The sequence below is a fragment of the Anser cygnoides genome, chromosome 11 (genome assembly GCF_040182565.1).
Source record: "Anser cygnoides isolate HZ-2024a breed goose chromosome 11, Taihu_goose_T2T_genome, whole genome shotgun sequence".
Taxonomy (NCBI): Eukaryota; Metazoa; Chordata; class Aves; order Anseriformes; family Anatidae; genus Anser; species Anser cygnoides.
In genome coordinates this window covers 5277139-5347843 of record NC_089883.1, presented here as the reverse complement: position 1 = coordinate 5347843, position 70705 = coordinate 5277139, and the positions used below count along the sequence as shown (strand labels likewise).

General features: G+C 44.7%; 1 protein-coding gene and 1 long non-coding RNA gene across 23 annotated transcripts; one reads left to right on the top strand and one right to left on the bottom strand.

Annotated features, from left to right (window-relative positions):
* Positions 1-11947: 11947 nt before the first annotated feature.
* LOC106036475 (uncharacterized) lies at positions 11948-59408 on the bottom strand. 19 transcript variants are annotated; one of them, XR_010834080.1, is made up of 8 exons: positions 59093-59408; positions 53507-55697; positions 34406-46103; positions 32170-32505; positions 31399-31485; positions 22450-30771; positions 18774-18871; positions 11948-17157 (listed from the first exon to the last, which is right to left on the bottom strand). It is a non-coding gene; the product is annotated as an uncharacterized lncRNA (long non-coding RNA). The 19 variants fall into 19 exon arrangements; XR_010834084.1 differs by lacking the exons at positions 11948-17157; positions 18774-18871 and having other exon boundaries at positions 22371-30771; positions 32170-32239; positions 32402-34088; XR_010834076.1 differs by lacking the exons at positions 11948-17157; positions 18774-18871 and adding an exon at positions 33754-34088 and having other exon boundaries at positions 22371-30771; positions 32170-33605.
* On the top strand, positions 52195-65380 carry NR2F2 (nuclear receptor subfamily 2 group F member 2). 4 transcript variants are annotated; one of them, XM_013181900.3, is made up of 3 exons: positions 52195-52763; positions 60193-60720; positions 63778-65380. In XM_013181900.3, the coding sequence occupies exons 1-3, from the start codon at positions 52721-52723 to the stop codon at positions 64050-64052; spliced, it is 846 nt and encodes a 281-aa protein (XP_013037354.1). In that variant the 5' UTR covers positions 52195-52720; the 3' UTR covers positions 64053-65380. The 4 variants fall into 4 exon arrangements, with proteins under 4 accessions (XP_013037354.1, XP_047932280.1, XP_066859596.1 ...); XM_048076323.2 differs by lacking the exon at positions 52195-52763 and adding an exon at positions 56888-58472 and having other exon boundaries at positions 60172-60720; XM_067003495.1 differs by lacking the exon at positions 52195-52763 and adding an exon at positions 56892-57465.
* Positions 65381-70705: the final 5325 nt, after the last annotated feature.

Genomic DNA, 70705 nt, shown 5'->3' with positions numbered 1-70705 from the left:
TTTAAGAAATAAAAGACTGAAGTAAAAACACAATTTAAATTGGAAAGCACTGTGTTGTTTGACTCCTCTTGCTTCAAAGTAAGAAGGCCAATTTATTTGCCATTTGAAGAGGATGAAAGCCTTTCTAAAACACTATTCCTCCTTCATCTATCACATACCGCTGGACATGTATGGCACCCATGGCTTGCCAGAGCCCTTCCTTGGGGACCACAGCTAATTTTAGAAGAGACAGAGGGATATGTATCATCTGCCTTTCCAAGAGCCAAATCAGGTCTGCCTTGGTAAGCTAAGCTTTAGCTTGGAGAGAGTTTTTATGGCTGAGTTATAAAAACCCTGGAAACAGGGGAGTTTATGATAGAACCACTGACAGACCCTTAACTATAGCAGTATTCATGGTTACCACTACAAGACAGGCATTATGTTGGAGGGCAGTAAAGTTAAACCTGCCCATAGGGCATCCTGAAATGTTAACTGCCGGTGCATATAGTAAGATTTTTAGCACAGGTGTACTCTCCAAATAAACTTAGCTTCCAGAAACCTCCTCCTTTTCAAAAAGAAGAAAAAAAAGGGGGGGGGGGGGGGGGGGGGGAAGGGTTTTCATCTATGACACTGGAAACATTTCTATAGTTGTGAACAACTACATTTGATTAAAATCTGTCAGATTTATCTTCTTAGCAGGAGGGAAGAAATATGTGTTTTCCTCCGAAAGGAAATCAATGTGTCTTTATGATAGATGCAGAGTGAAGATGGGGATGGTGTCACTTTAAGTGGTGAAGGAGGAAGGACGGGCACGCCACTGGATATTACCATTAGCTGCTGGCATAATTGTTGCAAGGCAATGCCCCAGCTCAGATCTTATATTCTGCATTTATAGGGCTGTTTTATGGTCGCTGACCCAACAGCTATTACTCAGACTCCTATGGCACAACATCTTCAGCACAGAAGCATTGGGATTTTTTTTATTTTTTTTTTTTTGTTCTCTTCACGTTTCTTAATTACCACACCTTAGTAAAATCTCAGGAGAAAAAAAAAAAACTTTGTTTTTTTTTGCTGGCAACATTAGTGCCAGAGTCCAACTAGCTTCTTTAAAACAGGATAACAGCAAAATTATTTTACTTGAAATAACACAGAACTTGAAAACTGCTTACAGCATGCTGGTTGATTAAGTGGCCAAAACAAACATTCCCATTGAGATAATGTATCGCCAAAATTAGAAAAAATATATTAATTGAAAGAGTGAAATAGAGCCTGATTAAAATCAGTAACATAGCGCCCTTATCAAACTATTTGACCTTAAAAAATGCATTATCAGCTTGGATTATGATATTATCCAGAGTTACCCAAAATGGTTTAAAGAGCCGTACGTATAAATACTTTGCCCCTGTCCTTGAAGGCTTAGGAGCTAAATAGAGAAAAGGGAAGAAATAAGCAACTAAGCCACAGAAAGATGAAACGCGCTCAATGAAACACATTTTTGACGTAGGAGTATATAACCTGCAGATCCTGAATGTCAGACCATGGTCCTAAGTAGAGAACCACACTCCCCTTTTGAGTAGATCTTATATTCAACTATGTAAAACAAAAACACCACGGTTTTTAATGCCAAGTGATATTCAGCACCATTCCTTGGTACCCACAAACTCCTTTTATGATCTGAGTTCCCTGAAGGAACCACCAAATGCCCTTGCATCTGCACTGTGGAGGGTACACAGATTTTCAGAAAGATTTTGAGAAGGTTTCACTGCAAAAGCCGTTAAACTGATCTGTTACAGGATGAGGTGGTTAAAAGAATAAATACCTACTTTTTATACTTGAAAGGGGTTTTAAGCAGTGCTCTCCCAGGAGCCTGTGTTACTAGCTATGCTGATCACGTATGTGCAAATGATGGAGAATTATCCAGGACTGTCCAAGCTAAAAGATCTCACTGAGTACTGGGGTATTATAACATAATTTGAAGAAATTCGGTGTCACCGAGGGGAGAGCAATGCACGTACGACACACACACATAGGCTCTAGACATTTATGCCAGAAAGATCTCAGTGATTGTGAATAATTTGCCATAAAGCATCAATTCAGTGCTCCACAAAAGGGAAAATAGGATACAAGAATATGAGTAGAGAATGAAAACCCAGCAAATATCTTTGTGCCACGTATAAATCCACAGTAGTTCTGGTCATTCTAATTCAAAATAGATACAGAAGATTATAACACTTTGCCTATTTTTTAAAAAAAAGTAAAGAATACCTGATAAAAAGAAAGAGGGGACATGATATCTAGCCCACAAAATCCAGAATAAAGTAGAGAAGGTAAGTAAAGAATGATTATTCACTATTTTTCATAATACAATATGTGGCACCTATTAGAAGAAAGTATTTTTCTCCTCATCACAAATTAAATGATGGAACTCATTTTCACAAATGTTGCAGAGAACAAAAGCATATATGGGTTTAAAAAAAAAACTTGAAAATTCACTAAGCACTACTAAATATCAGTGTTGAATGTTCTAACTGTGGAAACCAAAAGTGTACAGAGTTCCACTCCTCAGCCTCTCCCTAAGCATCTGTCACAGACTATGCCTGGCCCGGGTGTTGCTTTGGTTTGACCCGACTTGCCGTTTACAACACAATGAACTTCATTATGAAATTTTCAAATACAACTTAAAATTGTACTAATAAAATCTGTAGATGATGTGAAGAATTATTATGGTAGCAAATGATGGGAGAAGACAAGATTCTGACTCAAGGCAGCCTGTTATTCTCCTTTCACTGCAATGTAGCTAAACACAGCAAAAGTCGGGGAACAAGGCCACTTTTATAGAATGGAAAACAGTCTCAAAACAGTTGAACCTGAAGGATTTGGAGTTTAATCTCCTCCTACTTTGAATGTTACAGCATACAGAAGACAAAAGTCTTCAGAGTCCAGAGCTAGAACAAAAAAGGCCTGAGTAGAAACAAGGAAATGATCTTGTCTATGAAAAAAAAGCATTGGTAAGAACTCACTAGACAACTGAGTCCAGCTCTACTTTCAAAATGGAGACAACAATACTGAAGAAAGACCATAGGAGATAAAAAATAAACTAGGTACTAGAAACAAGCCGTATTGTGCCACGCATCAACAACTTCTGCAGTTTGACCAAAAGGAGGAACAAGGACTTGGTTTCTGAGCAGTGGTACCTGTGCGGGATATTTGACTTTGCTGCCAACATGACCAGCTGCAGATACAGAAGTTACACAAACTCAGCTTTGAAGTACGATGCAGCTTCCCAGTACTAAAAGCTGCTACACTTTGAGACCAGTGGGCTTGAAGTGTTTAAGACAAAATTTCCTCCCTAAGTAAAAGCTCTGTTCTAGCTCTTAGCAGAAATTCTTCAGGCTGACGACACAATGGTACAGCTGAAGATAAACATAGGTAAAGGGTATTTATCTACTTTCATTGAGACAATGTAGAATTTATATTCATGGTCTGACTTGGAACACCTAGCAATTTATACTCAAATATTTGAGAGGATGTGGAGAAAGAAAAGGGATGCTTACCCAAACATCAGAAGTGAGTTGCCAGTGTCAGCATCCATAGACAAAAGCCCTCATCCTACTACTACTCCCTATGTTTTGGGCCTTATCTTCTTTTATTTTCCTTATTTTCCAACACTAGGAAATTTTGACTTCCAAGTCATGAATATTAGACAGATACTTGCAATTTCAAGAATAATTCTCACAACTTTGTATAATTCAGTCTTGCTTTATTCCATTTTTTCTTTTTTCCCTGGGCTACACTAATGATTTTGCAATGCTAAGGTTAAGGTTCTGAAAAGGTGGTCAGAACTGTCAGGGCAATGGGGGAAATCTCACAGGTGGTAGCTGGGGTCTGTTTTCCCATGCTCAGATCACTCTAATCACCAGACTCAGATCTGAGCAGGAAATTAACCCCAAATCAGATTATAAGGGACAGTGAAGCAATTCTTACAGCATGGCATTACCTGGACACATTTCAGCTAGTTTCCCCAAACACTGATGGTACCTTGCTATGACCTGTTCTCTGCCTACACTTAAATATTTGGGTGACAAGGAAAGGCAGAGCAGGGGAAAAAATTGCACAGAGTTTAAAATAGGTTGCAATCTCTGGGCTTATCATAGGTAATTTGTAGTATTTAATAGCTCTGATATACAGGAGGTCACATGAAATCATTTAGAAGTCCTGTCTGGATTCAATTTCTAAGAATTTATTAATCTCTGCCTGGCACAGGAGAGATAATGGCATTTCCTTCGGTAGAGCCTCAGCCAGTGCCAAGAGCAGGAGTCCGACTGTCATCAAATCAGCCAGTGAAAACAAGAGTGGTATTTGGTTGTTTATTTATTGAGTCATTCCAGCTTAATATTGGCTTTATGCCAATGCATATAAGTCCAGAGATAAAGAGTTATTCCTAACGATAGCAGGACAATCCATTTCTCCCCATTACAGCACAGAAGCCTAGTGCTAAATTAAATCCGATCCCAGATATGCCGGTAACCTGAACCTCGACTTTCACAAGGGAGAAAAGGTTCAGGAGACAAGCTGGGACACATCCAGAGAAGGGTCATAAAGGTGCAACGAGCCAGATCCCTGCATAAAAGTTTTGCTGCCTTTCAACAGGCCAGTGCAGATTTGAACTTGGAATGGTCCAAAGGAAACTATTTAAACCCAGGTCCCAGAATGCAGAGTGAGCTAGTGGGATTGCTTGGGAGCCTGGAGTGGCATTTTTATAGAGCAAACAATATAAAGTAAATAAGGGAGAATGACAACCCTCTGTGCACTCTAAAAGAAAACTAAAAGTCCCGCCAGTGTGCTCTGCTTGTCAGAGAATACAGGAGCCAAATGCAAGCATGTTAAGAGGCTATAGCCTGGAAGAACTGTATTTTCCCCCTTCTTTAAAGCAATGAAATGGTTCAACAACCTTCTGAGAAGGTGAAAAATCTTGCCTGTCTACATTTGCAAGAGCAGCCTGAATTACCTGCCTTTCCCTTTAAGCATTTTCAGATACAAATCAAACACAGATGGCCCATTATGTTTATGACCTCACTGTCAATTGCTCTAGATAGTGCATGCATTAATTATTGAAATATTTTCATAGTATACAACTTCTTAGTGTTCACATTGTCACAGATAATTTCAACTTTCTGATTAGAAGGAGGTATAAACAGTGTTATTTATGAAAATTAAACTCTTGAATACTGTAAAAGCCACAGATATATTGGGGCTATTTTATAATGCCTAAAAAAAAAAAAAAAGCCAACAACAACAACAAAAATCCTGGCCTTAGTCCTGAAAGTCAACATTATGTTAACATTCCCTGTGATACATAAACAATGCCAAAACCTATTACAATTGCAGTAAATTTTGATTACCGGAGTTGTTTGTTATTTATGTCTAGAAGATAAAGATAATATTGGGAATAGCCCTCTTCTTTTCTGTATATAAATTACATCCATAAAATAATGTGATTTTTGAACAGTACCCCACAAAAAAAAAAAAAAAAAAAAAAAACTTGACTGAGGTTTTCAAATTGTTGTGTCTATCCTGGCTCAAGAAAACAACCTTTGGAGACTGAGCAGGCAGTGCCATTTCTTTATTTCTAGTTTACTTTCATTGGTAAAAATCCAACAACTTTAGACCAAGCCCAAATAAAAACATCCACAGAATAGCAAACAGCTCCTAGGAGCAGCACAGGAACCATTTTAAGAATAGGATTATCAAAAACACAAGTTTCCCCAGAAACAGCCCATTGACAGCATTAAGGCATTCTCCCAGCAACAAGATTTAAGTTTTCACACTCATGAGCAAAGAGGAATAAGCACAAACCTCCACTTCCTTGGGGGATACAAAGGATAAAAGGAGGGAAATTGCCTTTCCGCTAGCTAAGTTTTAGGGAGTACCTTGCAAGCATCAGTCAACGGCAGATCCCCTGACATCAAATTAGGATGTCCCATGTGTGAATGGCCACCAGCCCCAAGCACAGGCTCCGTACTGCCTGCTTATCACTGGATCCAAATGCCGTATTCCTGAAAAAAATATTTATCTTTGAGTTCCTGTAGTATTTCTCTTCTCCCTATAGCCTAGATTCATATTGTGACAAACCTTTCCAGGTAGGATCTGTCTTCCTCCATTAGGAAAAAAATAAAGATGTTTTTATTCCAGCTGCTATTTTAAAAAACAACACATCACCTGGTGATTAAGATTGCAAGAAGTATATCTCTGTCCAGGAAAAAAAAAATGCAGCTTCTTTTACTTATACTTTTTATTGCCTTAACCTATCTGCAAGACAAAACTAGAAAGGGAACCCCAAATTTATGGGGTGAAGAATTAAATGAGTTAATCTCTCCTAGAATACTCCAGATGAGCAAACAGAGAACATGCCTTTCCAATATTACTATTTTCAGAAAACTCTTCCAATAAGCGGATACCATCCAAAGCAGCAAAGGTAGAAATGAGAGGGGGAAGGAAGAGAAAGAAACATCTCATAGAAGCAGCCCAGGGGAGAAATAAGTTCACAACTAGCACATTTACACCTTTCTTGATTTATTTAAGGCACAAGAATAGCGTAATGTGACCTGTTTGCTTCACTAACAAGCTTTTATATTTGCAGCAGATCAAGTCCAGACCCACTTCCAGTGGCACAGGCACCTCCCAGCCCCACAGAGGCCAAGCACACGGTCCTGGGGCCTCTCTATTTCCCAAAAACAGGAGGTAAAGGGGCATCTAAGGAAAAAAGTAAAAATATTTTTAGCCAAATTTTGTAACAAAGGAGCGGAGTTACCTCTAACTAAAACAGCTCCACTTCACACAAAACACCCAGGACTTATTTTGTAGAACAAGCAGAGTTTTGCTTTTTATAGATCCCAGGTTTGTGCTCCCTGCCCTCACAAGGAACAACACCAAACAGGAGTTCACACAAAACCCTCCCCAGCCCCTCATGTTGCTCTTCTGAAAGGCTCAGCATCTGCTACAGGTGCTCTGATGGTCAAAATAACTGAAAAAGAGAAACAGCTGGCAAATAAAAACCTACGTTTTCTAAGACACACTTTCCCTCACAAAATGGAGACCTCTAACTCCTCCAAGATCCCAGCATTCCTCTGCGCGAATCTCTGCCACAGGCCCTAGCTGGCTATAAACTTGGAGGGCCCAGGCTCAATTATTTAAGTGTATCTTCTTCTTTGGGGGACCCTGCATGCTGCTGGAGTGAAGTTGGAAAGGAAAGGGGAGGTTTTATTTTATTTGGGCAGAAGCTGCCCTGAACCTGAAGGAAGGGATAAGGCCACTCTCTTCCTCTACTTCTTCACAAAATTGCTCTCGGCCCATCCTGCCACTGTTTGTTCCAAAGTTACTAATGCTAGGCTTCGTGAGGTCAAAGAAACTCCCACCCCCACCCCCCCAACCCCAAGGTCTGCTTAGTTCTGTAGCTTGAAAAGCTAAAGCTTCTACTTCTGAGTGCTTTAAAGGGCTCGCTAGTGCTTTAAATGGCTAAATCCACTCTGCCTGGACTAGGAAGAGATAAGAAATACTAACTTATCGTTTGTTCTGGTTTTTTTTTTCCTCCCTCTCTTCTATATAGAAGGTAGAGGCTGGGTTAAGTTTTGTCCCCCTAGATAAATGGGCAATGTATCACTTAACTGCAGCAAACATTACTGCTTTCTCTTTCCTATCTACTAGAGGAAAGTGGATGTTCAGGAAAGGATGGATCCTACTGAAACATGTTTGGGGCTGGTGGAGGTGGGCTGGCTGTGCAAACAGATCCGTAGGGATTTATGATGATCAGTTTTTCAAGCATTAGGAAAGTCTGAGAGCACATTATTTTTAAATGAGTTATATATTTAGCGCTATGCCCGCCATTCTTTCAGTTCTAATTTTAGAGGGCAGGGGACAACTCTGGCACTATTGTAGCCTTGTCTAAATTTAATATAGTTGAGCAGCTGATGATTATCAGAGAGATTGCCTTTTTGGTCCTTCAGGAATTTTTCACTCAGGAAAGAAAGTCACTGTAGTACTCTGCTTGGGGTATTGTACGAGCTGTTGTAGTACACGAGAAAGAAAAGCATGCTCAGAAATAGCTTTTTAAGCCTTACCTCTTAATCTAGTTACAGTTTTCAGATACAGGACACGTAAACGTGGTTGGTTCAGACAATATTTTCCTGTTGAAAGAGTAGTAACTTATGCTAGCATCTGGCATACGCCAATACCCTGGTGTTACCCCATCTCCCGAACAGTGCTGAGGATCTTCCAGTTCACTGAGTGCCTGTGGATAGCATGAGCATGCCTTTCCCCTCTGCTTGCCTGATGCCAAGGGTCAGGTGAGTCATCCTGAGCCATGGTTTGAAGACCAGAAGAGGAACTGTTCTAGTCCTTCAGTACCATTTCTAACAAGATAAAGACCCAGATCAGCCCCCAAGTTACAGCCATGGGTAAGTGTGACTTTTAACTCTTACATGGTTGAAGACAGTCTAGACCTCAATGTGTTGTTTTTCTTCAGGCTGTGGAGAGTTTGTTGTCTCAAGCAGTGTCTCTGAATTTGTCAAATGATATTTGGCATTTATAGTTTATGGAAACAGAGGGACTTGTGATGCAAGGATGTGTTTTTAAGTGTAAGTGATTAGAGGCAACGTATACAAACATTTCAGTATTAGAGGCAAACTTAATCAGCATAACTCCAGACAGTGTCAAAGACTCATTCTAGACAAAGGGTGCTTAATGAATAACTGTAGAAAGAGGCCTTGCAACTTCCTATATATATTAGGCTTTCTGCCTTCTCTGTGAAATATATTAAAAGCCTTAAGAAGGATTATTGATGCTGGCAAGTAAGTTTAAGCAGCCCTCAGAAGTTCCTGACATGTTGTGGACAGCGTTAGATTTTTGCATATGGTTTCTCCCCCAACACTTAAGTGCTTTGAGGTTGGGGTGACTGCAGGTCTCTGAGAAAGCAAGATTGATAAAGCAAAGCAATCGGTGTTATTTCCTATGCATGAAATTGATTAAATGCTTCACTAAATGGCTTATAAATTTGGCTCTCATATTTCTGTCACCCACTGCAAAGATTACAGAAACTCCGTCTATAACCATGTTGTATACAATACCAAATTACAAAAGGTTGTAAAAACTAATGTTTTGTTTAAAGTTTTGAGCAGGACCATATGCCTTTGGTGACCTTGAGTAAGCTATTTTAATTCAAAACATTTTGAAGAGTAGTGAAAGAAAAAAATCCATCTGCATAACAAAACCAAACTAACACAATTTAATACTTAGTATGGTGCATATCATTTTTACTTATTGCCAGAAAAATACATGTTGAATGCCTTCCTACTAGAATATTATAATTTTATAGGTACTAAGTGTATGTGGCATGAAACTTAACAGTTCAGGTTTCCTCAGGCTGAATTTGTTTTTCTTTTATGAACTCCGTTATCAAATCTATCTGGGAAGTTACACAATCCTCTTTACTCCAGAACCCCCAAGCAGGAGGCACTAGTGTTTTTGACCTCACCAAACCCTTTAAAGTGAAGTTTTATTGATCCTACCTTAGCATAGTTTTTCATTACCTAAAGATAGATGAGAAACTGAGGCATTCACACTGAGGGATCTCAAGATCCCAAGAGCAGGTGGGAGCACAGCTTGCTCCTGTATCATCCCTTTCACATGGTGTCCTGTAAACAGCCAAAGGACTTTCTGCAGGCTGGGTGTTGAGGTATAGCTCTACAAGCATAGTCAGCTGCTGCAGATCTACTGGTGCAATATTAATTTCCTGACTACGCTTAGTCACCTACAGTGTCCTGCACATGCTTAACAGCTGCCGGCTACTCCCAGAGTTATGCTCTCAGTCCACAGTAGAACAAACTTTGCAACAGTTGAGATTTGTTATTCTAAAATCTTGTGTGGACTTGTGCCTTGGCTGTCCTGGTATAAAAATGTGTGACCTAGAAACTTTAACTGTGTAACTGTAGGAAAGGATGATACTTAAAGTCACAGATACTAAGCATGCTAGACAAAGTTACAGCTAGATGCTAAAAAAGCAGATTGCTTTATAAATCCAGTAAATACTGTTCTTCTGACAGTCATAAAAAAAATTTACAGTATCCTTTTTACATGCAGCTCCATTTTATAGATGGGAAAACTAAGGTTCAGTAAGCAAACAGGGTTTGTCCAGTGTCACAGAATAAGCTTTCTGGCAAAGCCTGAGGCTGAGCTCTAGCTCTTCTGCTACCCAGAGCTTTAAGAACTCCACCATGCCCTCCTTAGCTATAGAAATAAAGATCTGAAGCGATTAAATGTAAGTACTGAAGTGAAGCTCATAGCAAGCAAGAGTGAATTGGCATGAAATGCAAATGTAAGCATGAGAAAATAATCCGTGTTTTAACCATAGATGCCTGTTTTCTACAGGAAGAGCTATGTTCTCCTATAACATTTACAAGCCATCGTGTCCCCAGCAAGGATTAACATTTGGCATCGAAGTACTGATCTGGCAAAGAGCTGCCAGTAATGTAATCTCTTTTACAACCAACGACATGCTTAAAGTCTTGACGGACTTGACCTCTGCCCATTGCTAATCCCTCACTTTCTTGCCCATTCAAATGTACATCTTTAAAGAGATGGCACCAAATGTATAGCAAACAGCTAGACTTTATCTGAAGGTGAAACAAGAGCTGCCCAGAGAAAAGTATGGGGTGCAGGGAAATCTGAGCGTTTCTTACCAACTAGTCATGCGCTGGGATTTTGACCCCATCATGGGGAAGAGGTGCTTGCTCAGTTATACACGTGCAGTGACTTTTCCTCCCAAGACAGGAGAGCACACCTTTTGGCAAGAAGGTATTTGACTGGATTACAGGAGTACTGGAGAGCCCCAGCTACAATCACTCTTTATGCTCACACAGTATGAACAGTCCTTGGTCCCAAAGGATAAAACTTAAAGTAGATGAAGCTCACACATGGAAAAATGATGTATAAAGAGACTTTATATTTTACTGAATCAGTTTCTCAACTCCCAGTTCAGGCGTTTGGTTGAAAAAACGAAGTGATAGATTTACATTATATTCAGAGAAAATAACAGCCAATCCAAAAAGATTCCAGCTGTCTTTTCTTTCATTTGTATGACAACCAGTCCTGGGACACATGCCAGCTCCCCAGATATTGCTGCTCCACAGTCTAGTTATTCTAACTTCTGGCAACTGGTTATTTGACCTCTTGGTGGCTTGTCGTTTTAATATCACTTTCTCTATGTGGATAATCTAGCGGGAATCCCTCCTTTATAATGCAACAGTCTATACATGGTAATTAGCCAGAACACTGAAGTATTGTGCTGTTAAGTCCAGTGTTGAGCTACAGCTGAGGAGCACTTACTGTGGTTGGAAAGCACAAAAATACGGTTTAGTCTCCTGTTTGTGAATTAGTAGTCCCCAGACACTTGAGAGAAAAGTCTAATCTTTTCTATGTCGTGTGTTATATACCAGTTTTGGATTGCTCTCTAAAGCCACATGATAGCAATCTCCTCCCAGATGCCTGCAGCCCTGACTCCAAAGGACATACAAAGTGGAGATCAGCCAAGTAACATCAGCCCTCAAAGCCCCTTGGTGAGTTGCACCACTTTGGTGTAAGAAACCAGCCAGGTGTAAAAACTTTCTGGTATTCCTCTGTCCCATTACCAGTGATCATGAAGGGGCATAAAAGCCAGTGGAGTGCTCTGTGTCCCATAGAGATCCTCCAGTGAGTGGCCAGCACTGTTGGGTGAGGGTTGCTTTTCATCAGTTTCCAAAGCAGCCTAAAAGCATCTCAGAAGAGACCAGTGTCTTTAGACAGTCTAATCTTCTGATGTTGTACTTAGTGAAAAATCATGCAGCAATCCAAACAGCAGAAGCAGCCATATATCTTTAAGGCAATATTCCATTGTAAGCCATTTGCCCACCATGAGCAGTCAGAGCACAGCCGTAGATTTTCCAGTAGTCTAGGAATGGGATCTTAGAGAATAGTGTATTCAGTCTGACATGGACTTAAATAGGTTTCAGAATAATCCATTATGCATCAAGTGTTTAATCGACATAATTAATATTTTTAAGGGGAGCCATTTACATTGTGAGTTCTATACACATTATTTACAATTTCAACAGTAACAGTTAATGCTCTGTGACAAACTATATTGTTTCCAGCTTGTTATCCATTCATAACAAGGTCAATCTATTACCATTATTTTTGTGAACGTAGCTGTTACCTTGAGGCAAAAAGTTAATTGTAAATTACAGAGGAGGGATTGAGTTTTTTCAACTGTATTCACTGTAATGCGAGGTAATGGTGCTATTTTATGAAACATTTACATTTAAAAGCATTTTGTTATTCATATCAGGCGAGCTGGACAAATTCACTTCCAAACTTTTCAAGAACTTAATGGGAAAGGAAGAGCCATTTGAGAGGATACAGCTGAACATTTCATAACCATTGCAGTTAAAACCAGATGCGGTCTCATCTATTTTTCCCCAATGTCTGGGACTGATCCCCCTGCCATTACTGTCCAACGCAACCCTGGGAAGCGCTTAGTGCTCTGAGAAGCTGAAGCAGAGTTGATTGTAATTTAGAGCAACACTCAAGCTCATACGTTACAAGAGTGGTCTGTAAGAGATGCGTCTTAAGCTTTTAGTCAGCCCCCTGATCTACATAAAATGTGGTACTTTTTTTGCACAATTTCTGCTGTGCTGGCTGATGCCCTAGGAGACAAAGTTAATTCTTATATTTATGCCCTGCCTTGTTTGCTCTCACCTGAACAAAAGTCAAGAGCGTGCATGGCACCTCTGCTTCCTAGATCTTGGCAAGAGACCCATCATAAAATCTTTCCCACATGTTTATGAGTCATCTCAGGGCAAAACCCATGGGCTTTCCGTTAGGTCATGGACTTGTCCATCTTAGTGGACAGTGGAGAGGTGGCACTGTGTAATCCAGCCTAGGCAGTGCTTCTGCTGTGCCCCCAGATATGGCAGGTCTGCCCACCACACCAGTCTCCACCTCGGTTGTCTTCTCCATCTGTGCTTTGAATTAGGTGGCTGACTTAACTACGTTTGATTCTGGCTTCAATTATAACACTGGCATTGAATCTTCACAATCACTTCCAGAATAATAGAAGACAAACTCGTAAACACTGAATATTTTGAGCCGACTAAAGGAAGCAAGAGGATGACACTGAACAGATGCAGGAATGTGTTTCTGGTAGCACAGGAGTAAGAAAAGTATCTTAGTTTTATCTTCCTTTCTCTATTGCAGAATAGGCAGGTGAGAGCTCTTGGGATACTTGTCTAAACCATCCTCTAAAAGGTGTGTTCTAACTTCTCAGTGAAGGTTGTGTAGTGAGCTAGTGGTGGTTGGGTGAAAAGAAATTGATTTCCTCTGAGATTTTATGGAGAACAATTTAAATTTGTTAAAGCCATTGTTCTAACATCCCAATGCTCACTTGAAAAATCTGCTCCTTTCTTCCTTTAAGTCCTAATGAAAAAGAAATTTGTCGGGCTTATGTCTTCTATCTGAAAGACTTAATATGCTAAATCAGACCATGTTTTCTTTTACCACATGCTCTGAGAAACTTCAAGGCATTGTCGGGAATTAGCACATCTCGCTTGGGAAGGGTTAAGTACCATTATTTCTGTGGTCTCCATCACTGGTAGTATGTTCAAAGTGCACAAAGCTCAAGACATGAGCATTCTTCGTCCAATAACTTGTCCAGTAATTGGTATATTGATTGCTAATGTCATCATGTTTTAGTATATATAAACCCTCTCACTCTATCATACAGCCGCCAACAATCCAAGAAGTCATTGTTTATTCATTGTAACTCCCAAACTGGCCGTGTCAGATTCTGCTTGAGGCCTTGCTGATAAAAATCAGCAGATGATTGGGCACACACATTCTTAACATGGCTGACCCATGACATCCTAGGGCCAGCAGGGAGCCTGTCATTATGTGTACAATACTCTTCTTTCTTTCCCCTTATCTATTCCCAGATGACTTTGAGATTTTTATTAACTCATTAATGACTGAAGATGTCATTAAAGAAGGGGGGGAATAGGGGAAGAAGGAAGGGGAAGGACGTTTTGTTTGTTTGTTTAAAAGTGGAAAGCAGCAAGACGTTGGCCCCGAATAAGGAAAGGTGGAGAAAGCTGAAAGTCAAAACTGATCAGAACCAGGGGAAAAGATCATTTGTTTATTAGGATGCCTGAAGCTAAGCTTCAGAGAGTACAGTGGGGAAAAATATTAGGCCGTTTTCTGAAATACAATTAAGAAGGGAGGGACTTATCCAGAAAAGAAACAAGGAAAAAAAAGTGCAGAGGTTTATGTAGTACAACTGGTATCTCTGCAGGCACGGCGAGGCGTGTTTCTGGCACTGTCTAGGTGTTGAAATTAGAGTACAAAACTCATTCTGAGTCTGCATTTTATCATCTGCCTTTAAACTGTGTTGTTTTATACAACAAAACAGTATCTGCATTTTTAGTTTCTCTTCTAAATATGTCAATTGAACAGATCCTGAGCGGCATTATGTAGTAATCACACCTGCAGTTCTTTCCCAGTTTTCTCTTGCATCTTAAGAATTCTATCTGTAAATGTGGCAAACTGATGGATGCAAATTTGCATAATTTTGTGGTCAAGATTTGATTGTATTCAAATATATTTGGTGTAGTATTTTCAAGTGAGTTTGCTCACAGCCAACTTCTGATCCTAAAGTAGTCAGTCATTAAACTTCCCTTGAATTCTGGATAAACAATTAGTCCCATGCTATATGCTTTTCTTCCATTTTAAAATCTTACCTATACTTTTTAATTTTTCTTGAACCAATTATATTTTTATTGGAAGCTGGATTTGTGTGAAAATGACAGTTTTCGTTTTTTTCCTGGGACTTGAGTGTTTCCTATAATTAGAGTCCTGTTGGTTTAGTACCAAGGACTTAATATTTTAAGGATTGCAATGACTTTATTTTAATTATTGCTGTTTGTGGACTGAGGAACAGTTAATGTTTTTCTCTCTCAGGCAGCTGCCCTCTATATGGTTGTTGACCTCAACCTAGACATCTATGGTGGGATTGTAGTGATACCGGGAGTTAAGGTGACAGAGCTAGGTGTCATCTGCATTGGGCTGGCCTCTAATAATCTTTGTTTCAATGTCTGCCTTTTTGATGAGACAAGTGGAAGAAAGATGAGCCTGTTTCCCTGAGGGACCCACAAGTATTGATATAAAATAATAGAGAAAAATCCCTGCGTGGGACTGAATTACTAAAATCAACTCAAACAGGCGTCTGCTTATTCCTTCTCATAAGCTGCAGATAGAGGCTCTGCAGTCAGGTGTATCAGTCAGACCTTGCACTGACTACAGCAAGTTTTAGAACTTCTCATAGGAGTTTAAAAGAATTTAATTGTCATATTGTTTCTGAAAACTCTTCATCTTCACACAACAGATGATCTGGATCACCTAGGCCACAGAGCAAGTATATTTTGAGGAACAGTTGCATATTTGCTGTGTACTGCATCCCTGTGAATGCAATGGATGCTTTCTGCAATGTTAGCAGGCATTTCTGGCTTGTTTCTTTAAGAGGGATATTTTTTCCTTTTGTCTTTTTGTAATTAACAGAGCATCATCTGTATTGCAGTGAGAATTGGGGTTCTCCACCAAAGGTCAAGGATTTGTGCAAGGTGCTGTTTGGGGCTTTAAAAACTATGTATTTTAGAGGAACACAGACGGGTTTGGAAAAAAGAAGGCTGGAAATTACACATCAGCATATGCCGGCCTAATCAGCTATGCCCAGCTTGGGTCAAGGTGTGCCACCTGCCTTGCACACCTTGCAGCAAGGAAGCTCTCCTTCCCCGCCACATTCTGCCATCCAGCCTCCCTTCCGTCGTGTCTGAAGTGGGAACCTGTGATGAATCTTTGGATAATGGACTGTTGCTTTGACAAACTGCTACTCTAGTGAAACACGTGCCTGTCTTGGCGACAATAATAGCAAAGTGCGGATTTTGTGGAAGAAATAGAGGCTTTGAGGGCTACAGCACCAGACTCCGAGTCTGTAAATTGCTGGACTGGGATGTTAGATGCCTTTTAATATTTTCAAACATCCAGTAGAGTAATGAAAGAACTGTAGGACTATCCTGATGTAAGACCTCGGGAGAGTTGTTTTCAGAGATCGTGGGAGCTCACAACTTGTTTAAGAACATGAAGTCCTATCCAAGTAATAGCTGGAAATAAGTTGCTTGATTTTTCTATCCCCAAAGACAAATTCTTGTAATAGCAAAAGTGTAAAATCCAACAAAGAGAGGCTTGATACTTTCAGATACTCTGGCCACATCGTAGTGGAAAAAAAAGGCATACTGACAGTGAAACTATTTGGGGTAAATAATGAGGACAGACTTCTCAGAAATAAACTGGCATGGATTTGGCCATGAGATGTCAGATTCATAACTTGGGAAATGAAAGCCTCTATATACTGGAGAGCAGGCCCTACCCCAGCAGTGGCAATTCAGCCTTCTGAGCCGCAGGGATTTCTTTATAAGCAGTGGTATATTAAATGTGGAATTGGGTAGGCCAAAGGGACAGCAGTAAACCAGAGACAACGTGCAGTGACCAAAAATGAGCTAAAGCCAGACACACTAATTACTCTGCAGTAATTTTGTTTTCCTGTAGAGTTGACTGTTACCTCTTGCTCCTGGAAGGTAAATGCTTTTCCTATCACTTAAGTTTTGCATCTACTATATATTTTTTCAGTTTAGCTGCAGCTGGGCAGAATGTAATTTTTGTCCATTTATCCGATTTAGTACTTCTGTTGATGTAGAGGCAAGGGGTGAATTTTTCTACTGTGCACATTGCTGGCGTGGGCTGAGGAAGAGCACTTTTAGACAGGCCTAGGTCAACAAAACACATTCATCCATCACATCTGCCAGAATGGAAAGATAGTTGTCTCGATGCTCAGTCAATCCGAGACCTTTCTGCTGAGTCAACTGACAAGATTGCAGATCTTTGTGACAACGAGGACGCTTATCCGCTAGTAAGTGGACTGAAGACCACCTACGTGTCTGGCGGTGGCTCTCCAGCTCAGGAAGCTCCAAGCTGCTCTTGAACACCAGTGGGCTGCCCCTCGCAGTCATCTCCTCGCTACGGGCATCGCTACCAAAAACTAAACTGGAGTAAGATAAAATAAAAGGAAGGGATTCTGAGGTGATAATGGAGGAAGGTGTGAGAGCCAGTAGGAAGTACAGTAAAGAAACCCATGACAAGTCATGATAAATGGGTCGTTATAAAATTCATGTTTAGGCTGCACCAGTCTGGGGATAATGCCATTCGTCATGGCAACACTGGGGCACTAATGAGCCCTCATTGCATATTCATGGCTTTGGCGCCTCTCTTCTCTCTCTGCCTCCCTCCCACCCCGACCCAATGCCTGGTAAATATCTCCACCTCAAGCTGAAACTCGACTTAGGCTGCTTTTTTTTATTTGTTATGTTGCAGCAATTACACTGTAAAAGTGCTGCACAAGATTGATTGCTCTGATCTGTAGTTCAATTGTAAATTAGAATACACATCCCCCTGGGGACACACGGCCCCTATTTGTGATTAAGAAAAAAGCCCCATAATAGACTAATAGCTAAAGTTCTCTCTCTTTTACTTTCAGGCAATTAGCTTGATGAAATGGCCTCTTTTTGTGTACCCTGGAAGTGTAAACCGATATCATAATGAAGTATATGATGTTTATTCTATTATTTTCACCTTGCCATCTATGCAGGAATGCATAAATAATGGCTGCTTTGTCTAGTACATTTACTGATTCAGGAGTAAACTATGTCTTAAAGATGCAGCGTGTGATCCTGCAGCCTTATGTTAAGCTGAGCACCTTGACAAGTCCCTATAAAAACTGATGTTCTGCCTAAAGAAGTTGGAGACCATTTTTAGTCAGGTGATTAAATACTGTTCACAAGGCACTTATATTTATAAGGAACCTTAATTGGAAAGTCCTCCTAATAACCTTGTGAGAAAAATAAGGTGTTTCCATTTTACAGAAACAGAAACTGATGGGGAGATGCTGAGCACGTTACGTGAGCCCACACAGGACCTCAGTAAGCGCTTAAGAAATCCTAGCTCCTTGGGCATTTTTCAGGTGCTCAAATTCCCTTTCCTCTCTTGTAAAGTACTTTGAATGTTGTCCTGGATGGTTCACGGAGTGGCTCTGACCTTGGCGTGCTTCCAAGGTGTAAAGCTCTGATGTCACGGTTGCCTTCATTCCCATGTGACATTCATGGCTACAGCTCTTTCACCTGACCCTGGGGTGGATATGGTCATGCCCACGTTCAATGCCGTGTGTTGGATGCTGGCTTCCCCAAGGCTCAATTTGAGCTGTCAGTCTGGAGGAGTTGTGTTGTGCAATGGTGTTAGAGCACAGTGCTGGTGTTCGTGCAGTTGAGCTCAAGATAAATATCTGGGAAGAAAACTGCCCTGTGATGGTAGCTCCGTGCATACCTCTTTTGGGACAAAAGGTGCTTCTCCAGTAGCATTTCCCCTTGGCCCAGGAGTGCCCTTTAAGTAAATTCTCCAGCTGACCCCACTTACCGTGCTCTGCAGCACGAGGCAATCTTGGAGCACGCAAAGTGAGTGCTCGTGTGCAGAGTTAACCAGGTGATGCAGCTAGCAGGCTTTCAGTCAACGGGAGCACACCAGAGCTCGTCCAAGTAAGCCTCTGACATGCGGTGACCTGGGGCCAGTCCCTGCTCTTCAGTGTACAGTGTAAACGTGCCTTTATTTACCTGTGTGCCAAGTGAAGTGCGGTCTCCAGGTCCCTATCCGAGGAGTTAGGGGAAGCTCATAGAATGGCTGGGAAGGCATTTGAAATAGCCTGAAAAACCTGCATGAGGAAAATGCACTGGTTTATGTATAACCCCATCAGTTTCTCTCCAATGGAAATAATATCTCTGAGTTTAAATGTTATGTAAAAGAGGTTCTAGAGGGGAATATAACAGTCCGGAAATGTTTTGTTAAGAAATGCTACTGATGCAAACCTTTAAAGTGTAACGCTGTGCATGGCTACAATACCATATTCTGTTTAAACTTGTTCATCATTGTCTTCTTGCATGACAGCCCTGGCATTTAAAATATGTTAGGGGTGACACAATACTTTCACCTGGTGCAGACATATATCACTGGAAGGATGTTCTCATAAACAAAGTGCTGCAGGCTATGATCTTATCGTTCTCGTCTTCCTTCTTCTCCGCTCAATGACAAACACGTATTTCTCTTTGCTCCACTTTCTGGTCTAGAGCAGCCTGGTGCTGGAGCAACAGGTGGTGTTGCAAATAGGAAGGATGAGCATTGGTGGGGGCCTGGTGGGGGCAAGCAATGGGGGGCAGCAAGCATGCAACGTTTTCCAGTGCTTGGGCTGGTGCACCCATTCTACACGGTGCTGCAGCTTTATTGCACGAGCAAAAGTTTGCTCACGTGCATGCCTGCACATGCATGTTTTTTTTCTGAGACAGGCATAAAGCAAATTAGTGTGTTCACATGTAATTAGCTGACTATTAGTGTGGTTCAGCCAAGGCGATAGGCAGGCAGTAAACTTTGAGATAGCTTGCAGATAAAAGGACTGAGAGTGTTCTGGAGAAAGCTGGAGGTAATAGTTCAGAAAAAATCACGATAAACTGAGCCAGCATCTAAGGATGTTCCTGCCCTACACCGTTAACACTGCACAGTGTAGCTGTTGTGTGTGCCCCCTACAAAACCTAGCCCCTCTTGGCATCCAGGGCTCCTTCATCTTGGATAGCCCACTTTTAAATTATTTAAGAGTTAATCATCATTTTTGTTTAAACACATTAGTCTGTGGACTAAAACTGTGTAAAATTCCCTGCCCATGCTTTCCGTCCTTCTTGTGACAATGTATGAAAAAGGGACTAAGCCCTGTGGGGGCTAAAACACCTCCAGATATTTATCTAGGAGTGCAGATGATCAAGTCTAATAAAAAAAAAAGAAAAGTTATCACTTACCGTACGTAAGCATCACACTTGGAAAGAAACCCTAAGTGTGTCTGAGTTCAAGTCTATGCAACCTCCATGAAAATGTGGGTATTTTAGTAAATCTTTGTGCTAATGAAAATGTTGTTATATTTTCCTCTCATTCTGTAGCTAGCAGAGAAGTACTTTTTTCTGTCCTTTGGGAGTTTTCAAGATTTCATTTTTCCAACTAATTCTCTGGCAAACCAATAAGTTTGGGGGGAAAAAGTCACTGAATCATTTCCTTCAGTAATTTCAAAATATTTCATTTTTTGCTTTCATTTATGAATTAAAAATTTAAACCAAAGCATATTTCAAAGCAAATGTTAATTTTGAAAAGTATCTATTAGGGCACATTAAATGATTTTGATGCATCTTTAACATCTTTAACTCTTTTTCAGTTGGGAAGCCTCATGAAAACTGAATTGTTCCCTCCAAACCTTTTTGCCTGTTTGGCTTTATTCAATACAAGGTTTTCATGGGAAACCCTAGACATAATCCGTTTGTATCATCAACTCAGTATCTCAGGGTGGTTTTGTTTGGGATGGCTTCTGGAAAGGAACAGTAGAGAACTTTGTGCCCCTGCACAAAGCGTTTCCATTAACCTAAAAATATCTTAGGAGGTTTTGCACAGCTTGCCCACTTTCTTTGCTGGTGTGTAAGCTCGATAGCAAGTCTGTTAGGACTCCATCCTGGAAGAAAAATGCACACCTGATATACATCAGAGGAAATCTCTTCTGTTGTGCCAGAGGAAATACCTTCTGATGTGCCGAATAAGTGGAAGAACTAGCACTGTTGGAGTGGGTAAAGCTATACACGTTAAGTAACACATTGGTTTTGCAGACAAGGAATCCCTTTTTGGTGTACAATTAGCAACATTCAGTAAATAGTAATCCTTTAACCCCCTAACAAAATGACTGCTTCTAGTTTTAAGGCTCGTTTGTTTGAGGCTTATGTAGGCATTTGTCATGAACAATAGCTGGGGTAAATTCTGTACAGAAGAAATGTTGCATCATGGGTGCAAGACTGTTGATGTTTTGGTCATCAAAGGAGGGAAACCTGCTGTACATCTTGAGTGATGCTCGAGGGGAAAGCAGGATGTCGGAGGAGAGCTGGCAGCCAAGAGCTGGCTGCCAGAGATAAAGCCCAGGGACCGCATCAAGGTAAGGGCTCACGAGCTACTCAGCAGATGCTTTCTTTGCAGCTCTGCTGCCCTGCCTGCCCTCTTTACAAGGCCTGTCCTGTTCATTTTGCTCATCCCTGTTTGCAGAGTGATGAGAACCTGAGGTTTTGCACAGCCTTGCAGAGAGAGGAGCAAGCTTTCAAACAACCATCTGCCTCACTTTCAAGTAGCTGTGTTGAGTTAGACCCAAGGTCCAGCGAGCCTGTTATGCTATCTGGGGCAGAAACCCCTAGCAGATCTACAGAAAAATGTCAGAGGAAGTTGAACACAAAGTAGTTCTTCTCCTGATCTATTTTCCTTTTGGTGTTCTGTGTCAGAAAGTCCCACAACCTTACTGGGCTGCATAACAAATATAAAATTTTGTTGACTTCAAGCCTCTTTTGCTCCTTGTGTTAAAATGATGAGTAAACATTTTCCTCTTCAGAATGTTCTTCACAACATTTTTCATTTTATAAACCTCAGCCACCTTCTTTTCCAAGGGTTCTAAATTTAGCTATTTTTTTTAGTCACATAGAAGCAGATACATACAATTACCCACAAGACAACCACTATCAAACAAAACTCTTGTTACTGAAACTCTTCCAAAAAATAACTTATTTAAAATTATCCTAGCGGTGCAAATATCCGATGATCAGGCAGATCTGCAAAACCTGCCTAGAGCAAAATCATGCAATTAGAATCATGCTCATAGGTGTTGGAGTCTTAAAACATTAATAGATCATTTTAATGGAAGGAGTTATTAAAATCTGTATTTGATTTGCATTATTACAACACTGAATGCACTATGGAAAGCTGAGTTCATGAGAGAAGTAGAGCACAAAACAGATTCTTATTATGTGCCTTGGAACTTTAAAATAGACTGTGCTTTACAGTTCTGCCTGAATTTTCTTTAGTTTTATTACTCTTCTAAATTGATATGAACTCCTGTTTTTATCTTAGAAATAGGAAATGAGGAGGAGGATAAGCAAATGGCTTCAGATTGAAATAAAGCCTTTGGAAAAGTAATTTGAACAGCAAAAAATCTTTCCCAAAGTGTTATTTTTTGTCACATGAGATGTGATGTTCTGATCATAACCGCAGCCAAAACTCCATTCAGTTGCAGGGTTTCTGTAGATTATTTAGGAAAAAAAAATGCCCCAAATGTGGAAACAATTATAAAGAAATTCATGACTCATTAGTAAGCATTCCTTAGTTTATTTGTTACAAGCAGACTAATTTCTGGATCCCTATATGACATCTTTTCTATTGGGCACTTACCCTCCCTGATGTGTTTATAAAATTCCCCATTTCATTAGCGTGCCATCGTCAGCAAACCTGATGCCCAAACATCTTCCATAATCCAGTAGAAAGCAGAGTTTGGCGTCAATAGAGTAATTCCCATCATTCCCAAAGACTTTGGAGTAAACCTGCAAGGGTTGAATATATGTAAAACCATAATCAGAAAGTGGAGGAAGGAATACAGTGAATTTGTTCTGCAGCTGAGGTATTTTTGGTTTTGTATTCTTTAGAATTCCCATAAAGACCTGTCCCTCATGCACGGTCATCGAAATTAGCGTTTAGGCGTTTAGACCTGAGTGGATTTGAACTGGAATAGGAGTGTGCTCTGAATTTTCATGGCAGCTCAAATGTTCAGAAATGGTGTCTTTGTGTTCAAAAACTTTTATCTTTTAGAAGAACCCTGCCAATAAGTTAAAGGAGAGTAATTCTATTAAAAATAGAAATGGTGTCCCATAGAAAAAAAAAATATATTCTCCACCTTCTGAGCTTAATATATGGTTTAAAATTCAATGATCAGACTCTAAGTAGGTGTAAATCATCCAGGAATGATGCTGTAACACTTTAGATGATATTACCAAATTGTCTTGCTGGTAATTAAGAATATCCTCTGCGGAATAAGGACCAATGACAGAAGAAAGTATAAATTGATATTGTCTCAGCACACAGAAGTGGTAGACAGAAATATTCATGTGCATAATCTTACACCTTGCCTACATGATACCCAGTGGGCTAAAGTAATAGCCTACAGAATTATCTTGGAAAAGGCACTTCTCAACAGAAACTAAAAGTCTTATGAGTTGTCTGTAAGTTTTTCAATTATACGTGGCAACAAAAATGAAGATAAACTAACAGGCATGCATTATAAAATGTTTCTTCAAGCATGTTTCTTTGGACTTTTGTTAAAAACCCAAAGCACATTACACTCAAATGTTTGTCAAGCCCTGTTTTCTCCTGTATTACTTCACCCAAAGAAAATCCACATCTCTTATTTTTCCCCTTTTCTTTTCATGGACTTATGTGTATGTATTCCACCACTCAGGGAAACAAGTGGAATTTCTATTACTCAGGAAGGTAATGAAGCCAGCCTGATGAAACATAAAAAAATCTTTGCACTGAATTTCTGGTGTAAGTTTCAGGGGAAAAAGACACCTTGATTGAATAGCCACTTCCATGAAGATCCATACAAGCCATGCTGTCTGTGACAGCACGGTTCCTTTAACCTAACAGTCTTTTCCAAAATCAAACTTGTTATTACAAACCAAGTGCTTCCTTTCCCCAGTATGAAAAGTGCATCTCTTCTGATTATTATGTAAATGTTTTTTAACAGCCTTTTTAAGGAGGTGTGTGTTTTGAGCAACATCGTCTCAGGTCTGGGATCTTAGATGTTCATCAAATGTGCTCTGACCTATGTGTTCTGCTCATATCTTTTCACAATATGATATAGATTTTTGGAATCACTTGTTTTTAATTCAAATTTGTTGCTATTGGAATAGTAGGTCTACATTCCATTTAACCAAATATATTGCTCATTACTCTTGTAAAAGAGCAAATATTTTGTATAGAAAGCAAATGGTGACCTTCCTACTAAATGAGGACTGTGAACAGTTTCAGTTTCTTATGTATGGACCCCAGTGAATTCATCCCATTTTGTGCATATATGAGCCTTGCAAATCTCCACAGATTTATTTATTGAAGCAGATGTGCAAGTGAGGATGCTGGTGACCTCACTTCTGAAAATCAGGCCTTTTACATGCATTACTCCTGCTGACAGCAAGAGAAGTCTGGATCAGTTGGCATTTCACACCTGCAGCTAATGCAGAAGTTGTAAAGATATAAGTGAGCATTAGGAATAGAAGTGATTCGTTGGACGTGAACCAGTTGTATTTAATGGGAAAGGTGCAAATCCACATTATGACTCAGATATGTATTAGCTACAGCCCTGCTTTAACCTGTAAAGAAAGAATTATATCCAAGGGAACTTACCTCAAAGAGTTTCTTTCCTTTGGCAGAAGTGATCGTTAGGGTAAAATTGGCCATTGCTTTTATCTATAGTTGGGGAATATATGGCTTAGTTTATACAGCTTCAGCTGGCTCGGTTCAGGATCCTGATCTGCTGTAAATACCGCTTTGTAATCAATAGAGCAGTGAACTCAGAGCAGAGCCCAGGACCTTGTCCCTGCTCCTTTGGCCTGGGCTGAGCTGAGCTGGTAAATCTGCAGGGAGAGATGATCCTGGTGCACATCCAGAGCTCTCCCACCCACCCTGGTGCTGGGAAGTCTGTGCCTCCAGACAAACCAACAGCTTTACACCCGCTGCTTCCTTGGTGGTAGCAGATGCTCTGCACTGCTCCTTGGGCCATTTGGACTTCTACTAGTGCTGCAGCACATATTATCCTGTCCTACTGATTGGGGCTCTCCTCACCAAAGCAGATCTAACAACTGCGGAGCATATGGGGCCAGATATGTTTGTCTGCTGCCTCATCTAGGAGGAACGAATCGTGTTGGGTGGGTAGAAAGGCATTGCCACGCTTTGTATCAGATTCCTTTGGTCCTGGGAATTCATCTCTGCCTAATGGGTTTCGGAGGTTTCTTTGTCAGCATCTAACAGGTGGCTGCTCTGATGCCTCCCAGCCTACGGGCTGATACCCGGCAGCTTTCTTCCTGGCTGAGAAGTGTCACAGATGGAAATGAGCAGCTTTGTTGCCTCCTGCCAAGCATACAGCGATCGGGCGGTGGCAGTGGTGGCAGCTATTCCTGCCTGCCTGGGGTGACGTGGCTGGCTGGGAAGAGGAACGGCCGTGCCGGCACGTCCCTCCCTGAAAAGTCAGGGGATGTGGATGAGCACACCGAGGTGGGCCTGGGGCTGCTACGTGACCTTCAGCATGAGTCAGGAAACCAGTTCGTCACCTTGTCACTTATTGGAGAGATCTCAGACCAGACCAAGTTGCTCCTACGGGTGCAAGAGATAAGGTTGCATTACTATCGCTGTTCTCGTGTTCTGAAGGTTGTCTTGTTTTCAACCAAATTATCTGTCACAACTTTAAAAATGTGATGGGATTCTTAGTTACACCAATACAGCTTCTCCTACTGAAGAAAACAGAAAGCATCTCTTCCTGCCTGCCCTCCTGGCTTCTGCTAGAACGTGCCCCAAAGTAGATGAGAGATGCCATGATCCAGGCCCTTGGCCTCCAAACTGCACAGACAAGTAGGAAGTATGTCCTTAGCCAGGATTACTTAAGCTACAGATGAAGTGTGTGAATACTTTTATGTAACAGCATTGTGTGTATATATCCTGCAAAATGTATTTTGGGTGTAGTTGAGAATAGTAGTGCATATGATTCAAAGAAGAGTCGGGTATGGCAAAACTTGTGTGGAGGGCACAGAAGAGACAAAGGAAGGTTTTGATAAAGGCAGGAGGAAAAGGAAGAGAATGGATCGTGGGGGCAGCTAAAAGGGTGGTAGGTAGGATCAGGCAGGACAAATCCTAAGAGTTCATAAGATGGAAAAATGCCTCTTTGGCATTGTATCTTTAGTGCTTCTCCACAACGTTACAGTCTTTTTGCTACTGTCTTTATGCAGATGAAGCACAGAGGTTCTCCTGATGTCTTTTCCCCCCTCTATAAGATGTCCTTTACGCTTTGATGAGATCACTGGTATATTAGTTCATTTTAATCTTTTCAGAAAGAATCCAAGGGCTGCAGTGAGGTCATGACTGTAGTAATGTCTGAAAGGACAGTTTTATGGAGGAAAGAAGAAATTGTGCTCTCATTTAATAAAACTAAGCAGCTTTGTGGCTCTCAAGTGTGTTGGGCAAGTTAAGGTTTGTTTATTTTTCTGTTGCATGCTTTTGCAAAAGGCAGCCTGCTTCGTGCTCTTATTTTCTAAGTGTTGCATAAATCCAAGCTTGCAGGGAGAGCACCCCACAAAAGCACTGCTCCGTTTTGATTTAAAAGCATCTTTGTCCATGGTAGCTCCCAAGTCATACAGTCAAGTAGGAGAGGGTGTAAGAAAAATAAAAATTAAAAAAAAAAATCAAACTCCTTTGACCTGAATGTCCCCACATTAGACCTTCATATCATTCAGAGGGTGGATGCCTTGCTGAGAATGCCCTAGCTCCCTTCTCTTTGAAGGAGAAAATTCCTTGGGGCACCCTCAGTGCCATGGCATTGCTATTTAAGTATTTGTGCTTCGTTGGTCAATGGAGTAAAGCCAGGTAAGGATTTAGACCCCGACATTTCAGGCAATGATGGCAACTCGGAAGTGCAGAACTTTCACTGTTACTGTGATTTTACCTCTGGTCTTTCCCATTTTGTTTGTTAAGTGAAGTGGCAAGGCTTAATAGTATAATTCTGAAAGGTCTCTGGATGGATTTAGTATTGGAAAGAAATATATAGACAGATGGAATAATATGCCTTGCTTTACTATGGCCAGTGTGTTGTATTTTAATGTGCTCTAATGAACTTAAAAATGGCTCCCCAGCGTGCTCGCTCCCTAGGTCATAGGGGTTATTTTGAGTTTGCTGTCTTCCTGGATTCTTGAGATAATTCCCTCTGGATTTGTTGGGTCAACAACAAAGTGGCGATAACAAATACACTGCTGCTTTAATCCAGGGCTATGCTTCCTCCCTCTTTGCTGTGTGGATTTGTACATGCTCACAGTTACACTGCTTATAATGTAACAACTTCAGGGTGTCAGTGGTATGCGGTGTAAAACCAGTTCCCCTTTCATACCTAGAGACCAAACATCCTGGATGATCTGTGGCAGATGCCACGGGTTTCGTTTTGCTCAAAGAGTTTTAGAGCTTTAGTTACCCGGAAAAGAGTGGGAGCTTAATGGCATTCGTTGATAGTGGTAGGGAGCTGTGTGCTCTAGGCCCCACTGAAAGCAAAAAAGGAGCCCACCTCTACACGCTACTAATATACATGGCTATAGAAAGTCTTCTTATTTAAAAAGGCTAATTAATAATTCTTAATGGTCTGTGGATTTCTACGTATGAATTGTCAGAGATTTTGGCAGGCTGAGGGAGGTGAGGAAATGGGTTAGCATTGCATTGTTTGAAATTACAGGGTTTAAAATTGTTTAAAATGATAAGCAGATAGGGCTTCCACGCCAGATTTGAGACATTTGTTCTCTTTTATTTGTACTAAAATTTCATCTTGAGCTCACATTGTCATGCTACCCAGACTGCTTCCCAGACAAGCTAATTTGTCTACCTGTGTTCCATTTTTGGCCTTGGTTTTAATTTGAGGATGATTCCTGCTAATACCAAAGACTGGATAGGACATCCATTAAAAGTCTACACAGCAATTGAAATGGAAAATTCCAAAAGAAACCCTATTAGAGTTTTTCTCCATCAAATCAACATTACAGACTTCTTATGCATTTCTTAATTAGACATTGATATTAACTGGACTGTTGCATGATTTAAATCTAGCTCTTAATCTCAGCTATTCTATGCTGCTGTAGTTTTTATGACATCCAACTAGCGACTGCTTTATGCATTAATCTATCTGGAAAACCACCTTCACATTTTTTTGTCTTTTTTTAGAAGAATAAAGGCCCCAAGAAGGAAATGAAAGCTTTTGGGTTCAGCCATTAGTAATTTTCTGCTTAGTATTTGAAAAATTGCTTATTTTAATTGCTTCATAGAAGAAAAAGATATCAAAGCTAACGTTCTTTCTCTCCAAACTTTGTAATTATTTCTCTCAGACTCTTATTTGAAATGCCTTGAAAGGATTTTCATTGAAATGTAGATTTCTTCTCTTTCAAAAGTACTTTTATTCCCTCGTGTTTCTTTCCATATTTTTTTTTTTTCCTAGTGACTTGCTCTCTAGCTTTAGAGCAGAATACATAGAGTCCAGTCTCTGGACACTACAGTACATGTCACACAGTTGTCACTTAAGTGCCACCTTCTTTAAATTTAACCTACCCATGGCCTAGAGGCTGTGGTGGCAATCAGCCATAGGTCTCAGCCTGGTGTCCTCAGGCTTCCTCTATACAGTGAAGAAGTCATAGGTGTTGTAGGTACTTAATTTTCAGAAGGAATAGGGCTCTGATATATCATTATGTGATTTGCTTATTAATATCATTACCAAAATCAGGGGAGCCTAATGGAAAAGTTACATAAATGTTAGTGGGTCTGCCAATGAACTTAAGTTTGGGGCTTGTGATAAAGTCTGGGGACAGGTAAGCCATGTATAGCTTCAGGTTTTGTTTCCAGCAGTATAAACCCTAAATACCCCAACATGGGAAGGAAATTGCTAACCAAACCCTGTAGCTAGTTCTGCACTGTATTTAAACATCGTTAGCACAAAGCCTCAGGATCATGTAGGCCTCAACAGTAATCCCTGAAACCGATATAGCAATAGTAGCAAGAAGTTCTTTATTTCAACTATACATTTTCAGGGAACATTTACTCATAGATTATGATCTGGTCAAAATGATCTATACATTCATTATGTCTAGAGTGGGCTTTCATAACTCACGCTGTGTAAGAATGAGGCAAAACTCACATTTGTTTATAGAGCAGCTATTCTGCTCAGCAAAGAAGGCACAGAAAAAATACTGTCCTACACACCCTTGCTCTGCTTTGAGTCCCAGGTGATTTCTCATGCCAGTTCAAAACCACCCTTAAGAGCCACAGAAGAGTGGGAAGTTGGCCTCCTTGGAGACCCCCCAAGAATACAGCTATGCTGCCAGCAAATGTGGCCCTGCAAGGCTAACATCACCATGGCCTGGGTTATCTCATAGGGGGAATCTTCACAGTGGAAAAAAAAACTGTGAGAAGAGAAGGTTGAAATGAAGCTAAAGCGTTCTCAATATTAGATTTTATACGTTTTGGGTTTTTTTGTTGTTTTTTTTGTTTGTTTTTTTGTTTTTTTGGTTTTTTTTTGCAATAACATAACAGGGAGAAAAGAACAAGAAAATGAGTTAGAGGAAGATGGAGAGATGGTCTATCAAGCAAAGCTGCTTTTTTACTCCCTAAATTTACAGTCCTGATAGACATCCTTATTCAAAAATTACTAATTTTTAATATTCAGATACTACAGTTTTCAATACTAGGTCCTAGATTTGTCTGGACAGATTACACTCATTCCCACAATGAAACTTAATTATCCTTCTCATACCTTCAGGTACTTTCAGTCTTCTCCTGAACTGTTTCTGAGGACAGGGCAGCTGATGGTCAGTCAGTAATGCAAACACCCTACCTCCCTGCTGGCTGTGCTGTTTTGAAGGCAGAAGCCCTTTTGCCCTAGGTCTCTAGAAAGAATTTGAGCCCTAGTGCAAGCATTTTGCTCAGATTTACTTTTGCTGAGCTTCCTGACTGGTCAGAGTCTTGTCATTTTCTCAGCACCTTTCTGTGTGTTACTTGGAAGCACCTAAATGTGAGTAACTCACCTGGAATCCGTAGAAGGATGTATGAATGATTCATCACTCAGACAAGAATAACTCCTCATGAAATCCAGCATGGAAATGACCACATGGTTTAAAACCTTCTGTATCCCTGCTGTGGCAGCAGGAAGGAATGCATCCAAGTAAAGTCAAAATGGCTAAATAAATTGGTTCAAAGCAGCAGTAATAGCACAGATGGCCATATAGGCTGCTGGTATTGAGTAGTTACCAGACTTCAGGACACTTCATTGATTTCATCTGTAAAGAAACCTATAACACGCATTATCTGTTATACCTTCCGTATTTGAGCAAAGCTACCAAAGAGTAAAACACTAGCCAACATGTAAAGGTTGCATAAGATAACCCAAGACTTGCAAGTACTAAAGAGAAAATGATAATGAGTATCAATTTGGTCTTGGAGAGTTATTTTTAGATCGTATTATTTTTGTAAAATCCTCAGTTATTCAAATAAGGAAGTAGAGAAATGTTCCAATAAATTAAAATATAAATAGCCTTAAGAAAATCTCTCAGTTGATCAGAAGGTAGAGAGATAACACAACTGACGTGTGATACAGAATCCTTTGCAAATGAAATGTGAACTCTCAAAGGGCTGACCTGGTAAAATAATTATAATATATAAATGGAGCAGGTACTGCTATGGTACACAAGTATGCTTTATGGGATTGGACAAGGTTGTTCAAAACGTGTTTTCATAACTAGGCTGGGATTAAATTCTGGACTTTGTACAGACTTCATATGTTACATAGAACCCAAATTGAGCAAAAATCCACTTACCCCAGAATAATATTCACATTTCTCCATGAAAGTTGCTTCTTCCAAGCAGAGCCTGAAATCAGAGATTAGGATGGCAGAGGATCCCGGGACTGCACAGCCAGGGATTGTGGTGGCACTGCAGGATAAAACAGAAGTTCCTCAGTCACACCCAACCTACATTTTTTCCTGATGAGTTTATCACTCTTAATAATCTCCACTAGCCTGGGAGAACAGATAGTATTTCCTATAAACACAATAAATAGTGTTTCAAAGGATGTGGCATTTATTCAATTGATCATTTTGGTGATTCAAACAAAAGTAAAATGTAAAGGTTTACTTTTTAAAGGAACCAACAGGCATCAGGATCCCAGGACAGAAGCTCCGGCTGGGTTCTTGGTTTTGCTCCTGATGGGTTCTGCACTCAGACCCACCTGGTCCTCATCCTGGGTGTGTTTGTCAGCCCCATGAAGCAGATAGCACCTTTTATAGGGCTTTTAGGGCAGAGCATACTGTACAGTGTGTACCATGCATGGCAGTAAACCGGGTCCTGATCTCATCTCTGCCCTTGCTCCTGGTGGCTGGAAAACTAGTGATAAAAAGTAATAATAAGCCCCGAATAATTGTGTTGTCTTTATAGTGAAGCAGGCCTTGAGCAGCATGAGCTCTCCGCTGGGAGAAGTCCCATTTAAAAAATCTCCCTGGCACAAAAATGAATCGGATCCTGTCACATGAATGGCCTGCATTTACTCGTCTGTTCACTTACCTACTAGTCGTTGATTTTCTGTGTTGACTTGTGCTTGTTCCCTGGCTGTTGGCAGGAACTGGGCAACAAAAGCTTGTTGGAAATCAGCTATTAAAAAAAAAAAAAAAAAAAAAGCTGACTCAGCAGATGCATTATTACCACAATGAAATAACACTAGCAAACAACAAATGTGACTTCTGAATGTCTCGTGGTTCACACTGCAACAGCAAGGGACATCTCCCAGCAAGATGGAGCAAAACAGACCACGGTAGAGAGAAACACCGCGTTAACCTAATGGAAGTTTTGGTGGGAAGAGGGGGAATAACTTATGGGAAAAGCAGTCTGGCCATTGAGTGTTCTGGAGCAGCTATTGCAGGAGTGAAGCAGTGAGGTTCAGGGCAGCTTTAAGACATCTGCTCGAAGGAAGCATTTGCAGTTGTGACTGTCCTCTCTTCCTTAACTCCCTGGTTCCCGTGGGCCAGCAGTTGCCTTGTTAAATAAAATGCTGCTTTAGGGGGACTGACTGGCCCTGGGGACTGGTAACACAATATAGTGCCTTTCACCTCTCACCCATGAACCAAGTCAAACAGTTTGGTAAATGACCAATAACCCTTACCATCCCGGGGCCGTCTGGTGACCTGTGTGAGATGAGGAGGCTCATCTCCCTGTCCATTTACTAGAAGGCAAGCATCTACCTCACCGTAAAAAGGGGCACAGTTACTACTCATTATCACCCAATATAACATTCTTAAGCCAAGAGAATGAGCCCAGAAAACTTAGCCATCTTCTTACCCAGCAGCAGTGGTCCCAGATGAATGTTAATGAGGACAGTAGCATTATAGTAAACAGGGCTGTGCCTCTCCTGCATGCAAGAAATCCAAAGATTACTGAAAATCTGCATGTAGAGTCTTATACAGAGGCAGGCAACCCCTGTAGGGACACAGCGTCCAGCACTGGTAGAGTTAATATGCTGAGAGATCCTTCTCTATTCCTTTACCCAACATGACTACAGCGTTCTGGTTACCAAAATAGCCGTGTGTGGAGGGTTGAAGGCCAGGAGCTCGCTGCAGTGCCCATTCTTGCCCTGTGTGCTGCTCATTTTAAGGTCAGACCTTTGGCGTCAGGAACCTGTTAGAAGAAAGAGGAATCGCTTTAAAAGTTGTTGCCGCTCTGGGGGTTACCCTGCAAGGTCCAAGAGGGGAAAGGGAAGGGCAGGGCAGAAAAACACTTGGCCACATGAAAAATCAGCTGCTCCTAAATTTCAATAGATGTGCACAAACCCCTGAAACCCACCCAAAACTAGTCAGCTCGTTCGTGCCCACAGTGCTTCCAGTCACCACAATCATTTTCTAGCCCTTCTGTGCCCATAGCATTGATAACATTGTCGTTGTCAACTGTGAGTTACTGTTTAATCCCTACTATCTTGATTAATTGCATTAAATTGGTATACCTGTGTTAATTAAACAGAAGATGGCAGAGGCAGCTTTCATTTCTTATTCTTTTGTGTAGATCGTTTCCCAGGGCTTCACAGGTTGTGGAAAAATAACAATGCAGAGACATCACCCGTAATATTTCAGCTCAGCTGATAAAGCTATTTTACTCATACAGCAGTCTGTGATTTTTTTTTCCCCCACTTATCATAGTATAGGCTTAATTACCATGCTGCTGCTGCATGGCAGCTCACCTCACTTTTTTTTTTTTTTATTTGTATTATTTGCAAGTCGTAATCATGTTTTCCTGTCATCCCCGAGCAATGTGCGTGCGTGCATACAGGCAAATGCCAAGCCTGGAAAGGAAATTTGATGCGTGTCCATGAATTGGAGTTTTCAAACTTTGGCTGAAGATTAGTATATGTAAACATAGCTCTGCCCCCTTCATCTTGGATAATTGGTCACAAATGCTACTTGACACTTCTCAAATCAGACACTTTACATACTTCTGAGCATAGCTGAACTTTTTTGGCAGGAATTAATTTGCTTTGCAACTCAGCCGCTCATTCCTGGCCCGATCCCTGCTCCAGTGATTTCAGTGCTGTGCTCTGCCAGTGCAAGAAGCGGAGGGGCAGGACCAGATCTGTTTGCTAGCACCGACCGGCCTGGCTTCGTCGGCTGCCTCGGAGAACACAGCTCCTGCAGCCGCTGATCTGCCCTTCGCCGCCTGCACTGACAGTGGGGGTTTTACCTTCAGGTCCCTCCTCTCTTCCAGTTACCATACAGGTTACGTTGAATCTAAAAAAATAAAAAAAGCAGGAAGTGTTGGTCCATCAGAAAACCCATCTTCTAACACACCAGGACCCTTCCGCTGCAGCAGCAGCTTTGTGGGAGAGGGCCACAAACACCACCTGCCCCCAAAGAGATCGTCTCCGTTTTCTCTTACCTCTCCTGCAAACGGTGCTCGCCTCAGCAGCAGAGAAGGGGAATCCATTCCCAAAGTGTCTGTAAAGTTGGAAGGAGACACAGAACTTCTTGCTATTAACCAGCCCTCTGCTCGCTCTGACATTGCGGAGTGTTTACTCACTGTGCAAGGGCTTAGCGGGCCATATGCTCACTTCGAAGGGCTGCCAGGTCTCAGGGAGCATCACTGTGTGTCTCCCAGCAGGGGCTTGGGGCAGAAACACTTTCCATAAAGGTTTTCATTAGGAATATTGTATCTGATATATTTCTGCACAGTCCCTGGACCGAGTGTCCATTTATCAGCATTTCCATGTACATCTACGGATAGCCAAAGAAAAATATCATTCACCTGTTATTCACTGAGATGTTGGTAAACTTCAGCAAATTAGAAATGTTTGTCAGTTTGTTCTTTTCAACTATCAAGTGGGATGTGTGCCAGCATGCCCTCCTCATGCTGGCTGCTTCATCCAGAAAATGGAGAAAGTGATGAAACTATGTCAGTTCTAGAAAATGGTTTCACGGGTTATCTTTGCATTATTGTCTCACTCATCGCCAACACTAAACCTGTAAACTAGAGTGAGCCTACACGAAGTGTGGGCTGTACACTGATGTGAGCCTACACAAAGTGCTCCTACCTGCAGAAGCTACGGATGAACCTTGGCGCTGTGCTTCAGGTATGGTCCGTGAGAGGAGCAAACACCCGGTCATGCCCTCGGTGGTGGCTTGGTTCTTGGGGCTTCACATGGCTCAAGGCACTGATGAGGAGGAGCCAGGATAGGCACAGTCCATGTAGCACTTCTCCAGCCTCTTAGGTTCATCCCTGAAAGAGGAGAGCTGGTGTTACAAAAGGAATGGCAAATTCATGGTATAGAGAGCAAATACTCTTATTGCACCTGGATCTACTATGGACTAATGCAAGAGAAGGCTTATTGAAGGCTACTAAGTCTTTCATAGGCTGTTACCTTAAAATAAGCAGATAGAGATGCTTCCTCTTGCTTAACTTTCACACTGCAGCCCTGGTGGGAGTGGTGGGTATGGTATTGGTAGGTGAACTAAGCTCCAGTTGGTAGAGATGCAGCTTAGCTCTAAAGCCTGGGCTAAGGAGGATGCTTAGCTTCCATTACCTTTAGATATCACTATATAAATTTAGCTTTGAGGTCCTAGACATTTTAAAATAACATGTCTAGGGTTAGAATAAAGGAGTACCAGGAAAAGTGAATTACAGGTTACAGGCTTCTAGTATTTGCAGTAAAAGAACTGTTATTGTAATTACACCCATAGAGTACTCATTTATGTTGTTATTAGGGGAAAAAGGAAGGTGGCATTAAGAAGTATGGGAAGAAAATCTTACAGAAGAGGAGCCAAATAATGTACCTCGGATAAAAACCAGCAATAGCTACTCGACATACTTATAGTTCCAACACACGTGCTCACTGGGGAGGGGAGTCAGTGTCCAGTGATTTAGGAGAAACCACTATAGGTAACTTATGTCTGGAGCAAACCAGAACCCACAGAAGGGCCTGACCTCCCACACAGCCCCCTCGTTGTGCCATTGAGCATCTCTGTAGTATTTGCTAGGTGAGAATGGAAACTCCCCAAATGGCTGGCTCTGTGTGCTCAATACTTCACAGACAGAAATCCTGACCCCAGCCAAAAAGATCAAACCCAAACTCTTGAACATTTGCAATGACACTAAAAAAATATATATATTTTTTTTTTCGGGGTAAAGGTGCGCCTCCATTTTGAATCATTGTATTGTGCTCAGGGCTTCCAGCCAGTGCATAGGTACCTGCTGTTGTAAATCCACTGCATTGCCTCCTGGATGTCATTCCTGAAAGGCAGCAAACTGTTGCTTCAGTAGGTAAAGATTTATTTACTTAACGCCTGGTGTCATCAACTAATTCAGCCTGGCAATGGCATCGCACTTGTCTAAGCTAATATACAGCTTTGCACTCCCCTTTTCTTCCCATTCCAACTTATGGCTTAGTGCTAATGCCCACCAGTTAGGCATTCACCAGTGTTATAGCTGAGGTGGGTGAAGTGATGGATGAACACAGTTTTCCTGTACGTAACTGGAAGTCCAGCTGGGTAGATCACATTATTTAATGTGCCGTCATCATGTTTGCCTTTAAAAGCAGCTAAATAATATTACTTCTTCTATTATTCCATCTCTTCAGTGCTCTGACACCAGGGATGAGTTGTGCTATGCGTTTTGGTAATGATTTGTTTTCTAAAAAAATGTGGAACCACTTGGAGCTTAAATCATTGCTGTAGTAAGTTAGTAAGTTGTCCCTACTTGAGAAAAGTCTTGTGTCAGGAGTAAAACTCCTTGTTTGGCTGTGCTGGGAGAAATAGGACAATATTTAATTATGACAATTCAAACTCATCTGGGTTCCTCCAAGTGCAGACTATATTGATTTACAGTACTAATATAGAAAAGGCAGAATTAAAAAGCTGGTTTATTTAGAAACTTACTTATTCCTAAAAATGTCTGCTCAGCTCATTTCTAAATCTGATTTCTTATCCCAGGTGAATTACAGTGCATTTCTGAATCACAAGAACTGCTTGTGCATGATAACAGCTGAATGAAGTACCAGCATAGCTTGTTCGTTTTGGCTGTAAGATTTGGGTTGTTTGTGTATGGGACAATGGGGTTTGGCAAAGGGAGATTAAGAGCACCGGAGACAGAATAAATGACCAAGCCTGGTTAGTGCATGAGACTTAATATAAGCATAGGACCACAGTCTATAAGTTCTGTAGCAAATGAAACCGGCTTTCAGGCAGAACCAACACCTTGTTCTGAAAAAACAGTAGGAAAAATCCGTGCCAGTGTTTCTGTATGACAAATGACTTTAGGCAGGTTGAAGATAATCATGATTATTTAATATTCTGCAGCTTTACAACTCGATACCCTGTGGACAAAAGATCAGAAGGCTGCTGAGTCCAAAGTTTTGAATCTTTGGGTCAATATGCTTCTCATGTCTTCAGCATTTAGTTTAATTTAGGAGGAAACAGTTCTGAGCTAAGATAAGATCTCAAACAAAATTGACGTGGGCTCACAACATGGCCTAACATAACAATTTAATCTATCCTGTGCTTGCCCTGAAAGAGGGCTTAATAACTGTGGTATGATTTCACCTGCTGCTTATAACATTTGCTCATTCTTTTTTCCCAAGCAAGTTAGGATTATCAGATGGCCAGCAGCTTTGTTCATGGTAGACAAATGTGAATTTGTTTAGGATTAATAATAACAGGTTCAATCCTGGATTCAGTGGCAGCCTTAATGAATCGAGTCTTTGGAAGACAAATATTTGTTTGTTAAAAAGGAATAATTAGTTTTCAGTTTTCTCAAAACTTTTCCCGGTGTATCCAGCCTTGGGTATAAGATCTGCAGGGGCATTCTCCAGCCCCTGGCATCGGAGGCACCATTCTGACCTTGCCATTTCAAAACCCAGAGTTTCAAAAGGCGTTACTTGGTGTGAGGAAAAATGTGTCTCTTACCCACAGGATTCTCTCAGAGCCTCCTGGCAATCTGCTGCTGGGGAACAAGGAGAGGGGAAAATCCACGTTGCTGTGATCCATCAGCAGTCGTCGCTGGCAAGAGGAGTACCCAGAGGGAGGAATCCAGGTTGGACCTGGGTTTTGGCCCGCTCCTCACCATTGTCTGAGGCGTCTTCCAAAATCCTGGGGGAAACCCTGCATCCTTTGCTGCTTTCCGTGTCTCTGGGGAAGCAACCAGGGCAGGGGGCAGTGCCGTGCCCAGCCACGGAGGCGCTGCCCAAAGCTAAGTGCTGGACCATGGTAAAAATCAGCAGACTTCTGTTAAATCACCCTGTGAGTGATATTACCATGGAAAAAACATCAGTCGTGTTTAAGGTTAGAGCTTTTCGTTCGCATTGGAGGCTTTTTTCTTTTTTCTTTTTTTTTTTTTTTCGCCCAGTAATATCCAGTTGCTTAATTCCATTTGAAATCACCCGGTGTTGGCACCTAAATACCTAAATAATCTTGTCCTTCATGCCTGTCAACATCTTGAGGCACCTAACCACCTTTAGAGATGTGGTGTGAAAGCTTGTGAACGATGCAATCGGGGAGGGAAACAAAAGACAAGTATCCCTATTTGCTGCCCAAGAATCCACAAAGAATGCTGCTTCAGCTCTGCTCTGATTTCTAATTAGATTATGAGTGATGTAGGACTCTGAAGCCAAGCTGGAGTTTGTGCTAGCACTTTGCATGTATGAATGACAAAGGGACACCACTTTCATATTGATTTAAGCGAGCGGGTGGAAGAATGTTTAAACATCAAGTGCTTGATGCCCCAGTTTTCCAGAGCACCTGGAAATATCAAATTAATTCCAGGTGTTCTGCCATTAAGACAGACTTGCTGCTTTTACAGCCACACACACAAAATGTGGCTCCCAGTTCCACAAATAAAAACTGAGTGGTTTCTGCTCCCAATGCCTTGATAACTCTGACATATTGCAAGTTCTGGAAAGAATTTTAATCTACATAGTTTTTTAAATGGGGAGGGGAGTGAGGGGGGAGGGATTTTAAATATGCTGCATACAATTTGTGATGGTCATCTCTAAAATGCAGCTCCATTATCCTTTTCCATTTGGAATGAATGAGGCTAATTAATTTCAGGCCATACTTGATGAGGTCAGCACCATACGAAGGGTGCGTGCTAGACATTGCTAATCTCTTTCAGCTGAGAGTGATGAATTAAAGATGAAGCATTCCTTTGCAGGCCTAATTTAGAATGTATATCAAAAACCTACAGCAAATAATACTATACCCTACAACAAAGGAAAACTTGTTCTCTCAGGCTCCCATGTAGGGTTGATTTTAAAGGCATTTTCATTTCACTTTGGAATTCCAGCTGTGGATGGGTGAAACAGTTCAGAAAATTCAAGCTTTCTCTCTTTCTATTGCTTTTATGGACAAAAGTAGGCAAGGGGGGGCTAAGGGGAGGGAGAAACTAGTCGGTGTTTGATCCTGTGTGTGCTGTGATTCCGACTGTACGCTCAACATTTAGGAAAGCTGCCAGGGTCTTGCGCTCCCCAAGTACCTGTGACGTGACCCCCCTGCAGCATGCACAGAAATTTTACTTTTTTTTTTTTTTTTAAAGTCTGAGGGCAAAGCGGAGGAGCGTCCCCTTTTGCTCAGCTCCCTCTCCAAGGATGTTTTGTTGGACATTGCGGGCTTTTCCCTGGGATGAAGGACGAGCACGGCAGTTCTGCTGGGTCACCCATCAAGGACACGAGCTTCCAAGCCAACAGTGAGCTGCGTTTCACTTTTGCAGGGAAAAACAAAAGCACCTCCCTATGCAAAAATAAATAAATAAATAAATAAAATGAAAATAAAAGAGTCCCGACGCATCTAGGAGCGCAGGTAGTGAAATCTTAAAGAAAAAGTCACCGCAAAAGCAGCTTCACCAGGGCAAACTGCTGTGGAGCTCTGGGGTTTGCTGCACTTGCTGCTGAACCAAGCTTTGCCACCTTTCCCTTGGGCAAAGCAGCCACCGAAGTCAGTAGGAGCTTCAGACTGCAGGGTTTGGCCCTGTGGACAGTGAGAAATTAGCCGGAATTGTCATTTCAGTAAAGCAGGGGCTCTGAAATCCTAATCCAGCCTCTGACGAAGGAAGCTGAAAATCGCCTTCCCCCGCACTTTGCTGTTTAATACCTGGCAGTTGGGTGAAATTCTTGACAGGTTACTGCAGTGAATCCAAGCTCCCAACTGGTGGCCATAAGCGGCTGCTGTCTTTGTATCCCAGTAGTCCTCATTAGAACAAAGCTGCTTCGAATTAAATCCAATCTACATGCCGAATCAATCTTTCAACCCTTTGATTGCTTCTGAAAATATTTATATTTCTTAATAATGCACATTTTGTCCCACAGCCTGTGATTAAACCCAGACAAGGTCCAGAGAAGCCTGAAGTATATGTGGAAGGGGTTATTTTGGACAGGAAAAGAAAGATAAAGAACACAGGTTTTTCCTATTGTGAAACCATTAGAGTGTATAAATCTAGCAATTGCAGTTGTATAAGCATCAGAGTGGGGTTGTAATAAATACAGATTGGAGTATTATAGTAACCAAATGGAGTTTATGGATTATGTTCACTAGTTCATATTTCTCGGCTACTACAAGCTAACTAGCACCGCGCCGCACTCAGCTCTATTAATATTCCCTGTTAATATTCTCTTTCCGTGTTTGTTGGGGAAAAAAGTTAGAAATCAACCACCGCTCTCTGTAAAGCAACCATGTTTAAAGACTCATGCCCTCCAAAGGAAAAAAAAAAAAAAAAAACGAACAAGGAGATGTTTTAAAGAGCCTGTGTTAGGAGGGCACGGGCTTCGGCTGGCTGAAATCGGCTCCGTTCTGCTTAAAGTTAATAACTTCCATCTGAGTGAGAATCTGGCCCTAATATGGGATGTTTGCTGCATGAAAATGAGGGTGTAAAGATGAAGACAATAACGGCTACTATCCCTTACCTGGTTACATTTTTAAGGTGGTAAATAATAAGCTTTGGCTGGGGATACAAAACACACAAAGGCTTTGAAGCTGTGCTTTGTGGTAAATGGCATATTATTCCCTCCTCGAAAAGTAGCATACATCACAGGTAAGATATATGGAGGAGAAGGGAAGGATACATTCCTTGGCTGAGAAGGAGCCCGGAGGGGGCCTGATCCTGCACGGCGAGAATTTGCCGTCCATTAAGAAGGTGGCTGGGGCTGGGGACACCGATCAGATAAAGGCACTGTACCTGTCTCCTTCCCTAAACATAAATGACTGCCCTTGTCTATAATAAAAGGGAAAAATTGACTTCTGAAAACATGCCACGATAAATCTCCCTGGATAAAGCAGTGCCATGCCTGGGTGAGAGGGAGAGAAGTCCTAGAAACTAAAAATATGTAATGCTTATTTAACATCTTTGTCAGCAGCAGCATCACACGGTGAATGCAGCTAATATGCTTTATCACTGGGCTAGTGAATGCTTGTGATAGCTTTTCTTGTGACAGTTTCCCCTTTTTAAAGGAGTAAAAAGAAATATTCCTAGGTAAAATTTTATTCATTGATTCTTTCATCACATATTTCATTACATTAAGCTGTCATTTCCTAAATATGTTGGGGAGGGGGGATGTTATTATTTTACTTACACCCTGCGCCTTGACAGCTACTTTGCATTACTACATGATTAGGACACTCAGTCTTTAAGGTAGAGAGAAGTTTTTTACCAGCACCAAAAAAAAAAAAAAAAGGGAGAGGAGTGATGACAAAAAGCCATTCACAAATAGGGCCTGATCCAAAATCTAATGACACGGCTGAAAATGCGTTTTGGATCCGGCCCCCAGCAGAACATTATATCGTGCAACCAGTATTTTCTGAATATCTTTTATTGTTTGACAAGCCTGATTTCACACTAAGCTTGGAGTTCGTTTCAGAACAGAAGCTTTTTGTGTAGGAACTTTAAAATGCATCCCTTAGCGAACACACACATACCATCGAGACTATTGTCTTATTAAAGAGTTTAAGCCTAAAGGTGTATGCCTATTTTTAAAAGAAATTTTCTGATTGTAGATAACTGCTCAATTTGATTTAGTGTCCAATGATAGTGATGGGGTTGATAACTGAGCATTCATCGGTAATTCATCTTGTGCTAGTAGAAATTTACAGCAAAGCAGTGCTTTCCCAACACTGACAAGTCCTATTAATCTTCTTCAGACACATTTCAATAGGTGTCTCCATCTGTGCCCAACATCTAAACACTCTGGCATCACTAGGGACTTGGAGACACCTTCATTTCAGGTTACACTAGTGAAAATGTGATACTAGATTGTACTCTATTTTTAACCTAATTCTCTCTTTTCATTCAATTAGCCTTTCTTGCCTGCATTTTTCTACTTATGTGTAACATCCTTTTCCCAGGAAGAGCTTAAAAATGAGATTTAGTTACTTAAAGAGACAGAATCTGCCAGGGCAAGAGCAATCAAGAGCTTAATACTGAAAAGCAGCACAGTGAAGCTCACGTGTGCAGCGTGGGGAAGGAATTGCCAGCCACAAGCCGTGTCCTGTGCAGCATGCCCCCCGTGTTCCTGTCCTGCTGGGACTCTTGCAGGCATGGTTAGGTTAGGCGAGGTCTGAAACTAAACACCCCAGCTCCAGCTTTCCAAATTTTAAAGCTATTGCAAAGTATTTGGGGTCTGAAATCCAATATATACCAAAACATCTCTGTTTGTTCAGGCTGTGGGAGGATCACCACCATACAGCCCCACTTCTCTTTACGTGTACGGTTAATGCATGAACAAACACAGCGCAGTCAAATTACTGCAATAACATTTATGGGTGGATTATGTTCCAACTTCCTCGCTTATTATTAAAAGCAAGAAAATTGCAAAGCACATGGACGAGGCAGGGTGCAAATGCGGGCGAATTTCCCCTCGGAACCAAATGTTGTTTTTTTCACTCGCAAAGCTGCGATGAGTTTGCTAGCAGACGCAGCACAGCTTTCGAGATTACTCATTCAAAACTGTGTGTTTGGGTTCTTTTTTTCCTCCTTACTCCATTTACGCTCGCCTTTCAGAGAAGAGCAGATGCGAACCGTTTGGTTGGCCTTGGGTGCGTCCTCCTGCTCTGAACTTTCTTCCGAGAGAGTGGAGCCTGAGCTGCGCGCCTGCTCGGGGAACAGCGCTGCCCCACGCCGAGGCAGCCTCAAACTTTGTTTCTGGCTTTATGAAGTTCTCTCATGAGTCGTATTATAGGTCTAAATGACCTTATTGTAGGTGGCAAGTTTAAATGTGCCATATTAATAACTTGTTATCCAAGACAAATTAAGTCCTTATGTGTCAAAAGCACTCTGCTCTGGATTACCTACAAGACAAGTATTTATTGAATAAACGTTGGATCCAATTTCATTTTAATGTGACTGACTGTATGCTTCAGCCCCTTAGAATGAGATAAAAACACTCAAACCTATAACTGTGTTGCAACATTACACCTAACTTGTCTATTTCTATTATTGTCTTTTTAATGTGGAATATCAAAAGCGTTTGGGGTTTTTAAGGATTTATTATTATTATTATTATTATTATTCTGAAGAGCAAGGAGAGAGATAGAAAAAAAAAAAAAAGACTGGCATTCAGCCTAAAGAGAAATCATTGAAACAAATTAATCCTATGCCGTTTAAATTGACATGGTAATCCATCATCAGCAAAGGGAAACTCTGAAAGCAATCTAGAATCTGCAGTGTTCTTTCACTGGCCCTCAGGCACAAAGACAGATAGTAAAAGAAGAAGAGAAAAAAAAAATCATAAAAGTTAGCAGCGCCTTAGAAAAAGGAAGGAATAGAGAGAGCAGCTTTCACTTTTTCCTGCTTTCAGATGTCCAGTTCGGAAAGCAAGGCTGATTAACCTCCAGCCATTGCCTACTATCATTTACTTCTGTATGTCAAATCATCTTCAGCTGCTGAGATATGAGTAATTTCAAATAGTGCAGAGCCCCATCCTATATAAACTCCACCATTGAAAACTACGCCAAACATCAACTTTGGCATTTCTGCTTACAGAGGGCCTTTTATTAGCCTAAACTTGATCGCTCCAAATGGACAATAAATTCTATCTTCGCAGCCCTGGAGAAAAGAGCTGTACTATCCTAGGAGCTTAATAGCCAGGATTTTCATATAGCTAGCATGGAAAAGCTGGGGCTTTGGGGCTTTTTTTTTTCTGCCTTTTTTTTTTTTTTTTTTTTGCTTTGGGTTGGGGGGGATGTTGGTGGGTTTTTTTAAGTTTGCCTATGCCCTTCTTTTTCAGCAGGGCTGCCCGCTGTAATGTATGTTTCCCAAGTTTTTTTTTTTTCAATCTAGTTTTAAATATATAAAGTGATGAGACTTCCTGCACCTTTAAAATTTTATTATATTTATGGTCAGAAGCAAACGTAAACCTCTTGGGCCTTGAAAGCCCGTTGCAATACAGCCATTATCCCTGTAATGTCAACAGAGCTACAAAACTCTCTAGAAATAAACCTTTTAAGAACAGCTTTCCCTGCCTTGTGTTTTCTTTTAAGGTCAGTGGTGCATCACTTTTTGGAAAAAGTTTCCCCTCCCTGGCCAGGTTTAGCAAGCCAAAGTAGAATGTATGTTGCTAAATGAATAGGTTTAATTTTAGACGCTGAAAAAATAAATACGAGAAGAGAGCGAGGGCAGGACTAATACCTTCCAGTTAGAAACAGACATGGTATAAAGCAAAAGTCAGAACTTTAGTGCCAGGGGCAAAGGGGTGAAAGGCTGGCTAATACGAACCATATCCAACATCTGCCCTATTTTAATTTAGCAGGGATAAAGTTTCTTCTTTTTTATTATTAAGAAAACTTTATGTGGCGGAGAAGCCCATGAGCTGCGTTATCAAAACTGGTTTATTGTCACACCAAAACTTAGACCTGTTAAGAGTTTGCAGGGCAAGGAGATAAAAACTCCCCTTTGCTCTCCTTTTATGCTCTGTGACAAGCCTGGGCTCGGGTCCTGGTGTCTGGGATGTCCTTTTCATGTCTTTATGAAGCGCTGCGCTTGGGTCCGTCATATAAAGGGGAGGTTAATTGTTCGGGATGGGTCCCAGTGATTGATTCACCAGGTAAAAAATAAATCTAAAAGAAAAAATAAAAATCTGGAGATTTAAAACAAAACCCTGCTCAGAAGGCGTTTGCAGTAGTCACCCTCCGAGATGAGCGATGGTGGTGGAGTACAACAAGTGCAAAGAATGGCCGGGCTGGGGGGCTGTGTGCTAAGCAGCACAAATCGCCAGGCTGAACATGATCTCACTCCATGTAGAAGTTTTCCGCCTCGATAGTGCAAATTCTACTATAAAATGACAAAATATAGCAAAACACGTGTGAGTGGCTGCTGGAGTAAAAGAACAAATTGGTTTCTGACAAAGGGAGGATGAATACCTTTGGATAATCTGAAGTTAGAGCTTGATTGAAAGCATAACATTCCTTTAAGCATCAATATGCTTGGGATCCAAAATATGGTTATTTTATTACCAGTTAATACTCAGATCAAAGCAGAACTCTGTAGCTGGAAGGGATGTTCTCTCTGGAAATAAAGTTCCATGTAATTATTTCCTATTAAAAACTAAAACTGGTCTTAGATTCAGAAATTTGTGTTTCTTAGCATGTGATATAATGCAAGCTTGTCAAGAGGGAGCAGACGTGCCATTTTTCACTGTTTGCTGGTATCCCTTTGCTTTAAGTTTTCAGTTTGGCTTGAACTCTTTTTGCATGTGAAAAAATCTCATCCAATTTACCTCCGTCAAACACAGGCAATTCTTTTGGATGATATTAACTAATTTCTTGCATGCAGAAATTAGAATCTGGTATAAACTAACACTGTTTTATATAAGGTCTGCGAACATAAGGAGAGAAAAATACAAAGAAAATGATAGAGTGACTGATAGGTGGTTGAAACTTAAACCTTAAATTGCAAACTAGTATTTTAGTATTGTGCAAAACAGCTCATCTTAATTCAATTCAGGACATGGAGCTTAAAATATGCACTCAAAATACTTCCAAGAAAGCTGCAACCTTTCAAAGGAGAGAGATAAGGATGTATTTTAATTATGAGGTTATAAATATGCAATCTATTTTTTTGACCACCCCCTAATGCAGTATGTAACATTGTTCAGATGCAGTTATATAGCTGTCTGTCTCTATTCCTGTCCAGGCTTTGGGTTTTATTTTGGGTTTTGTTTTGTTTTGTTTTTCTGATCGTTCAATCTCTATTTATGTCATCTCTGAGGCAGGCCCTGGAAAATAGGAACTGCCAGCCTAAATAATCTATCCTTCTGTAGTTTTAAACTAGCAGAGAAAAAAAAAATAGGGAATGGTTCCTTTTTACAGCTGGTGGGCTGGTATTATAAGTAGGAATATGAAATATTTAGAGACATTATTTGAAACTTCCATCCGCTTCTGATTCTGCAAATTATTTTTGACCTGTCACTCAGAAATTAAAAAAAATATATAATCTGTAAAGAGTTCAATTTCAGGGGTGCAGAAAGGAAGAGGAGTCAGATATAAGGCAGCACGTATAATTTGGTTTTAACATTTTTTTTATTTTTTGTTGACTGCTCAGCTATATTGTTCACTAGATGGATGGCTACAATATAAATCTGTATTAAGTGCTTGTTAAATAGGGAAGGAGTTGAGACATTCAGCTGGGATATTGTTTGCTGGCTCAATTAGTATCCAAAGAATTTGAAAGTACAATAAATGTATCTGAAGATCATATCTAAACATACTTACCAAAAAGTACCCACCTCTCTCGGCAGTTCACATATTTCTGCCTTCTGACTGGGAGAAGGAAAAAAAAAAAAAAAAAAAGATAAAAAAAAAAAAAGGCATTTCAGATGTATAGGTTAAGATTGGCGGATGGCAAGGTTTGTGTGAAATACAAAGAAACCTGTATTTCACTCAACAATTTCATTGCTTAAACATATAGTTTAGAAGCATCTTTTCCTTAAACATGCGGTTCAATAGCATTTTCTTCAAAGGAACAATTCAATGTGTTAAAAGATTTAAGAACAAAGAATGTGCAGCAAAATGCAAATTCTTCCAGTGTTATACTGTGTATGCAATTATGTATGGAGGCAGATAGATATAATTTGAGAGTTATTAACTTTCAACATCAATGATGTACCCTGAATCAATACAGTGTAACTACCTATTAAAATATAAACCAGGTGTGTTACCAGCCAAATACAGCCCGAGAAGCTTGCCTGAATATTATTATTATTTTTTTAATCTTTAAAGCTTACAGCTCGACTGTGGACAAGCTAAAGAGGTTGCTGCTGGTCCTAAAGATGGAGCCCGCTTTGCCTTTTGCAATATGTGGCGTTTCCAGACTGGTGCGTTTCCTCCCATTTGGAAAACGATTTAAAAAACTGATAATAATTTTTTTAAAAAATTCAGGAATGGTGTGAAGGGAACGCGTTGCCGGGCCGGTGGCGGTCCCTCGGGCAGCTCCCGGTGCCGGGGAAGCGGAGCCGATCCCCTGAGCCCCCTTTGCCCTGGGCTGGGGGGAGCAGAGCCCCCCTTGACCCCTTCCCCCTGCCCCCCGCCCCGGCACACGCCCGCCCCGTCCGGCGCCGTTAACCCGCGGCGGGGCCGGAGCGGGAAGGGTTAATGAAACCCAGCTCTTCCCGACCTCCGGGGTCAGACTCTTCCTATCTGCAATCTAAGGAATTAGGTAAGGAGGTTAGGGGCTGATCGCCAAAGCGCTCGCAGGCCCTCGCAGCCTCACACCTGAGCGCATCGCCCCAGTCCTTCCCCCCACCCCCCCACACCTTCCACGGCTCCCCCCAAAAAGGCGCAGCCGGCGCCCGTCCCGAGCACGGGTGGGGGCCCCACGGGAGATGCCCACGGGCCAGGATAAGACCCCCTGGGCCCCCCTCCCCTAAAGCGGTGGCCAAAAGTCGCCTTCTCCTCGCCCCCCAGCCCTGCCCGGCCGGCTCTGTGCGGCTCGGGGAGAGGGGCGCTCGGAGTGGGGCTGGAAGCTGCTCCAGCATCTCCCCTGCTGCTCGGGTCCTAATTTTGGGGGGGCTGTCCGCCCTCCCGGCGGCCAGCAGCTCTCACCCCGCGGCTCAAACTTTCTTTTCTGTCCTTCCTTTCCCCCCAGCCCTCCGCTGTCGCATCCCCTCGCTGCTAAAGGCAAACGCGCGGAGAGCAGGCAGCGCTGGGAGACGGCCCAAAGAGCAGCGAGTCGAGGCAAAGAAAAAAAAAAAGAGGAAAAAAAAAAAAAAACCAAGAAGCGGAGCTTCCCTAAAGAACATATCTAACGTGGATGGGCAGAGCCCTGCCCTGCTCCCAGCTCCGTGCCCTTTGGCTCTGCCACCTTTGCTCGTCCCCAGCAAAGTTCCCCCAAACGTGCCCTGCTCCGGCGGCCCCCCGGCTCCCACCCGTCCAGCTCGGGCTGATTTGAGCCATTTTATCCTTTTCAGAAATGCTGATTTTTTTATTTTTATGTTGTTTTTTTTTTTTTTTATAATGCCACTTGTGGTCACCCTCGAATGGCAGTAATCTGTAGATTACATATTACGAGCCTTGTCATTACATGGGTAAAATGAGGTGGTTAAACGCTAAAATCCATTTCCCTCGCCACGTTTGCTTGGCGAGGGAGGGGAAGAGAGGGGAGGACGAAGTGGGAGGAGAGGGGTTTGCACCCCTGGCACCCCCGCGGGCCGTGTTCCCCTCCTGCTGCTTGCCCTCCCTGCCTGGGGGGGGGACACGGGGCTGCGACCCCGCACCTCACCTCGGAGCCAGGCGGGCGCCTGCTCCAGCCCTCGCCTTCCTCTCGCTCCTGTCTCTTTTGTCCCCATTTTGGTGGTGACTTCCCTCTGCCTCCCCTCTCCTTGCTCGGGAACATTTTAGGCTCCTGCTCTCCCCCCGATCGCCCCTTTCACGCGTGTCCCCGAGTCCTGCCTAGCTGGTGTGATTCTTTGGGAATGCGGGTCTCATCCCGTCCCTACCTTTGCCGGGTCTGATTAGATATTATTTTTTCATTGGCTCTGCTACAACGGGTTCCTCCCTTTAATCTCCCGCTATATTTTCCCCCTCCCGGTATAACCAAATCCATGAAATTCACAGCCTCTCTCTTTGACACGACTGGCTCGTCTAATCACTCCATATCGATTTCCCTAACTCTTTTCATCCAGCTGAAGACACATCTTAAAACACTCCAAGCCAGAGTGTGCTCTTTGCTTTATACACACTAATAAAATGATTTACCCTTCTCTCTCTGCTCTCCTCACAGGAGAAAATCGTTCAAGTCCCGGCTATTTGTGTGTGATCAGTAAATATTTAGTGTGGCGACATCTTCAGCTCCTCTGCTGATCAATACGCAACCCAACAGGAGGTGGACTATTGTCCGGGCAGTGACTTGCTGAGATCTCCTTCAGATGAATTCCTTGCCCCCCATACCGCCTGTTATGATTTACCCTCGAAGGTAACCAGCGAGGAGAGAAATTGAGGCTGTAAAAGCGGCTCTTTCCAACCTGTTTACCGCGGCGTTAAGCCACCTAAGCAAGGACTGCCTTGCTCTTCCCCACCTCCCGTCCCTCTCTGGTGGTCTGGGGCTTCCAAAAAGCTGCTGGAAAAAGGAATGGCAACCCAGGCAGCCGTCGCACGGGCTCTTGGCTTCCCTGCGCCCCTCTGTCCCACGGGTGGCAGCCGTGGGGCTCGGTGCCACGGCGGGGGCCGGTCCCCGCTCCCTTCCCGCAGCATCCCCGGCACCGGGCTCCTGGAGGGCACCGGGGTTTGGAGGGGCTGCGCGGTGCCCCCCCGGGCTGCCAGCTCTGTGCTCACACTCCTGCTGCGGCTCTGCCTTCCCCGGGCTCAGCTGGGGCAGGGCTGGGGCTGAGGGCTTTTTTCGGCTTGTTTCTCAGCTGGGTTGTTTTATTTTTTATTTTTCTAACAGCGTGGAAAACCTGCAGCGAAGGAAAAAAAAAGTGGGAATGGAGAAGAGCTTAAAGCTCAGCTCCTGGGGTCGACCCTCCACGAGAGCTTTCCCAGGGTGATAAACCGGGCAGAAAGAGGAGTTGGGGCGTGTGTGCGGCTCTCCCCCTGCCCGGCCTGGGAAGCGCCCCCCCGCGATTCCTTCCCCACGCAGGGGCAGCTCCGCGCCCGGCCGGGTGCCCCCGCGGGTGTCCGGCTGCGGGGCCGGGTGCGCAGCCCCGGGGGTGCCGGAGCTTTGCGGGGGGGCTCCCGCAGCCCCGATCCCGCACAAAGACGCGGGGCCGGGTTGGGCAGCCGGGCGCCTGTTATCCGAATGTAAACCCGGCTCCATCCACCTGTTAACTTTGTTTAGAAACCACTTTCCCTAATGGCTTTCCGCGAGGTTATTCAGCCCGTTACTCGGGTATGGGAGGCAATGGAGGGGAAAAATCCATATGAAAACCTGCTTACATCCTCTCTTCGAGAGGACGCTTTACACACCTTGCCTAGACAGGGCTCCTATAGAGCGCTTATCTCTCGAATATATCTTTATACTAATGCATACTTAATTGGTCTGTCTTGACTGTCCATATAAAACAATTTAATTAGGGTGCTTTCTGCTTTGGAAAGAAAGAAGAAAAAAATCTGCCCAGCATTTATTGTATTTAGCACCAATACAGGCAGAAAATGTTGCACAAGTTTTTGGTTGAAAGAGCACCTATGTGTCCATTGAAGGGCGTTGATCCGAAAAGACAGAGAGGACAAGTAAAATCGATTTGAAGCGACCCTCTCTGTCCCTTTCACACCATTCAGACACTCCATTCCTTCTAAGACAAAGACCCAGCGCCTTGGGAATGCTGGCAAAGGGAAAAAAAAAAAAAAAAAAAAAGGAAAAAAAAAAAAAGGCTTCAATCCCCCCAAGCAAAAGGGTGAGCTCTGAAATTCCTTCATATTGCTGTTATTTCCCCCCCTCCCCTCTTTACACCCCCCCTACAAGATATGTTCAGCTCCAGGATTTTCTTCAATTCGGCGTCTAAAGTTTCTGCTGCGAGGAATGTCCCTGGGAGGGAGGGAGAGAGGGAGGGAGGAGGTAATTATGGCTATTAGTGCTGCGAGCCCAGCCTCAGCCCTGGTCACTCACAGGCTTTTAGGGTTAAAATAGCCCTCACCTCTGACCCTGCGGAGCGGAGCCGTAGCTATCGCCACAAGTTGGGCCAAAGTTTTCATATGCAGGGCTCTGCAGCACCGGGGGGGGAGACTTCTCCCTGGAATTATTTGTGGATGGTATTTAAATCATCTTCAGTCTATTTAATTGTGTCCCCCCACACACACCCCAACAATCCCTTTTGGAGAGGTGGGGGCAAGCTCGAAGTGCCCTGCTCCCGCTGCCTCTCCCACTGCTCTTTCCATTTAGCTTTAATTTGGCAGTTTGTTTTCAGGCACGAAAATGGTTAGCACCCAGCTGAATTCCCAGGTCATCCTGTCATCCACGGACCTCGAGAATAAATGGGGGGGGGGGGGGGGGGAACACACGACCTTCCCCCTTCGGACTTTCCCCACTGCCACTCTTCCAGCCCTGCAGGGCAAGGGGCTTTTGGAAAAGGGGAGAGAGGGCGACAAGAGGGGCTGTGCCCCCTGCGCCCCTCTCACCACCGACCCCTGCCAGGAGGGGGGCACATCGTGGAGCTGGGGGGCGAGGAGGGCAGGGGAAGGACCCCCCCCCCAGATGCCAGCACCCCCTTGGCGATAGGAAAAATTCATTCAAGTGGGACCCGTCTCCATCTTCCAGGTGCTGGATGGACTTGGCAGGAGTGGGAACTTGCGGAGCCCCTGTGCGTGGTCGTAAGGGGCAGTTATAGGATTTCTCCTTCCTCTGATCGATACCGGTCGTGGCCGCCCCCCCCCTGCCGTCCCCGCCCCGGCCCCGGCCCTCCCCGAGGGCTGCGGTGACAATTGCCTCCATACTTTTTCATCCCTGTTCTTGGTGGCAAAACCCCATTGTAATTTTCATTAGCCCAGTAAACATGCAATTAACATGCAGCACTGTGGTTAACTTAATTCCTGTTTTAAGGCAAGGACAAGCAAGAAATGGAAGAGCGTTTGTTCCATTTGTCAAGTATGACACACTTCTCACCATAACAGTTTCTGAAAATAAAAGCTCGGCTCCCCACCACCACGACCACCACCCCTCTTTCCAGAAACCCCACACACTGATACACGCACACACACACAAAAAGGAGCAGGAATCCATTAGTTGGAGAGTATTCTCCTGCCAAAGGCGGTATAATGTATTCCAAATTTTCCCAAGCCCTCACTGTACTGGGGTCCCGTTTCCCCCCCTGGGGAAGGGGGCTGACGAGTTGATATTCCTCGTGGCTGAGGGCTCCAGCCTCCCCCGAACAGTATTTTTTTTTTTTTAATAAAATAAAACAAACGTGCTTGCCATGCCTAAAAGTTGCCATGTTTGTGAAGGGGGTGGGGAAAATGTCTCCAAGGGTTTCAATTAGCAACAAATGATTATTGCAACGGATTTTTGGTAATGAAAAAATGTGGAGTACCTCTTTCTAGCTGGGATCTCAGGGGCAGTGAAGGGGGGGGGGGGGGGGGGGGGGAGAGGAAGAGAAAGGGAGAGAGAGAGAAAGAGATTGCTGATTAGCTCGGATTCTTTCCCAACTTGCTGTAGCGTGTGCTTGCGTTCCCTGCCGACCCTACACAGGACACTATATATTTTTTCCCCTTCGGTGCATGTGTTGATAGTTCAGCCTGTAGTTGTTTGCGGTTGGCTTTTTTTTTTTTTTTTTTCCTTTCTCTCCCTGCCCAAGAGGGGGGAGGTGGGAAAGGGGGGGCTGAAATCGGTCGCATCCATCCTACCCCCACAGTCATTAAGTTAGGAGATTTCCCTCTTATTTTTTTCCCCCTTTATTTTTTTTTTCTCCCCAATTGGAAGGGTGGGTTGTGATTTTTTTTTTTTTTTTAAGTCTCGCCTTTCCAGCTCCAAACAAGGTGTAGCGAGACGCTCTTCCTTCTAAGGAATGAAATGAGAGACAAGGATCACTCAAAGACATCTCCTACCTTGGGCTTGGGGATTTTTTCTTAAAGGCGAGGCGCACATTCCTAAGCAGCTATGTACAAAGCCCCCCCTGAAATCTTGTCTGTGTAAAGTTAGAGTGTGTTCAGGATTTTTTTTTTCCTCTCTCCCAAGGCTGATCGCTAATAATACATCGAAAGCACTTCCCTTTAGGTTGTGGGAAATCTATTCCCTTCACCTTGCCTCCTTTTTTTTTCCCCCCTGAAGGCTGTAACTTTACTTTTTTTTTTTTTTTAATCAGTTTGCACAATCGCTTAGATAAACACCAAGAAGGAGACTTCTCTTTAATTACCCAACGCACATCTTTCTGGGGGGCAAACAGCGGTCTGATTATTTTTTTTTTGTTTGTTTGTTTCACCTGCCAAACTAAAGGAGAGGTAGAAAAAGGAAGATGCAAGCGATTTGGGACCTTGAACAAGGCAAATATGGTTTTGGTATGTTTACTTATAGTTTTTTTTCTTCTTCTTTGACACTTTTTTTTTTTCGGGCAATGTGTTGTGATTCTTGTGTTTCTCTTTTAAGGAAAACAAAAAATCCAAAAAAGCAAATGTTAGCTAACGTGCGTCTTAAACGATCGTTTCTAAGGTTACGTGGGTTGCTCTAAGGAGGGGAAGAGGGGAGGGGGGGGAGACCCGACTCGGTGGAATTGCAGCACCAGCAGCTAGCACGTCCTTTAGCTAAATAAAGCAAGCAGCAAACAAACAAACAAGCGAGCGAAACCCAACGACCGGAATCCGGCTTCCAGGTCCGAGGCAGGAAAGCGCCTCAAAGTCATTTCCAAAGCGGCGCCCGGGACGCGGAGCCCGGGGCCGGGGCTGCGGGGAGCGGCGGCAGAGATCCGAGCCGAGCCGAGCCGAGCCGGGCCGGGCCGGGCCAAACCGAGCCGAGCCGGGCCAAGCAGAGCCGGGCCATGTCGGGCCGAGCCGAGCCGAGCCGGGCCGGGCAGGGGGACGCAGGAGGTGGGGGGGGGGACACGGCTCGGACCTGGGGGGCGCAGGCGGCACCTGCCCAGCGCCGCCGGCTGCGGCCGCAGTTTTAGGTAGCAAAAATAATAATAATTAAACAAACAAAAAAAAAAAAGGTCGGTGGGGAAGGTCTGGTGCTGAGATCCCCTCTCCCCCTCCGGTCGCTTCCCTGGTAGAGCACGTACAATGGAAAGAAGCCGGAATATACTCACCCGCCGAAGGTGTGGTTGGCAGCGCGGCTCAGGCTTTAAGGCAATTATTTATCCTGTATTATTGCAAAAGGCGCAGGTCTGACTTAAGGCAGCAAAAGTGTTTTGCTCTGACAACAGCGTGCGAGGCACGGTTCCTCGTTTAAAAAAAAAAAAATCACAAAACAGGATCTCTCTCTCTTTCCCCCCCACCCCCCCTATTCCTTACCACTATGCCTTAAAAATACCTATTCGGTCCAGGGCTCGCAGAAACCCTGCTGCAGAAATCTTATAGTCCGGTCTAGGAGTGCCCAAGCCAATTAATTTTAAATCCTTAGGAATTAATCAGATTAAAATGTACAGAAGTTTCATTCTCGTATGCATACGTGAGCCAAAAGTCGTTTCCCTTTAAGAGATCCTTTTCTTTTAAAGTTGAATTTTAGGCAGATAAGAGACTTACACTAGGGGGCAGCCAGATACTGTACTTGCTCCAATCTTAAGCAATTTTTTTTCCTCTCTCACAGCATATGCTCTGATTTAGCACTGTAAATTTTTCAGAGGACCCAACTCTGACAGCCCCTGGTGATTTTCAAAGTACCACAAGCCAGTGGTTAAAAATTGCATTGACTTGGAAGTTCAGAGGCACACAATAGGAGCCACTTTCCCTATTCATGGAACTTCAGTGTGGTGGAAGAGAAAAACACACACATACTACATTGAGGGAGAAGAGGAATTCATTGAATTCTGTTAGACGTAACTGCTTTCCACTGAGTTCAGAGCGAAACTCGCTATTTGTTCGATGCTGTATTCATATTGCGATTTAATCTAGAAAGAATTAGAGGACTGTTAGGCAGCTTTCTGCCGGGAAAGCAGCTTCCCCCTCCTTCCTCCTCTTTTTTAAAACCCAAAGATTTACACCGGCTCTATCCCCAACTCTATTTTAGCAAAATAAATCCTTCCACTCCCTCTCATTAAAATAAATTTACATCTGCAGTAAAATGGCAGGAGGGATGCGTTTATTTATTTGGGGAAACCAATACAGTCTGACTTTTCAAAGAGAGCGGTTCTATTGTGACTGGGCTCGGAGAAGGACAGTTGGGAATCTCCCCCTTCTTCGTGAGGCGCTCGGCTTGCAGATATTATTTAGCAGAATTAGCTGCAGACCATTTCTACCTTCGCCTCTTCTGCCTCTACCCCCTCGCAGGGGTGTTTTCAAATAAATAGCAAGGCATCTAATGGTGCTAATAGATAGTTATATGGCTACATCCCTGCAAGAGCAAATAGTTAATCTGGGGCATTCTTCATTAATGCTTGAGCAATCAGCGTATACGGCAGCTTTTAAGCGTGTATCAATGGCTGTTCAATTTTACGATCATACGTTCAAACTGTTCCTATCGTAGGTCCTGCTAAAACCGCTTTCTCTTCTGATTTCTGCATTTGTCAGGACGGTATTAATGCTTTTTTTTCTGCATATGGTGAATTAATCCTGTTTACTTTGTCAGATTCGAGACAGGAAAGCCTTTTTTTTTTTTTTTTTCCTCAGGAAATTCAACATCAGCAACAATCTGTGACTATCCTGCATTTTGCACCCCCACCTTCTCCCCCTCTGTCCCCGAAAGGTGACCTCCTCGGGGCCGGGTGGCCGGGTTGTTTGGGAACCAGAAGGCTGTTGCTCTCCTTTTACCGGGGAAAGCTTCCTCTCCCCATCCTCAAAGCCTTCCCCGGCCCCAACTGGTCCCCGCTTCGGGGAGAGCGAATTTCGCCCCGGCAGCCTCGACGGGGATGCCGCAGCCTCGTCTTTTGAGACCGAGCCTCCGAGCATCCCCGTCCGTGGGGGCTGAGCAGGGGGGGAAAGGCACTTTTGGGGGCTTTGGGCACCTTCCTCATCCCCTCGGCACCTGCGGCGAGGGGGACCCCGATATTTCTGCGGCACAGAGCGGGGGGCAGCGGGGAGAGGTGCGGGGCGCTGAGCCCTTTTGCGGGGCCGGAGGCGAGCGGACACGGATGCGTGGCTGGGAGCTGGTGTTTCTCCCTCTCTTTGAGAAGGTTTTGGGTGGTTGTATTTTTTTTTTCAGGTTTTGCTTTTTTTTTGCTTTATTTTTCTCTCTTTTTCCTCTCCTCTCTCCGTCCCCCGGCCGGTCGCGGTGTATGCAGAGACGGGCGGCTCTCCCCGCGTCCTTAGGGGGTCTACCCTCGGCTGCTGCTCTCGCCGCGCCTACAGGGCGGGTGACAGAAAATTCACGTTAAAAAGAGACAAAAAAAAAGCGCAGAGAAACAAAGTTGAAAGCGGCCGGACGAGCCCGGGCTCCCCGCGGCGCTGCGCGGCGGGGGGCGAGGGAGAAGCGGGACGGCTCCGGGCCGGGGCCGGGACCCCGCTGAGGGGGCACGGGGGGTTCCCAGCGCCCTGCCCGGCCCGGTGGAGCCCGGTAGAGCCCGGCCGGGCGCGGAACCTCCGCGCAAACCCCGCGCAGGTGCGGCGGAGCCGTGAGCGGCCCCGGCCTCGCCCTGCCCCGGTCAGGGAGCGGGGCGGCGCCTGCCCTCGGGGTTGATCCCCCTCCTAACATCACCCCACTTCATTTTTATTCCACTTCTCCCCTCTTTCGCCCCCTTAACCCCCTCCGTGACGGAGGGGGGGGGGGGTGTCCCCAGGTGAGGGCAAGGAGGAGGAGGAGGAGGAGGCGGCGGGGCGAAGCGCGCAGCGCCCTGCCCCACACCTCCGCCACGGCCGCCACCACAGGAGGCGGCGGCGGCGGCCTCTAGGACCGCGCGGGCGTCGTCGTCGGCCATGGCGAGGCCGCGCAAGGGCGGCGCGGGCCAATGAGGGCCGTGGGGCGGCGCGCGCGCTGCGGGCCACTCAGGCAGCCCCTCCGTCAGGCAGGCGGCAGGCAGGCAGGCGGGCAGGCCGCGCCGGCCCCGCCGCGCAAGGCGCCCGGTCGCCATGGCGACGCGCGCCGAGTTGCAGCAGCCGTGTCAAAGTTCACTCCCTCCGCCAGCGGGGCCAGCGGCCGGCGGGGAGCGCGCCCGGCCGCCCCTCCCTCCTCCTCCTCCTCCTCCTCCTCCTCCTCCTCCTTCTTCTTCTTCCCTCCTCCTCCCTCTCTCCCCTCCCTCTTCGCCGGGGGGGCGCTGGGGGAAGGGCTCCCCCCCCCCCTCCCCTCACACACACCCCTCCCTCAGCGCGCCCCCCCCCCCAGAGCGATGCTGCGCGCTGGGTTGCGATCCTTCCCTCTCTCCTCCTCCTCCTCTCCCCTCTTTTATCATCCCGGCCGGGCGCTGCGCTGCCGAGTTGACTCCTTCCCTCCCTCCCTCCCTCCCTCCCCCCCCCCTTCCCTCCCCTTCCTCCTCCTCTCCCTCCCTCCTCGCAACCCCCCCCCCCCCCCCGCCGCCCCCCTCTCCCCCGCCCGCGCCGTGAGCACCGGCGGCGCGGAGGCGAGAGCCCACTTGCGAGGCGGCACAAGCAGCATAAGGCAGCGCGGCGGCACCCGAGCACCACCACCGGCACCCCGGCACCGCCACCGGCACACCCCGGCACCGCCACCGGCACCCCGGCACCCGCCACCGGCGACCGAGCACCGGCAAGAGCCCGAGCAGCACCACCGGCACCGGCACCAGCAGCACCGGGAGAGATCGGCCACCGGCAGGGAGATACCGCTGATAATAATTAATAAAAGAGACAGCCCCCCCACCCACCCGCACGCACCGAGAGAAAATTAAAAAAAAAAAAAAAAAAAAAAAAAGGAGGAGAGAAAAGAGAGAGAGAGAGGAGGCAGAGAGCAGCGCCCGGGCGGAGCGGCGGAGAGGAAGAATTAAAGCGAGCGAAGGAGGGAGGAGAGACAGAGCGGAGAGAGAGAGGAGGAAAGAGGAGGAAAAAAAAAAAAAGCCCACAAAAACAAAGCGATCGCAGTTGATGTTGCTGCCGCAAGCTGGACTTCCCAAAACTACGGCGAGACCGTCCGCTCTCCGCGCCGAGAAAAGTCTCCTCAGCTGTGCGTGCTTTTTTCCGCTGTGTGTGTAATCTTTAACCTTTTATTCATTCTTATTTTGATGGCTTTCCTGAATGGCTGACTGCGAGCTTCCCTGGACCTGGCCCCCCGACACCCGCCTCTCCTCCTTCAACTCCTCTGCTGCAGATCAGCTCTAAGAGAGAGAGGGGGAGATCTCCGAAGAGATTTTTTTTTTTTTTTTCCTCCCTCCTCTCTCTCTCTCTCTCTCTCTCTCTCTCTCTCTCCCCCTTTTCTCCCCCAACCCCCCCGGCTCTCTCTGCTCTCCTGGAGCCCCGGCCGCCGCCGCGCCGCTCGCCCCCCCCCGCGCCCGCACCTCCGCCGCCGGCCCCGGGAGCTCCCCCCGCCCCGACCCCGCTGAGAGGGGCAGAAAAAGGAGGAGGAGGAGGAGGAAAAAAAAAAAAAAGGCAACAAAAGAGAGAGTGGGGGAGAAAGAGAGAGAGAGGAGGAGGAGGAAAAAAAAAAAAAACCCAGACTGCTGCAAAGCTGAGCTGAAAAGCAAAGCAAACAAACTTTGAAAATAAAGGGGGAACAGGAAGTTTGGAAACGGTGTCCAATAGATATGGCAATGGTAGTCGGTGCGTGGCGAGACCCCCAGGACGATGTGCCCGGAGCTCAGGGAACGCAGCCTTCGCAAGCCCCGCCGGTGCAGGGACCCCCGGCCGGGGCCCCGCACACCCCACAGACCCCGGGGCCCGGGGGCCCTCCCAGTACGCCAGCCCAGACCAACCCGCCAAGCCAGCAGAACCAAGGAGACAAACAGCAGCAGCAGCAGCACATTGAATGTGTGGTTTGTGGGGACAAGTCTAGTGGCAAACATTATGGCCAGTTTACCTGCGAGGGTTGCAAGAGTTTCTTCAAGCGGAGTGTAAGGAGGAATCTCAGCTACACTTGTCGTGCCAACAGGAACTGTCCCATTGACCAGCACCACCGCAATCAGTGTCAGTACTGCCGCCTCAAAAAATGCCTCAAAGTTGGCATGAGACGGGAAGGTATTGGGATTTCATTTGTTTTGCAATTTTTTTCACTCACTGCGTTTTGCTTTTGGTTTGTTGTTGGTTTTCCTTTTGCCTTTTGAATTATTATTATTATTATTGTTGTTGTTGTTGCTCCTCTTATTTTTACCCCCCCCCCTCCTGACCCCCCCCCCCCCATCCCTCGGCCAGCTCCCTCCCCCCCTCCCCGAATAAACAGCCAGAAAGTTTTCTCGTAATGGAAGGAAGAGGTGTCGGCGAGGGTGGGCAGGGGAGGCAGGGGCTCTTGCATGCTTCCCCCCCCCCCCCCCCCCCCCCCCCCCCGCGCCCGTAATTGATTTGTGTTTGTTTTCATTTTGCTGATGGAGGTTTATTGCCAGTGGATTTTTAGTTTCACGCCGCTTTGCGAGCGAGGAAACGGTGGCTCTGACGCCTGCTTGCTTGTCCTTAGCGCTCCGGGCTGCATGTCCAGCGTCGCCCCCCGGCCCCGGCAGCCCCCCGTGCGCCCGGCTGCGCGCACCCACCCACCCGCGGAGCCCCCCGGCACCCTGCCTTAGCTCGCGAGTTGGTTTTTTTTTTTTTTTTTCTTTTTTTTTATAAACCCAGGCGGTTCGAATTACTGCTACAATGGAACTCACCCTACCGAGGCTCTACAGCACTCCACTGTGGATTCCCAGCCGGATTTTCCTCCTTTAAAACCACAAATACACGCGTGCACAGCCCCGCGCGTGGGTGCGCGCCCGGCCGCGCCGTGTGCCCGCTTCCCCGCCGGTTTCTTAGCTCACTTTTCTCTTCTCCCCCCTCTGCCCTCGCCCCTCCGGCGGAGGCAGGGGCCAGAAGGGGAGGCTGGGGGGAAAAGGAGCAGCCCAGAAGTAAGTGAGGGGTGCCCGGCTTCTCTGCGAGCCGAGCCTTTGTGATATAAAATTAGAGGAGAAATGTGAGCCTGCCGTTTGCCAGTGCGTGCTCCGGGGCTGGACGCCGCTATGTAGGTTAAGGGTGAGGGGGCTCGGGACTTGCCGGGCTCCTCTTCTTTGTGTTTCTGCAAGAGTAACTAACCTCGTAACGCGGGCGAGAACAAATATAAATCAAGCACGTTTTAGGCGTTCGCCCTCCTCGCCGTCTCCCTGCCTCCGAGCCCTTTTTCTCTCTCCCTTTTCTCTCGCTGTCACCGTGGAAATTTATTAACAAAATGAAAGGCCCACTTTCCACCGGCAGCCGAGGAAGGTGCCGCCGGATAATGCCCCCGGCCCGGCGGGGGGACCTGCCGGGGGTGGCGGGGGCTGCCCTGGCCGCCTTCATTTTTATTTTTATAAAAGGGCCGAGCGAGGCTGGGGCCGGGGGTGCTGAGGGGGGGGACAGCAGCAGCAGCGGCGCCCGTGTGCTCGGGGGGCGAGAAACACGGTTGGGGGGGACCGTGCTCCGGGTCTTGGGGACCGTATTGCCGGTGCCCCCCGCCCCCGGGCCGCCCCGCACCGATGGGGGGCACAAAGCCGAACCCCTCGGAGCCGCAGGAGGGGTGGCTGGGGGGGGGGGGACGAGGGGGGGATCCTGGGTTTCCCAGCGCCGGGGCCGCCGGCCTGGCTCAGCTTTGTTGTTGCCGGTGCTGGAAGCGGAGCCCCCGGAGCCCCCCCGGCCCCGGGTCAGCCCGGCAGGCAGCGGCACACAAAGCGGGCTGGGTTTGAAGCGAGAGGGGCAATTCAGATATTAATAGCTGTAGTTTCTTCTTTATTTACTGCAGCGGTCCAGAGGGGCAGAATGCCACCCACACAGCCAACTCACGGTCAGTTCGCCTTGACAAACGGGGACCCTCTCAACTGCCATTCCTACCTATCCGGATATATCTCCCTTCTTCTGAGAGCCGAGCCCTACCCCACCTCCCGCTTTGGCAGTCAGTGCATGCAACCCAACAACATCATGGGCATCGAGAACATTTGCGAACTGGCAGCTAGGATGCTCTTCAGCGCGGTGGAGTGGGCCAGGAATATCCCCTTCTTCCCAGACCTGCAGATCACAGACCAGGTGGCCCTGCTCAGGCTGACCTGGAGCGAGTTGTTTGTGCTCAACGCTGCCCAGTGCTCCATGCCCCTCCACGTAGCCCCGCTCCTGGCAGCCGCCGGCCTCCACGCTTCGCCCATGTCTGCTGACCGAGTGGTCGCCTTTATGGACCACATACGAATCTTCCAAGAGCAAGTCGAAAAACTGAAAGCCTTGCATGTCGACTCCGCAGAATATAGCTGTTTAAAGGCCATAGTCCTCTTCACCTCAGGTAGGCAGCGTTTCTTTGCTCTTCCGTCCCTCCCCCGGCCCCTCCGAGAAGTGCTCGCTCTTGCCAAGGGGAGCTGCCCGCAGCCCGGCCCTGCCGCGGCCCCCCCCGGGCACCCCGGGCAAGGAGAGGGGCTCTGGGGGGTCCCTGCGAGGCCTCGGCTCTCAGCAGCCCCCCTGCGAGGTTGGGCGAGCGAAAAGCTAAATAATAACAGCCACGGCGACGAGGAAAAGACGAGCAGGGGACCCCCCCAGCCCCCCCGGTCCCTCGCTGCATAGCGCTGGGGAAGGGGGAAGAGAGGGGGAGCCGGGGGGAGGCACCCATTCGCCACGAGAGACTGCGCTTTTCCCATTGAAAATAATATTTTATTTAACAGTGTAGCTCTGGGTTGTTGCATTTAATGACACGCATCCGAACAGCAGCAAAAAAATCTGTTTGATGTTGTTAAATACGAGTCGTCCTATCAGGGAAACCCACTTTAAAAAGAGGATCATTTTATGGGCAGCCAAGAAGGGAAAGAAAAAAAAAAAAAAAAAAAAGCCCTGCAGGATTAAAAAATTGAATTAAAAAAAAAAAAAAGTTAAATGCGCAAAGCTGAGTTTAAAATATGTTCCCTGCCATCCCATAAAATAAAATAAATCAACTTTCCAAAGAGCTGTCTCTGATTTAAACAGAATGTGGCAGTGAGCAGTTCTGTGTCATTTAAGCTGAGGGGAAAAGTTTGCATTTGTACCCAGCAGGAACTGCAGCGTCCAAAGCGAGTAGCGGGTGCGAAGGGATCATTACCATAAGTAGACAGGGACAGCATGAAAAAGTGAGAGGAGAAGAGAGGAGAGGAGAAGAGAAGAGAGGAGAGGAGGGAGAGGGAAGCTGCCGCTCGGCGGTGCAGTCCCGGGGTGGCACAAGCCCGCCTCTCCCGAGGCAGAGCTCGAGGTGTTTCTTGGATAATCAAAGAGAGGGGGGAAAAATATGTGTCAACTTTGGCTGCCTCGAAATAGTGCATGAGTTATAAAGCAATAATTGAGTGCGTTGTGAAATCTAATTAGCTTGCACTAGAGTTTAACCTGGGTGAGTAATAAACCTGATATTAACTCTGGAGGCTAAATATTTTTTTTTTTTTTGAAAAAAAAAATCTGCTCGCTAATTTGTGCAATACGTTATCTCAGATTGCTAACTTTAAGGCTGCAGCGGCAACCCACTGTGCTGGAGCCCTAGAAGTTTGGGGATTGAGTTTAAAAATACATATATTTATTCTGTAACTCACTCGAAAGCTTGGGAAAGTGGCCACGCGATAAACATATGAATGGAAGCAGGACCTGTAAAATAATTACTCATCGGAGTTTTTTAAAGCCTGATATCAGGAAACAGGAAAAAAATGTAGTTTATGTGGGAAAAGAAGGGCTCACAATCCGTTCCTTGTTGTGTTAAAGGGGGTCTGGGGAACGAAGTCATTTTCTGGACTTTGTCCAGGTTCTGGGTCGTGACCTAAACTTCCTTTTATATATTATTGCTTTACACATAAAAAACTTCTCCCCCCCCACCCCCCCTCCCCAAATCACTCGTGCTAAAGTCCTGAGGTGATCGATGGGCAGGGCGCCCCTCGCCACGGGGACACGGGGATCCCGAGTGGGGCTGCCTGGCCGTGGGGCGCTCATTTGATTTTCTGTCGCTTTTTAGGATGCATTTTCCTCTCCCTTCGCCCAAACGCCCAGCGAGAATCCCACACACGCTCCCAGGCGGCCCCAGCCCCTGGCCAGCGCACACCCACGCCCGAGTTTAGCTGAAACCCTGCCTTTCTCCAAAACCCCACTTTTTTTTTTTTTTTTTTTTTAGCCTTCTGAGAAAACAATCGTCCGATCCTGTCGTAACTGTTTAAATTTATTGCTATTTTCCAAATGTGAGGCCTGGCGTGTAAATTGCCTCCCAACTAGATAAACGGTTCTTGTTATCTGATTCTGGGGAGATAGCCCCGTGCACAAGCTGGGTTACGCATGCGGCTCCTGCAGCACCCCAATAACAGCCACTGATGGAAAGCAGACGCACAGAGATGCATATAATGTTTGCTGCTGCCTCTTTTTTTTTTTTTTTTTTTTTTTTTAAATCTGGGTTCTAATGACTCGCAGAATATGCATGTGTTAGCCCTGTGCCTAGGAAAGCCACAGGGAGGTCAGGTCACAACCTGTGCTCTTTCAGCACAGACGTCTCTGATTTAAAGGGAACTTATTGTATTTTAGCGTATCAGAAAAAAAAAAAAAATGTCCAGACCCTATCAGGGAGTTTTCTTCTTGTAAGGGCCTTTAGGTTTAAAAAGAAGAAGAAGAGGAAAAAAAAGAGGGGGGAGTGGAGGGGGGGGGAAGAAAGAAAGAGAAAAGAAAAGAGGGGGGAAAAGAAACAGCTCAAATGAACAGAGAGATCACAGTTTGCATGGCTGCCTCTGAATAGGCTAAACTGACAAGATCAGTTTTAAAGGGCCACTTAAATCAGTTTCAAAGACTGAAGAAAAACGCGTTGTCTTCTTTGGGGGAGAATCTGTTGCTGGATCCGGGGCGCCATTATCCTTGGCTGGGCCAGTTTTTTATTATTATGATGCTGATTATTATTTCCATCGCTATCAGTAGTGTGCCTTCCCATCGCATGCTCAGGCTCTCCGCGCTTATTTTCCAAAGGTGGGGGAGGAAGAGAAGCTGCCTCTCCCCCCCTCGCCCCAAGCTTTCCCTGCCCCCGGCCTTGCCCCCAGGACCCCGAGGCAGGGACCTGGCCCGGCGGCACCTCCTGGTTGTGGGGTGCAGCCCCGACCCCCGCTCCTGGAGCTGCTCTCCATCCTAACGAGACCCTCCAGGAGGGAGAAACGCAGACGAACGCAGAAAAGAGGGAGATTGTCCCTTTTGGTGAAACCCACTCAGGCTCTGGGGGGCAAGGTAATGGCGCACTTCATTCTTGCGAATTAAAAAAAAAATCAAATTAAAATTAAAAAAAAAAAAAAACTTTTTAATCTGATGATTGTTTTCTTTTTTCTTTTCTTTCTTTTTCTTTTTTTTTTTTTAATACACTTTCTTCTAGATGCCTGTGGTCTCTCTGATGTAGCCCATGTTGAAAGTTTACAGGAGAAGTCACAGTGTGCTTTGGAAGAGTATGTTAGGAGCCAGTATCCCAACCAGCCAACACGATTCGGGAAGCTATTACTACGTCTCCCCTCCCTTCGCACTGTCTCCTCTTCTGTCATAGAGCAATTGTTTTTCGTCCGTTTGGTAGGTAAAACCCCCATAGAAACCCTAATCAGGGATATGTTACTGTCTGGCAGCAGTTTTAACTGGCCTTATATGTCCATTCAATAAAATATTCGAGAGAGAGAAAAAAAAATAAAAATAAAAAATAAAAAATGAGAAGGGAGATGAAAGAGAGTGAAAGGAAAGCAAATGACATTTGGGTTCTGGTTGTTTCTTAAATTTCCTTCTGCTAAGAAAGGATGTAAAAGGATGTTACAAGTTTGCTAAGAGAAGACAGGAAAAAAATTAATGGACTGTGAATTTAAAAAGAGACTGTCAAATGAACTTTTACAGAATGCATTAAAAACTCCCGTATCGTTCAGAAAAAAAAAACTTGCTACTTATCATTTTTTTGTAAAAAATAAAAAAAAAGAGAGAAAGAAAAAAGAAAGAAAGAAAAAGGAGAAAGAAGAAGAAAAGAAACGATGGTGGGCTTTTTCTTTTTTTCTTTTTTCTTCTTTTTTTCTTTTTTTGGGGTAAACTTTTTAAAAAATTCTCGCTTAAAGTGCATTTAAAGGAAATTTGGAGAAAATTAGCAGAATGGAAGAAAGTAAGTCTTTTTTTTCCAAATTATTAATTGTCCTATGTGTCTATGTACCTATAGCTGTTCTTTTTTGTATTTTTCTGGTTTCAAACCAGTTTATTCTGTGGTTCTATAATAATTTTTGATATAATCTTGGCTTCTTTAAAAAAAAAAAACTGTGTATCCTTAAAATATATGTTCTGAAAGAATTAAAACTGAGTCCACGAAAGTATCATAGGAAGAAAGGAAAAGAGAAAAAAAAAAACCACTCAACAACACAATGATGGAAGCGCACTTAAGGTGGTGACCCAAAATCTAGCTTGAAGCTGAGAGAGCTATAATTATATAGACCCGAATGAACCACACGTGTCATATAACTCCCCCCAAATCTAGGTTTTTTGATATTTCGGACAGAAAATGAACTGTGGGGATTTATTATAGGTAGAAGGATTCGTGTCCAAGACACACTGCGGTTTTGATTTAAAAGCAAACAAACTAGCAAAGTGAACTTTTGTAATTTGAATTGGGTTCCACATAGTTCATCATGAATTGTTATTAAACTCCTCTATCTGTTTGTATATTTGCAAGCCCTTTGTATTATAATAATTGTTGATATTTTCCCTTTTTAAAAAATACCATTGAAATCAGCATGACAAAATAACACTGTTGGCACTTATAGATAACGTGATTGATTCAGTATCTTAGAGTTTACAGTTTTGTGTTTAAAAAAACTGAAGGTTTTTTTTTTTAAGTGCAACATTTCTGTATACTGTAAAAGTTATAATAACTGAACTGTTTGGTCGAGTCTTTGTGTGTTATATTCCAAGGAAAATTGAAAGTATTCAGAAATTAAAATATTATTTGATATCTGAAACTTGTTTGGCTGTCATAAATGTCTTTCAGAAACCGCATTACTTCTCTATAGTTTGCAGTCATTTAAGTCCATAGGCGATTGATTTGTTTACTTGTCACAGTAAGTTTGTAGCAGATGTATTGTAGTGTATTTACCTGTTTAATTCCGGGATGGGGGTGGAGGACTTAAGTTCGTGGTTTATCTATGGTTTTAGGAAGTACCATGCTGAAATGGTAAACCATCATCCCCCATTCATCTAATCCTCATGTTAATTAAAAATGGATTTTCTGGAAAAAGAGAAAAAAAAAGGCCCTTATTTTTGTCACACTTAAGTGCCTGCGTAGGAAAGGTATTGTTGTGAAAAAGTGTTAGAAATCTGGAGATCAGTATCTATTTTATGATCAGAATGGGGCGAAAAATCTTTTGTAAATGTCTGACATACGCGCACAAGATCATTCAAGCAAGGTAATAGCAGTATTGTAAATATAGGTCAGTTGTTTGCAATGAGTTTTCTTTAAGTACGTGTGATTTTTTATAATACTCTGTAGTTGCCATCTATCGTTGTCATTGAGAGGTCTTCAAATGGAGTGGCTTTAGCTTCTAGCACCGAGGACTCGGTTTTTAATGTACATATACTCTCAAGTGGGTTTGCTTTTTTTTTTTTTTTTTTTTTTTTTTTTAACCTTAGACTGTGAAAGCGTGACCACAGGTCATCTCTATATTTTGCATAGGGGATGCATGCCCGTGTGTCTGCTGGCACACACGCCTGCGGAGGCGGCCGGGCATCTTCCCTGGGTGGATGCCGGGCCCTGCCCGCAGCCCTGCCCCGGCCGCTCCCCGCCGCTGCTGGGAGCGCGATCGCGGAGCGCCGGGGCCGGGGTCCCGGGGGCGGCCAGCTCCGGCCCGAGCAGGAGCCCCCCAGCCCCGCAGGAAGGCAAGACTGGAGGCAAGACGCTGTGCTTTGCCCAGGGGGGTTGGATTTTGGTCCGTGTGGTGTGCGTGTCATTTATTTTTTATTTTTCTCTCTCTCCCCCCCCACCCCCCCCACCGCCCGCCCTCTCTCCCCTTGGTCTAGAGCAGATGCTTTGTATGTGAAAGCTTGCAATTTTGTTCCCGGCTGAGGCTTCCCCTCTCCCCTTCCAGCACACGTTACTACACCATGTTGTGGTTTCACGAGAAGAGAGGGAGGGAGGGAGGGAGAGAGATCATTCTGTAAAGTCGATTAAAGCCTGATCTTTGGTGCGTTCCAGTCAGACACATCTGTACTGGGGGCTGAGGGGCGTGTGACTGTGAATTTGAGCAGAGTTTCACATCTGAATCATGGCTCCTTTTCTATAAATATATAAATATATATAAATATATAAATATACTATTATTGCAGGGGATTGCTGACCTCTAGATTTAGCTTTTTCTATTGCAAGTGCTATCCATGTGAGTGTGTGTGTGTGAAGTTTTTATGCTTACTAAGAACACAGGATCTTGACTTGTTTGTTTTGTGTTAGTTTATTGTAAACAACCATTTGTTGTAAATTGTTATTGGCATTAAATTATAATTTATGATTTTCAAATCCAAAACATTCTCTGCTTTTTATGTTTTAAAGCCTGTAAGCTATCTCTGTATTTATAAGTTTCTTGCAGCAAGCTTTGGTTCACAGAGAATAATAGTAAACAGAAAATGCACCAGGGTTAAATAAAAACACACACACACACACGCACGCACACACACACGAGCCCCATGTATATATGTTTGGAATGCTCAGAGGAGGATTTGTTTAGGGACTTCAGTTAGTTTTAAGTTTATAGCATTTAAAGAAAGTTTTTCTTTTCATGCTGAGTTAGAACAAAAGATCTATCCAAAGATTGAATTGGACAAAAGAGGAGGGTTGGGATCGAGAAGCTTGTTCTATGTGGAATTGAGATCTTTTTTTTTTTTTCTAAGAGGGAAAAAAAAAAAAAGCTGCTAAACATGGCGACTCTTTCCCTTTAAGTCTCTAATTTTTTTTCCCTTGCCGTTCCCCCTCCTAACCTTCCCTTTTTTAATTTTTCTCCTTTTTTTTTCTTTTTTTTTTTTTTTTTTAATCCGATCTTAGTTCGCTTCATTCCTTCCCCACCACCCCTGCCACCGGCGCTGGGTCTGGCGAGGAGGAAAGCCCCAAAGGCGACCCGGAACGCCAGCGAGAGCTGCACAGCCTCCCGCGGTGCAACCACCACGGCTCGGGCAAGCTCTTCTTCCCCCTCCTCTTCCTCCTCCTCCTCCTCCTCCTCCCTCCCCGCCGCCTCTCGCCCAAACCTTCCCCGACCCTCCGGGCTCGGGGGGCGCGGAGAGGAGGCGGCTCTCCCAAGTTCAGACAAAAGCGGAGGGCCGGGGCGAGAGGAGGCGCCTGGCGGGCGGTGCCAACCCGCCCGTGGGGCTGCCGAGGCCGGGCAGAGCCCCGAGACCCGCGGGGGGCTCCCCCGGAGGCCGCTCCGCCGGAGGCCGGGCTGGGTCGGGAGGGATGGGTGGAAAGGAGAAGGGGGGGGGAGGAGGAGGAGGAGGAAAAGCTCCGCGGCCGCGTAACTCCCCGCGTGGGAAAGTCCGCCCCGGCTCAGCCTCCGATGAGCTCGGCCTCCAACATGGCGTCCGCGGCCCTTGCGTGCGCGCTGCGCGGAGCCTCCGCGGCCTCCACCGCGGGAGGCCCCGGGGCGCTACTCGGAGGCGACCCCTCCGCGCAGCCCGGGGGGGGGGGGGGGGGGGGGGGGAAAGGTGGGGGGTGCTTGGAGGGGGGGGGCGCCGGGGGGTGCCCCAGCTCGGGGGTCGGCGGGTCGGGGTCCCGCGGAGAGCGCGCGAGCCGCGGAAGGCTCTTCCCTCCGGTGAAAGCGGAGCGGAGCCGGAGTCACTCCGGGTGTGAGCCCCGGGGGGGGGGGGCAGCGGGGAAGATGCCTTAGGAGGCAGCGGGGAGATGGAGGGGCCGAGGAGGAGGAGGAGGAGGAGGAGGAAGGGGACATTGCAAGGCTCTCCGCGCCCGCCGCCGATAACGAGAGGGCTGGGGGAAGCTGGCTGGATTTTATTTTTATTTTAATTAAAACTTTAGTGGGTCCTGGGGATCGTGCTCGCTTCGCTTTGCTTTGTAGGGTGGAAAGAGATACACGGAGAAATGCAGGCCTTGTCAGGATTTATTGAAGTTGGGTTTAAAAAACGTGCTTCAGATGATTTTTCCCATTTTCTCAGATTTCAAAGGCTCCCCGCAGTGCGGCTGCCTAATTAATGGTGAAATTCAACTAAATCTAATTATGCAGTAATTTTAAAGCAGTTAGTCCTGGGCGCTGCTTTGTAATAGGAACCCAGTTTTTAAAGTTTGCTTAATGTGTTGGTTTAGGGAGCTGGGGAGGAGAAGGGTGTAAGAGGCAGAGCGCTCTTTTTTTTTTTTTTTGCCTCCCCCCATCTTTTTTTTTTTTTTTCTGTAAAGCGAAGAAATGCGAAATTTAAATCCAAAACAGGCAGCGAAAGGGAAGGAGAGGGGCTGTGTTATCCTCCGTATGTGATACGGGTATTGAGTGAGAAGCACCAGCGAAAGTGTAAATAACACAGTAGTTAATAGGGACCATAAAGGTATTCCTGGCCTGCGCATTTCCAAGTGCCAAGCTGTTTTAGAGAGGATCTTGAATCCCGCGGTAATAAAGGGGCAACGGAGACACACAGCGTCTCTTCTTGGAAAATAGAAACCAGATTTTGCTATTGAACATCTATTGTCATTAAGAGGAGAGGCTTGTGCTCGCGAAGTTATAAATCTTATCACCCTTTTGATAACACAGTTGTAATCAGTTAGCATCGCATTCAAACCCAATTGTAAAACTGCCTAATTTAATATGTCATACATGTCATTAAAACTTTATTTTTCCCCCTTCTCTTTCGCTCTCCCATCCCCCCGACGTACAATGTCAGCAGCTCCGCCGGGGTAAGGCTGGGGCGGCCGGGCGGGTCGGGGCGATGCCCGCGGTGGGATGCTCAGGGCTCACCTCCTTCCCAGCTAGGTGATCGGAAGCGTTTATATCGTATTAGAAGGAGTAAAAAATATAGATGGGGGCGGGGGGGGGGGACGGGAGGCGAGGGAGAGGAAAATGAAATCCTTCTCCTTGCTTCACAATTGCAATCGCTCAATGAAGTTCTTTGAAAGAAACTTGTCTTATGATTAGCTAAGCAAACACATCTGCTTTCCTAGTTTGGGCTTAGCTAATTATCAAAACAAAGGGGCCGTTTCTTCTTCTACCTTGCTGGAAAGAAGATGTTATTTCAGGAGTCCCGTCCCTCCTCCCCCAGTCGTCCCCCCCCCCCCCCCCCCCCCCCCCCACGCAGCCCCTATCCCAGCCCTGCCCAGCGCAGCACCACGCTCGTTTTAGTGGGATCACCGATGGGGAAATGAGTTTGCGCACTCCTCTTCCTAATGTTAAGCTTTATCATTACCTTCCTTGGAACAATATTTTTCCACCAAATGTCCCTGCGGCAGGGCGGAGGGTGGAGGTGGGGTGGGAAGGGAAGGGAGGAGGGGGAAGGTGGTTTTGAATTGCGGACCAACTTCGCAGCTATTTGAATCAAGCCTGCACTCGGTTGATTTTAGTTGACAGAGCGTGTGTTGAAGCTGAACTCTATAATTTGCACTTCTGTTCTTTTATTAGAGTTGGACAACGAACTAATGAGCTTTCCCCCAGCACAGTGTCACTTGTATTTATTTTCTTTTGGAAACTTTTAGATAGAAGAAGTGTTCTTGAAAAAGGGCAGAGGCGGGGGGAAGGTTTCGCGTTTGTGGTTTGTTGGTTTTGTTGTTTGTTTGTTTGTTTGTTTCTGGAGTTGCGGAGAATCTCCCAAGGGTGTGCGCCTCCCTGTCCCCCGCTAAAGGCGACCCAAGGGGTCTTGGAGGGGGATGAGCTCCGAGCTGAACGCGAAATCCGCCCGCTGCTGTCTTTGGCATGACTCGGATGGTGAGAAGGCAAGGCAGAAGCGATGCTCGCAAGACACCCGCGAAAAAAATAAAATAATAATAATAATTTAAAAAAATCACTGCTCCCTAAGCGGGGCGGCGCGGTGCGGGTGCACTGCGGTGCGGGCTTGAGCCGGATTTGCTCCGAGCTCTGCCGGAGCGGGTTAAGTTTAGAAAAGCCAGAGGTGGCTTTAATCGTGTACCTGAAAGACAGCGGAATGGATTTTTAGAAAAACAGAAAGGTTAAAAAAAGATAGTGGGGAAAAAAATAAAAAAAAAAAGCCCAAAGGAAGGATTTCCACACACACACACACAAAAAGCAGGGTGAAATGTTTGTCACTACGTGGCCACCAACGCGTGAGACTGAATGCATTGCTCCGAGCCTGCTCGA

Excerpts from the sequence above, each read along its gene's own strand:
- NR2F2 (XM_048076323.2), top strand. The coding sequence starts at position 58,043 with ATGGCAATGGTAGTCGGTGCGTGGCGAGACCCCCAGGACGATGTGCCC. Across the intron at positions 58,473-60,171 it reads AGTTGGCATGAGACGGGAAG|TTTCTTCTTTATTTACTGCA; the intron begins GTATTGGGATTT and ends TAATAGCTGTAG. Across the intron at positions 60,721-63,777 it reads CATAGTCCTCTTCACCTCAG|ATGCCTGTGGTCTCTCTGAT; the intron begins GTAGGCAGCGTT and ends ACTTTCTTCTAG.